Source organism: Magnolia sinica, chromosome 8, assembly GCF_029962835.1.
Source record: "Magnolia sinica isolate HGM2019 chromosome 8, MsV1, whole genome shotgun sequence".
Classification (NCBI taxonomy): Eukaryota; Viridiplantae; Streptophyta; class Magnoliopsida; order Magnoliales; family Magnoliaceae; genus Magnolia; species Magnolia sinica.
In genome coordinates this window covers 23,847,412-23,919,500 of record NC_080580.1, presented here as the reverse complement: position 1 = coordinate 23,919,500, position 72,089 = coordinate 23,847,412, and the positions used below count along the sequence as shown (strand labels likewise).

Sequence of the window (72,089 nt, the reverse complement as noted above, 5' to 3'; positions counted from 1 at the left end):
GCCCTATGTGTAGTAGATTTTTAGATGCTCGGCATTCCATGGGTGTGGCAAGAGTCATCCTTTCAAGTCCTCGAGTCGGTACGACCCTCGTCGGCTCGTGCTTATTACTACGTAGGGTCCTTCCTAGTTCGATCCCAAGGTTCATGAGTCGAGTTCGTTGGTGTCATGGAAGGTTCTGCAAAGGACTAGATATTCAACTTGGAACCTACTCATCTTTACTCTAGAATTGTAGAAATAGGTGACTTGTTGTTGCCAAATTGTGACCTTGAGCCGGGCTTGCTCCCTTCTTTCTTCAATCAGTTCGAGATCCAGTGTCATCTGTTCGACGTTCTGTTGTTCGTCATAGGAGTGGGTCCGAGCAGTCGGGAGCCTGATCTCGACTAGGATAACGACTTCAACATCGAAGGCTAGGGAGAATGGGGTTTCTCCTATGGCCGCTCTGGCAATAGTCCGGTATGCCTAGAGGACATGGGGGAGCTCTTTTGCCTAGGATATTTTGGCCTTCTCGAGCTTCGTTTGGAGATGGTTTTTGATGATCTTCTTGATTGTTTCGACTTGTCCGCTAGCTTGCGAGTGTCGAGGTGATGAGTAGACATTCCAAATTCTGAGGTTTTCGCACATGCCTCGAAATTGGTTGTTGTCGAACTGTTTCCCATTGTCTGAGACGATCGTGTGGGGGGATTCCACACCAGCATACGATGTTCTTCCAAACGAAGTCCGTAATCTTTTGCTCGATAATCTTGGCCAGAGGCTTGGCCTCCAACCATTTGATGAAATAATCGACTGCGATGATTGCGAATTTAGTTTGCCCTTTGCCAGTTAGTAAGGGGTTGATGATGTCGATTCCCCATTGGGCGAATGGCCATGGTCCGGCCATAGGAGTTAATTGCTTGGGAGGTTGTCGAGGTATCGTCGTGAATCTTTGACACTTGTCACATTTTCGAGTGTATCATTGGGCATTCGTTTCGATGGTCGGCCAAAAGTACCCTTGTCGGATGACTTTGTGTGCGAGGGCTCGACCACCAGAGTGGTTTCCTCAAATGCCTTCATGAATTTCTCTTAGGACATACTCGGCTTCCTCAGGTCGAAGATATCTGAGGTAAGGGAGAGAATCCTTTTTTTGTACAAATTGTCTCCGACCATGGTGTAGTAAGCCGCTCTGGCTCGAAGCCTGTGCGTCTCTGGACGGTTTTCGTGTATCTTCGCCTCCTTCAGGTAGTATGTTATTGGGTCCATCTAGGTCAGCTCTAAATCTATTAGGAGAACCGTGCCCGGGTTGGGTTCGCTGATGCTCGGTTCGGTTAAGAACTCGATCAGGATTGGTTTTAAGATATCATCCTCGGCCGTTGTGGCCAGCTTTGCCAGCATGTCTGCTTTAGAGTTTTTTACTTTGGGGATTAGGCTTATGTTGCACTTTTAAAATTTGCTGATTAGCTCTCTGAATCTTTTCAAATAAGCTTTCATTCGCTCTTTTTTTGGCCTGGTATTCATTGGCTATCTGGTTGACGCTGAGTTGTGAGTCACTGTGAACTTCCAAGTGTTGGGCCCCCATGGCAGCTGTCAGTCTAAGTCCCTCCAATAGCACTTTGTATTCTGTTGCATTGTTTAATGCTTGGAATCTAAATCTTAAGGCATGTTACATGCATTTCTAGTCAGAAGCCTCCAAGACTATGCTGGCCCCGTTGCCTTTGGAATTGGATGAACCATCAACGTCCACGTCGGCTGATCCTGGTCGGTTGTTTGATGCTCGGGATGGATGTTAAGGTTGGATCCCAGCTTGACGGGACCGATGTCATTTTTGGGTATGAGCTCGGCGATAAAGTCGTCCACCACTTAGCCTTTGATCGTTGTCTGGGCTGATACTTGATGTTGAACTCGCTAAGCTCGATTGTCCATTTTGTAAGTCTCCCTGATACTTCAGGTTTCTGGAGTACCTGGCGGAGAGGTTGGTTGGTCGGGACGACAATGGTATGGGCTTGGAAGTACGCTCGTAAGCGTCGTGACGAGATGACAAGGGATAGGGCCAACTTTTCTATGTCTAGATATCTGGTCTCGGCGGGGACCAGGGCCTTACTGATATAGTATACTGGTAGTTGCTTCTCTTCTTGCTCTCAGAAGAGGGCCGAGCTAACTGTCACTGCTGAGACTGCCATGTACAGTAGTAGTGGTTCTCTTTGCTCGGGCTTTGAGATCAATGGTGGCGACCCTAAGAACTACTTAAGTTGCTGAAAGGCGAGTTCATACTCTTCCGTCCATTCTATCTTTTGCTTCCCTTTTAATTGCTTAAAAAAGGGGAGACATTTGTTAGTAGCTCGAGATACAAAACGGTTTAAGGCAGTTATTCTTCCTAAAAGGCATTGAACTTCATTTGTTATCCTGAGTGAGCTCATGTCGAGCAGAGCTTGAATTTTGTTGGGATTCGCCTTGATTCCTCTTTGACTGACCAAGAATCTGAGGAATTTCCCCGAGTTGAGGCCAAAGGCGCACTTGCTTAGATTAAATTTCATTTGATACTCTCGTAGGATTATAAACATTTCTTCGAGGTCGGAGATGTGATCTGAAGCCTTAATGCTCTTGATGAGCATGTCGTCAACGTAAACTTCCATGGAGCGTCCGATCTGGCAGGAAAACATTTTCTTGACGAGCCTTTGATATTTAGCTCTAGCGTTCTTCAGTCCGCAAGGCATGACCTTGTAGCAGTGGAGTCCTTTGTCCGTGACGAAGGTCGTCTTCTGCTTGTCGTATGGGCACATAGCAATTTGATTGTAGCCTGAGTATACATCCATAAAGCTAAGGAGCTCATATCCAGCCGTGTTGTCGACATGCCGGTCGATCCTGGGGAGACAAAAGATGTCTTTGGGGCAGGCTTTGTTCAGGTCAGTGTAATCAACATAGAGCCACCAACTCTCATTGGACTTTTTAATTAAGATGACATTGGCTATCCAGTCCGGAAAGTAGATCTCCTCGATGAAGTCGACCTTGAGGAGTTTTTCAACTTCGTCTTCAATTATGGCGTATTGTTTAGGATCGAATGCTCTTCGCTTCTGTCGGACTGGTTGGTAGTCGGGATCGACGTTCAAGTCATGGACTATACTTTCGGGCTGATGTCGGGCATGTCCTGATGAGACTACTAGAATACATCGGCAAATCATCAGAGGAGGCCCATAACTTCATCTCATAATGGTGGTGTCAAGGACGACCTAATCTGCACTGTTCAGGTTGGGTCGAAGTCATCGAGTGGGACAAGTATGAGGTCTTCCATTAGGCGCCCTCTCTCAGTTGAGTCTTCTCGAGGATCGAGGGAGGTGATGGTCATTGCTTAGTGTTGGGTCCTCAATGCCATAGAATAGCATTACTGAGCTTCCTGTTGGTCTCCCTAGACTAGTCCAGCACCATGCTCGGTAGGGAACTTCATCACGAGATGATATGCCGACATGACAGCCCAAAGAGCATTGAGTGAGGATCCTTTGACAATGACGTAGACGAAGGACAATGTACCACTAGGAAATCGATCATGGTCATCGTCTGTTATTACCCGTCTCCAACGATGACCGGGAGTTGAAATAATCCTTATGATGTAACCTTATTTCCTACAAATCCGAGCAAGGGAGTTTTGATGGCTCGGAGTCGGGGTCGTCCGACTCCCATTTTGTTGAACGCTTCGGCGAAGAGGATATCAGTCGAGCGTCCAGTGTCCACCAAGATCCGGAACAGTTTGCGGTTAGCTATAGTCATAATAACCACAAGTGCATCGTCATGGGGGTGGTGAACTCCTCAGGCGTCCTCTTCGGTGAAGGTTAGATCGCAAGGTGTTACCTTCTGCTCTTTCGGGGGTCTGCTGGTGATGTGGATCTGATGTTCCAAGTTGGAGTGACTGATACTTCGGGCATGAGCTCTTCGAGCTCAATTCGAGTCTCCTCCCCCAGCAGGTCTGTCGAAAATTGTGCGGATTTCCCCAGTAGGTTCATTGTTGATGGGTTGCTCGTTCTTCGGATCAGCTCGTTCTTCCCTTTTGTTGACATATTCACGCAGGTGCCCATTGCGGATGAGGGCTTCAATTTCCTCTTTAAGGTCGAAACAGTCAGCAGTTGAGTAGTCGTGGTCTAGGTGGAAGTGATAGTATTTTCGCTTGTCTCATCTGTCGGTATCAGATTTCATCTTGTTTGGTCATTTGAGGATCAATTTGTCTCATACTTCCATGAGGACCCGCTCAGACGTCGTGTTGAGAGGAGTGTACGAGCTGAACCTGCTGTCAGGTCGTCTGTTCGAGCGTTGGCTCCTTAGCAGCTCATCTTCTTTTCATCTCTTGCTATCGTAGGCCGATGTGGGTTCCTCCTTAGGTCATCTTTCTTTAGCCGAGCTTCCCTTATTTCGAGCAGTTTTCCGTATGCTGAAGAGTTCTTTGGCGTTAGAGTACTTTTGAGCTCTATTGAGGAGGTCGGTAATCGTCGTTGGAAGGTTTTTATCAAGTGAGAATAGGAACCTTCCTTCTCTTAGGCCTCCCATCATGGCAGTTAGAGCAATTTCTTCCGAATGCGCCTATACTCGTATCGTTTCCAGATTGAAACGCTTGATATAATCCTTCAACAGCTCGCTTTCTTTCTAAACAATATTGAGGAGGTGGAAAGCCGGTTTGAGGCTTTTTTTTCCCTCCAATGAAGTTAGTGATGAAGTCTTTGCTGAGCTGCGTGAAAGAACTAATCGATTGTGGCTTCAATTGTCAGAACCACTTCTGAGCTGCTCCTGCCAGGGTTAACGAAAACGCATGGCACATGATTGCGATTAATGCGTCGTGCAACTCCATCCAAGCCCTGGAGGATTCCAGGTGCTCGGTTGGATTGGTAATTCTTGAGTACAGAGTGATCTGAGGCATACGGACCTCAGCAAGAGTTGCGCATGCATGATGTCAGCGGTGAATGGAGGCTCAATTTCTTCCAGTATTGCCTCTACTGAGGTTGGGGCATTCGAGCGGTAGGCCCGCCATATGTCGCCCTCGCAAGTCGTCGAGCTCGGCTTCCCATGGGTCACCACTTTCAGTCATAGCCTCGCCCGTTGTTTTGGGTGCTATGTCGCGCTTCTTTCTATCCAACTCATGGTGTAAGTCAGAAGTGGCCAGCACGGCGGTGCCAGAGACATGAGAAGGTGCCAGCCTTGACATTCCGAGTTGCCGGCTCCTGCGGGAGGCAGCACGAACGTCAGATGGTTCAGGGAGCTCTTGAATTGTTGGTTCAGCCACTTGCCCAGCCCCTTGTGCAGGACGGGGCTGTAGTTGTTCCAACATCTCTGCTTCATGGAGTTTATATTGTTGTTCAACATTTCAACTTGTTGTTTGAGGGATATAAGTCGTCCTCCCCGATTCTGGGATCGTTGCATCAGCCTCACGGGCACAAAATCAGCCTGCAGCTGGGAAGAAGAATCTCAGTGGCTGGCAGACTATTCCGGTGGTAAGAGGTCAAGTGCAGCAAAAGAGGCCGGAGCTTTCTTCTTCCCTTTCACCATTGTTGAACCAAAGTGAGATGAGAACGACATTCAATGTTGTTCCCACAGATAGCGCCAAACTTTTGATGCAAAAATCTGATTAGCCCTCCCTGGACTCATGAACCTGCACAAAGAACAAGTAAAGAAGACCCCGGCTCGTGCAGAGGACCCTCCGCTGCCTAAGTTAGGTATGGATCTGGGTTCAGTCGGATAAGGGGTTTTGGGCTAGAGATTCTGTACCTTTCACCACTGGGGGTGCTCCTAGTTATGGATGAGGAGAGGCGATGGCGTAGGAGAGATTTTCCTATTTGATCGGATATCTCGTACTAGGATTACAATCCTATTGGGAGCCATAATGACCGCCCTAGATTCTCAGCTGAGATCTCGGGCAAATCCGTATCGCAATAGGGTTCCTACATCTTCGGCTAGGATCTCGGGCGGGCAAGGTCGGATTTTGATAGGAAGCGGTCCATGCTGATTTGAAGTGTATTGATCCGGGTCTTGCCGAGCTAGGGCATGCCGAGCTATCTCCTTAGTTGGGTCTACGGATTCCTTTCATTGAGGTTTGTGGTCCCTCCAACTTGTCGGCGAGGCGTAAAGCTCGACCTCATCTCCTCCTTGGCTTTGGAGTTGGAGGTCAGTTCTAGGATTTTTTGCATGGCTCGGTCGAGCGCATAAGGTTCCGACCTGACCTATTCCCATTAGTCGGTCCGTTTTTCCCATAACACTATGCATTCTACCAAGGTCGTGGTCACAACGGATCATTGCTTCTCTCTGAAGCATGTAGTTCAAAATTTGATTGATAGCCGAAAGATCAACATCTCTACACCCGAGACTACTCCTGCTCCAGTAAACATTATCCAAAATTCTCTACCATAGCATCAAGCAAACCTAACTCATCAGGCAGCACCGCCATTAATAACATCAAGGAGTGTCTCGAACACTTCTTATCTCCCATACATCCATACACACCATCATGTACGGCTCGACAAATGTGCCACCAATCCTGTAAGAGGCACCTATAACCCCTCCCACCATGAATTGTGGAAGAACAAACCTCCAAACTTGTGATATCTTAAAGTGTGGGAGTGCCTAACAAAGGTAGGGCTACCTTTACCCGAGAAAATAAAATTAGGGGATAAAACCCTTAATTGTGTTGTTATGGGGAAAAATGGACCGATCAATGGGAATAGGTCAAGTCGGAACCTTATGCGCTCGACTGAGATGTATAAAAAATCCCAGAACTGACCTCCAACTTTGAAGCCAAGCAAGAGATGAGGTCAAGCTCGACACACAAACTTCAATGAAAGGAATTTGTAGACTCAACTAAGGAGACGGGTCAACATGCCCCAACTCGGCATGCCCCAGCTCGACAGGCCCTCGATCAGCATGTCCCAGATCAATACACTTCAAGTCAGCACGGACCACTCTTATCAGAATCCGACCTTACCCACTCGAGATCCTAACCGAAGATCTAGGAACCTTATCGTATACGGATTCGCCCGAGATCTTAGTCAAGAATCTAAGGTAGTCATTACGACTCCCAATAGGATTGTAATCCTACCACGAGATATCTTAGAAAATAGGGAAATCTCTCCTACGGCACCACCTCTCCTCATCCATAAATAGGAGCACCCCCAGTCGTGAAAGGTACGCACAATCTCTGGCGCAAAACCCCTTATCCAACTGGACCCAAATCCATACCTGACTTAGGCATCAGAGGATCCCTTGCACAAGCCAAGGTCTTCTTTGCTTGTTATTTGTGCCAGAGCGGCTTGCTACACCATGGTCGGAGACATTTTGTATAAAAAAGAATTCTCTCTCCCCTACCTCAGATGTTTCCGACCTGAGGAAGTCGAGTACATCCTAAGAGAAACTCATGAAGGCATTTACGGAAACCACTCTGGCGTTCAAGCCCTCGCCCACAAAGTCATCCGACAAGGGTACTTCTGGCCAACCATCCAAACAGACGCCCAACGATACACTTGGAAATGTGACAAGTGTCAACGATTCACGACAATACCTCAACAGCCTCTTGAGCAATTAACTCATATGCCTGGACCATGGCCGTTCACCCAATAGGGAATCGACATCATCGGCCCCTTACCAACTGGCAAAGGGCAAACTAAATTTGCATTCGTCGCAGTCGACAATTTCACCAAATGGGCCTCTGGCCAAGATTACTGAGTAGAAGATTATGAACTTCATCTAGAAGAACATCATATGCCGGTATGGAATCCCCCACACGATCATCATGGACAACGAGAAATAGTTTGACAACAACCAATTTCGAGGCATGTGTGAAAACCTCAAAATCCAGAATGTCTACTCATCACCTTGGCACCCGTAGGCTAACAGATAGGTCGAAGCAGTAAACAAGATCATTAAACATCATCTCCGAACAAAGCTCGAGAAGGCCAAAGGATCCTGGGCAAAAGAGGTCCCCCACGTCCTTGGGCATACCAGACTACTGCTCGAACGTCCACAAGAGAAACCCCTTTCTCCCTATCCTTCGACGTTAAAGCCATTATCCCAGTCGAGATCGGGTTACCAACTGCTCGGACCCACTCCTATGACGAACAATAGAACGCCAAACAAATGACACTAGATCTTGACCTGATCAAAGAAAGAAGGGAGCAAGCCCGGCTTAAGGTCGCGGTTCGGCAACAGCAGGTCGCCCGTTTCTATAATTTTATAGTAAAGACGAGGAGGTTCCAAGCTGGAGATCTAGTCCTCTGTAGAACCTTCGAAAACAACAAGGAACCCAGCTCAGGAACCTTGGGATCGAACTGGGAAGGACCCTAAGTAGTAACAAGCACGAGCCGACCAGGGTCGTACCGACTCGAGGACTTAGAAGGAGGACTCTTGCCACACCCGTGGAATGCCAAGCATCTAAAAATCTACTATGCGTAGGGACCGGCCTGGCCTGAGCGCAAAGTCTACTTTCTCGTTGTTTTAATTTACAATGTTGGGACCATTGCAATAAAAATCCCAAGGTCGGCACAATTTTGCTCCGTACTTCCATGTCTACAAACGTTCCACCTACTAAAAGTCTATTAAGGGCTTCTCGCAATACAAGGGAAGAACAACCTTCACTAATGGACTGACCCTTCAAGAAGAGTTCGGGCTATGAGCTATCACCACTACTTGAACCACGTGACTTGCGGTAAGGACAATACTTCTAAAAAATACAACAATATCCAACCTACGAAAGCACTCGACTAAGAATTATATATTCGCAAAATAAAATGGCTAAGGGTACAAGCTCGGCACAACCCAAGGAATGTCGACCTACCCATCACATGACCGACTAAACTACCCAAGACAACCATTGCAAAAAAAAAAAATATCTTTTCATTAAAAACAAATGAAGAGTACATTGCAAAAACATAAATTACAACAAAAGGGTAAGAGGAAGAGATCACGATACTGAAGAAGGCGGCTTGGGAGGCGAGTCTTCGAGAGGAGCCTTGGAATCGGAGTCGACCTCCTCAAAGGCTAAGAGGTCAAGCTCGGGATGCACCCCTTTAACGTCCTCAAGGCACTTCTCGTACCCGAGGCCATACAGAGCATCCCTATCCTCCATGTACTCCTTGGAGGACATGAACTCTTCCACAGCTGTCGCTTGAGCCAAAGAGATAGCCGCCTGGGCCTCCATCTTCACATCATGGGAGCACTTCAACTCCCTCAGGTTTGACTTCCACCAAGCATCTCTCTCCAAGGCGTCGGCAAGCATCTTCTTCAACACCTCTAGCTCGGTCGTCGACCCATCTTCCTGAGCTTTCAGGGCAGCATTCTGAGAACGAAGTTGGTTGACCTCCTCACGAAGTTTCCCAGCTTCAGCACAGAACCGCCCGGCTTAAGTATGGAGCCGCTTGGCCTCGGCCCCCTTCTGCAACAGTGCCGCCTCCGCTTCAAGGACAACATCTCGCGATGCACGTTAAGAAGGGAGGGGGCGTACTGCAAAAATGGTAGTATTAGACCAAGCTAAAAAAAGTAATAAGGCTATGAGGATCCTACCATCTCAAGTAAGATAAACTTACCCCGAAGAAAAGCCTCGCCAACTGGCCCACAAGTCCATCCTGTGGCGAGTCCATTGTACTGGTGAATTCGGCATTGGTGACATGTCGATCCACCCAAAGCAGAAGGCCCTCTATTGCGGCACGAGCCGACATGAGAGGCACCTGACCTTCCCTTTGCTCTTGGAGGTCAGTTTTTTCTTCTTCTTCTAGGCAACCTCGGTAGTAGGAGGTGCCTTGCGCTTAGAAGGTCTCGACTCTAGCATGTCTGCACGACAAAAAGGAGTTAACAAAATACTGCAAAATAGATAAAATTCCTGAGCAACCTACTGAAAGAGCCATACCTGTTAAGACTAGATCAAGACCTAATTTAAGCAGAAGCTCGGGCATGATAATCTCCCTCCAAGATCTCAGATCGGCCTCCACCGATTTAGGCCCAGCAATCCGAGCAAGAGCTTCTACACCCACCACAGTGGGATACTTAGGAACAACGACCAAAGAACGCATGTCAGACCAGAAGTAACAATTAAGGAAAAAAAATCTCCAAGTTCGGATATACCGACCTAGCACAAAGAAAGAGGTCGGAACCCACGAACGTAGCCCGAAAATTCCTAGCGCCTCCCACTCTCCTGACTCTCAGAACCACTTGTTCTTCCAGTTTTTATTCGAAGTTGGGACGTCCGTGATCAAGGCCTTACCAATTCCCCGCCAGGAAGAAAAATAATACCAACCCTCATGAAGAGGGTTGGCTTTCACCTGATATAGGTGGAGAAACTCATCCATGGTTAGCTCGGGCTGGTCAAGCTCAGACGAGAAGATGAATGACCCCACCAACGCCCTCCAAGCAACTGGGATCAATTGCTCGGGAGCTAACCCCAAGTGCACAAGCACCCGCCTCACTATCCTCTAGAGGGGAAGCTTAAAGCCACACTGAAGGGAGACTTGGAAGATGACCACCTCTCCCTCAGGAGGCTCATTAAGAAGCTCGCCTGGTGAGGGAGCTCGGAGTATCGCAGAATCTGGAATGTGATACCCTGACCTGATCCACATGAGGTCGACTTCTGCTAGCACGGACCCAACTGACCCCCTCTCCTCTACCTTAACGAGGACTCGCTAGTCTCCTCTATCGCCGGGAAAGTCCCCTCCGCCCACTCCGCCTGGGACCACTCAACCACCCGTGACGCATGGGGAGCCCGAAAATCCCTGTTGCTCATCATCATCAAGGGTGATGGTGGATTCGACATTGGGCAAAGGTCATCTGCCCCACCATCACGACCAGGGGTCCCCTCTCACTGACTTGAAGTTTCCGGCATGGTTGTGGGCTCAAAAGACGCTAAAATCTCAGAAGAAAAGAATAAAAAGATGAAGAGAGGGAATGAGGAGCAATGCTCACCCAAAGAGATAGCTCGCCTAAGAAAACGCCAGAGAAATGACTGGGAATAAGCTGAAAGTCGCCTGACATCGGGGGGAGAAGAATACAGCAAGAGCAAAGGGGCAAATAACCCCACCCAACATTAGGGCGCCCCCTTTTATAGCCAAGTCATCCATATAGCATTCAATGTTGCCTTCAATGCGGCAGTTAGGATGGCTCCTCGACGATCGCGCCCGAACACGTGGAGCTTTATCATTCGTCGCACGACTCCACGACCAAAGCGCATGCCACGCGTCATCGCCCCATTGGTCGGATGCTGAAAAAACGTTCTAACATGATTGCAGGTGACCTCGAGCCATGACCATACCATCTCGATGACTACACACCATGATTGCAGACACACTTCGAGTCCTACGCACGTCGCCTAAACTCAACATCCCAGAAAGCAACAACCTGACCTAACTGGGTCCAACCTACTTCCCAAGCTTACTTTGCAGACTTGGAAGTAGGGGGGCTTACTGTTATGGGGAAAAATGGACCGGCCGAGCCGTGCAAAAAATTTCAAAAATGACCTTCAGCTCTAAAGCCAAGCAAGAGACGAGGTCAAGCTCGACGCCCCGCCAACAAGCTAGAGGGACCACAAAACTCAATGAAAGGAATATCCAGACTCGAATAAGGAGACAGGTCGGCATGCCCCGGGTCAGCAAGACCATGTCAACAGGCCTAAGTCAGCACGTCCCGGATCGATACACTTCAGGTCAGCACAGACCGCTTCCTATTAAAATCCGACCTTGCCCGCCCGAGATCCTGGCCGAAGATCTAGGAACCCTATCGCGATACGAATTTGCCTGAGATCTCAGCCGAGAACTAGGGCGGTCATTATGACTCTAAATAGCATTGTAATCCTATTACGAGATATCCTACCAAATAGGGAAATCTCTCTTACGCCACCGCCTCTCCTCATCCATAAATAGGAGCACTCCCAGCAGTGAAAGGTATGCACAATCTCTGGCCCAAAACCCCTTATCCAAATGGACCCAGATCCATACCTGACTTAGGCATCGGAGGGTCCCCTGCACGACCCAGCGTCTTCTTTGCTTGTTCTTTGTGCAGGTTTGCGGGCTCGGGGAGGGCTAACCAGATTTCTGCATCAACACGTAATACTCATTCTCATTATAATTTTCAGGAAAAGGGTTTGGGGGAGGCCGAAGTTATAGAGAGGTTAGAAGTTACTTTTTCATTAACGTAGTCATGATGTGGCTATACAATTTTATTAGCAGGATAAACTTCCTAGGCTCTCTTGTTATCATCGGCCTGTTCTGGTATGATTATTGTGTATTGCCCCTAGGTTGTTGTTGTTGTTACTACTGTTGTGGTTATATTGGATGTGTTTGCGAAAGTGGTGGATTCAGTTAATATGTTTGTGGGTTTTACTAAGGCTGGTACTATTGGAATCTTTAGCAGATGCGATGATATTGTTGACTTTTGTTGGGCGCTGGGCATAACCATTTCTATTCCCATTCTTATACATTGCGGGTCATCCTTCAACCTTGCTCCGTTTCTTTGGGGTGGTTTGATGAGGCCAAGGGGAGATCGTTCCCACTCTTATTCTGACTTCAACTCGTTCCCCAATATGGATAAGTTGAGTGAAATTCAAATAAGGATACAAAATCAGGTATCCAAAGATACTTGAGTTTACCGAGTGAATGATCATGGAGATCTATTCCTTGTCGTCGATGAGAGTTCTCATTTTGGTAGCCATGGCTCACTAATGTTCGACATAAGTAGACAGCGTCTCATCATTTCTTTGCCTTAGGGCCGACAGTTCTACTCTCCTGGGTGTCATATTGATATTATATGCGAATCAGTCCACAAAGTCCTGAGACAGTCGTTCCTAGGTCTTGATTCGGTGATAATCAAGTGATTTATACTAGTCAAAAGTGTCACCCTTTAAATATTTTTAGAACAGGCAGATGAGGGCTCTGTCGTTCCCTGCCACGATATTGAGCTCCCTGTGAAACGCTCTAAGATGAGCTACAGGGTAGCCGCTGCCATCATGTCTTTTGGACTTAGGCACCTCAAAGTTTTGAGGTACCCGTGCATCTGGGAAGGGACATAAGTCCCTGAATTTTGTTGAGGGACAAGTCAGTTCTACATGGCTTCGAGTTACTATTGCAACTCGTCCATTTTTTATCGGCTCGTTTAAAGGACCGACGTCCTTCACGGCAAGACTTGCTCCACTTCTTTGACATAGTGGTCGATGTCTTCGACCCTATGTCTCCCGTGAGGAGGAACTTGTTGAAATGTAATTGGATTCTCGGATGTGGGAGTTTACTGGAATTAAAAATTGCTCCTAATCAAGGGAGGCTAAGAGACTGGTAAGTGGCCCCCCATTGTGGGTATTCGCCACTATATGTCAATTGAATTGGGCTTAGAATTGACTCCCACTGAGGGCCCTTGGCTTCGATTAGGGAAAGTTGTTGCTGTTTGAAATTGACTAGGAATCCTAGCTATGGGATTGGATTGAGATTGACTCCCGTTTGCGGGAGGGCACTAAAAGAAATGCCCCGAGGTTGAGGGTTGTGCATCTTGGTGTTGAAGGTCATGGATGGACTCCACCAGCTATGATTGAACTGAATTGGATGCTAGAAAGAAGGCGAGAGCGAGTGGTTGTTGTTGTTGTGATGGGCCAACTTGATTATTGGCCAAAGCGGATTGAGCTTGTATGAACTGGAGGAACATCTCCTCATTGCTTTCACTCCTTGTGCTAGCTCTTATATGCAGGCAACTGACACTATTTTTGCAACTTGTGGTTGTCGAGGATGGGCCTCTGGCATGTCAAGAGTAGGGAAAGGATGAACTTCTTCTTGATTGGCCATGGTGGCTCGAGATGTGGTTTTGACTAGACTACAAAAGAACGAGAAGGTTCGAGGGAGTCGAGCTTGAATAAGCGCAATGGTGTCAGATATTTTAGGATATTTTCCCCTTTTTCGAGTATTTTTAAAAGATAAAGATGAATGCAAATGCAAGTGTGCGAGAATTGTAATCCTTTAAGGCTTCTAGGATCCTGTTTTTCAAGTCGGGTTACGACTAGTGGGACTAGTACTTTTCCAGTAGAGTTGTCATTTTGTGGATGTTGGATCGCGGGTGGATCGCGTTCACATGTGCCTTTTTTAGGAAGCGCGTGTGATTTTATTGGGGTGATATGTCTAACTAGAGTCACCACTAGCCAGTTACTCCGCTTCCACAGTCAGCTAGACTCACAGGTGGATCGCGCTCACATGTGCCTTTTTTAGGAAGTGCGTGTGATTTTATTGGGATGATATGTCTAACTAGAGTCACCACTAGCCAGTTACTCCGCTTCCACAGTCAGCTAGACCCTATAAAAATGTTATGAAGAAGAATTTGAAGGTTCTCTATCCTAAGATAACTCATTGATCTGGTACTGAAGATTCGGGGTTAGGGACCTCGATTACAAAGAAGGGAGTTGTTAGGCACCTTTTCTGCTCGTACGAGTGTATGATCTCTACTCCACAGGAGTACGAGTTATTGAGGATTGGAATTAGTTCTTAAACACGAAGGATGCAAAGTGTGTGTAATAGCGTGTAATGTTGTGTCAATGCACTATCATTGTCAAGTGGTAACCTGGTTAGATAAATCTACCCTGACTCACCTACTTGTCGAAGCAGTAAAATAATCGATCAATCTGAGCTTTTAATAGGTAGGATCCAATAAATCGGCGAGCCATAAAGCACACACTCAAGTTTGCTGGGTGTGGAAATGATATGCATGAAATGTAATGCTGATGGATGTGATGAGCAAGTGGGTTAAGAAGGCAATGGATATTTCCTAATGCTAATATAGTTTAGATGAACTTGATCGAAGCTGGGTGAAAGGATGAACAATTTTATCGCAAGGATGAATTGCTTGGATTAGGATTCTGGATGCTTAAGTGACTTAAGGTTGGACTACGCTAGGCTAACTTGGGCTGGAAGGTCTCCTTCTATTCTCACTTCTCCTTAGTGGAGGGATATCTTGGGAAGATGGGAAGGCTTGGAAATTGAAAAATGTGACGGTTTGGAATTTTTTAGGATGCTTAAAAATGAGGGAGAGGAGCCTATTTATAGCCTCTTGACCTGATTTTTCTGTAATTTCTAGGAAGGCTAGAGTTAAAAAAAAGGTTAATGACTAGTATTTGAGATTGCCATGTGGCATAATCTCGTTGATAAGATTTCTTGGTAAGATTGTAATTTTGGCATAAGAGGACGACATCAGAGTCATTTCTCCTCTTCACATGCTTATGATTGGATTCATAGTCACTACACATGATTTGCACCCTCTCCTACCAAGGTAGGAGACTACACATGATTTGCACCCTCTCCTACCAAGGTAGGAGAGTTGCCACATAATAGGTGCCACCCACCACTTGGGTTGCTCCCTGCCTTCATAGGGGGTCCTGGGATGGTGAGAAGTCTCCTATTTTATTTTTTATTTTTTTTTTGTTTTGGTCTACGATGGTCCTAAAGGTTGATGGATTAAGGTTTGGGCTCATTCTAGGTTTGGATTTAAACTGGAATGAGGTTTGGCTTTAGACAGATTTTGGGTTTAAACCGGCTTGGTTTGAGGCTAGGTTGACTGGGTGAGTTGACTAGGTGATCTGATCTAGCTGGGTTTGACTGGGTGAGTTGATTGGGTAATCCAATTTAACTGGGTTTGACTAGGCAAGTTGACTGGGTGAATTAACTAGGTGATTCGATCAGCTCATCAGGCTCTGGTGAGGTGTCTACACATGATTAGATACATAATGCAAAATTTTTACTAAAACCTTCTGAAAGTCTTAAAATCTGTAGAGTAGATACCACACGTTGTGCGGTTAGAAGAGGGTGTCATAACCCCTTCCTCTTCTATATTACCGAGACCCTCAAAATCTATGGTCACAAATCAACTGCAACATTATGGTTCCTTGACCTGTAAGCGATTCTATAGTTTTCTACAGTTTCTAACTAGCAATAATTTAAAAGTTTCATATGACTAGTAGCAACTCCAAAAATCAAACGCATTTTTTACGTCTGAGTCAATTCCACACCCTATCTACACAATTGAAAGTAGAAATGGAGCCACCGCTTGTGGCGGGAGCATTCAGAGTCATCTATACCCTTCATAAGGTCATTCCTATTGGGATGAGCTGAAAACACAAAAATAGTAACTTGATCCAGAACTTCTATGGCCCCACAAGTGGTGGACGTTTAATCCTCAATGTTTCGTATTGTGCATCCCACTTAGTTTTGGATCTATCTTATTTTTTGCCCACAAGCATCACAGTGGGACCCACCTAGCTTAGTTTCGATAAAAGGCTCTCTCAGGCTTTCTCAAGCAATTGGCTGCGTCCATTCTGCAAGGGAGTGGATTACGTGTTACCTTGATAAAATGGTGTTTTCTTGATCATGGGCCACCTTGTGTATGTGTTGTATGTTGGGACTCGTGGAAGCAGACAGAGTGTGGAATCAAACAAAAACAATCACAATCGCACAAAGCTAATCCAATAGAGAACACTCCAAATTTACGTGGAAAAACCCTTGTGGGAAAAACCCCCGCACAAATCGATAATACATTATGAATAACAAATAACAAAGTTAAAAGAGATGAAACCTTACCAATTCAAAGCCCTAAGAGAAAAACCCAAGCTTTTTCTCTTTAAAACCCCCAAGCTTTTTCTCTTTAAAACCCCCAATTCAAAGCCTTTTTTCTAAACCCATATATTTAAGGTAAAATATAAATAAAAACAAATCATGTAAAATCTTGCCCTTCTTTAATAATAATACCAGTTGTTTGCCTTCTCATGCCCCCTACAAAAATCTTTGCCTTCTTTAAAGAACAAAGACACCAACAGATAGACATGCGTACATGCCACAAAAAGGCTTTCGAAAGTAAAATCCGAAATCATTGAACATCCCATAAAAACTCTATGTTAGATCAATCAAGACCAAGCTCAAATATGTATCACAGAATAAAAAATCACCAGCAAACCAGTGAGAAGCTTTATTGTGGCTTTTGAAATAAATTGTAAATTGTCTTCATTTTCTATAATTAATTTTGTTTGTTCAACCATTTTGATTACATAATTTAAGGTTTTTTCCTAATGATTCATTATTATAAATTTCTTTTATTACAACTTTTGGAATTCTCCAGTATTGAATATATTTTATAATATTATTATATACGATTTCTTTAGAATTTTTAATGAGGATGATAATAATAGTTCCTAAAGGGGATGTGAGGGAACAAACTTAATATGTTTAGACATCTTTAAATAAATTTCGATCAATAATCAAGATTGAATAGTAGCCTGTCAACAAATTATGCCAACAAGTTAGGCCAAAGTATGTATCTTCAAAAGTTCGGTTGTCAAAAGCATGTTTTCTCAATATACATTCATTCCATTCATGATAGCCAAAAGGGACTGTGAAGGCCATTTTAATAATGGCCAAAAGAGACTGCGAAGGCATTTTATAACAATCTTTTACTTTTATTTGTATTTGGAAAAAAGCTCTTTTGAGATCGAATTTAAGAATGTATTTGCATTCTAATCATCTCTTATAACTATATGGTATCAACTAATGCTGCCTATAACAGCCATATTTATTTAAAATTATTGTGTATTTTGAATAGTTTTGTTGTCAAAAGTATATATTTTCAATATGCATACATTCCATCATAATATCCAAAAGAGAGTGTGAAGGCCATTTTATAACGATCTTTTACTTTTACTTGCTTTTTTCTAAAAGCCTGATTTGAGATACAATTTAAGAATATATTTGCATTCTCATTCTCTCTTGTAACTAAATGATATCAACTAATACTGCTTATAACAGCCATATTTATTTAAAATTATTATGTATTTAGAATAGTTCTGTTGTCAAAAGTACGTATTTTGAAAATATATACATTCCATTCATAATAGCCAAAACAGACTGCAAAGACCATTTTATAACAATCTTCTACTTTTATATGTTTTTACCAAAAACCTGATTTGATATCGAATTTAAGAATATATTTGCATGTTGACCATCTCTTATAACTATAGGGTATCGACTAATACTGCCTATAACAGCCATATTTATTTAAAAATAATAATAATAACTAATGAAAATCTAGTAAGATAGATGTTATGGATGTCTGTATTTGATAGTATCACAGGCCATTCTTTGGTTGCAATGTCAACTTACAACCAAGTAGGCCCTAATCAAACACAAATCAAGCATAATTTGGTGGACAGAAGTTCGCTACATATAAAATCGTTCATCCAAATTTGATTAAGAAATTCAATGAATCGAAGCAGAGTGTTGTCTACCTTGGGAAATATCAGGGAAAAGGTAAACAGTCAGTTTTTCATTTTTATATATATCTTTTCGCTGTAGTTATATGTAATAGGCCCTCAACAAAAGCGTCACACAAGCGCATACACAAATCATAGTAGGGAAACCTCATTAAGGCTATAAAACACATTGCTGCTTATTAATTACTAATTTCAAATCTAGCCCCACATGAAAAAAAAAAAAAAGACGAACAAAGGCACCCAACATACATGCAGAAGCTAGTAAATCATCTCAAAGAGGTAAAAAGCTCTCTTGTTTAGATCAATCAAAACTGAAACAATAATGAACAAGGTAGAATCTCTGGCAACCATCAAATATAAATGAACCCATTAAAATTAGAAGGATTTGCTTGGATAAAGCTTTTGCCTGAAAGTCAAAAGAAACAATAATGGACTCGAACGCTAAACATACACTATGAATCGATGTAATCATACAATCAATATTGTCATATAAAAAAGTAATGCCCTGAAACTAAAGAGCTAAAATTATAAAGAAAGACAAGGACGATATGATAGAGAAAAGAAAGACGACCCTCAGGAGCATACACTGCTCTTCTCAATTATAAACAAAACTAAGAATTTAGACCAATGACCCACCAACTGGCTTTGATAGATCATGACCGTCTAATTCTTTGAAAACATCAAGGATAGAGATTCGCTAGCCCGTGGAAGCTAAAATCACCGAGAAAAAAAAATCTCAACAGTCGATTTTTCCTTGAAAGCAAGAAAGAATGTATTACCATGAAAGGGACAGAACTAATTGTGTTGAGTAACTAATAGAAAAACAACTCCAACATACGGATAACCAGAACTAATTCTGTTGAGTAACTCATAAAAAACAACTCCAACACAAGGATACCTCGTCTCATGTCCCACACACTCCTAGCCCGTCTACCATGACATGTCACTAAATCATGTCAATTCCTAGCTATTTGGAAGTAGGCATCTTCAATTTGCTCGGAAATCTTGCCCTTCTATAATAAATCCACTTGCAACATGAAAATCAAAAGATACAAGCATGGACTCGGGCACCAAATCTACACGAATCGATTTCATCATACAATCAATATTGTTATATGAAAAAGTTATGCCCCGAAATTGAAGAACTAAAATTATAGAGAAAGACGAGGACGAGATAACAGAGAAAAGAAAGACGATGCTTAAGAGCATACACTTATCTTCTCAATTCTGAACAAAGCAAAAATCTGCAACAACCAAAGACAAAATAAACATTTTATTTTTTTTTGTTAGCTTGTTAGTACACCCCACTATCAGTTCACACTTCACTGTAAGCCACCCCCACTAGGGATCGATACCAAGACCTCAGTGTTGCAACGAGGTATCTTTCACTCAGTCTACCACTTGAGCTATGGATTAGGGTGTAGACAAAATAAACATCTTGTTATGCTAGTACCAACAGTTGCAGCAAATGAATGAGATTAATTTACAACTGGCTTTGACAGATCGTATGGCCATCTAATTCTCTAAAAAGGACAGATTAGTTAGCCTCTGGAAGCTAAAAGAACCAGAAAAAAAAATAAAATCTACACAGTTGATTTCACCAAGAAGCAAGAAAGAAAGTAGACCTGATAATCACAGTTTGTTTTTTTTTTTTTTTTTTTGAAACCATGAATGAACCAGAACTAATTTGTATTGAGTAACTCACAATAAGCAACTCCAACACAGGGACCCCTTATCTCATGTCCCACACACTCCTGGCCTGTCTACCATTCCGTGTCACTAAAAAATGTCAATTCCTAGCTATTTGGAAGTTGGCATCTTCCACTTGTTAGGAAATCCTGTTCTTCTATAATAATAACACCAGTTGTTTGGCTTCTCCTGCCTGTTGCAAAATCTTTGCCTTCCCTAAAGAACAAAGGCACCAAGAGAGAGATCAAGCATACGCACCACAAAAAGGCTTCCGAAAGCAAATTTTGAAATTGTTTAACATGAAATTACATGTGGTGAGCCCACGAGCTATGCACGGAAGCTTGACGGTGCCAATAGATGATGGCCATGTCTTAGAGGAGGGCTAATTAGGACCAAATAAAAATTATGCATTTTAAACATAATTGCCTAGTAAAACTAATATGAAATTTAAACTAAGGCAATTGACTTTATCTAAGACTTCCAAGCCATTAGAGGGCTCAATCACATAAACTAAAAAGGATGTGGCAATTACGTAACTAATCTATAAACATGATAATGTACATGCATGTGGGATGTGCTACGTATCAACTTCTAGCATTCATCTAATCATGCATACATATAATTAAACATTCACGCATAAGCATAATTAATCAAGTGCTTAAAGACAATCGCAAACACATGTATAGTAATTCGATTTTTCTATTCCACTCCCGGCGGACGCACTCAACCCATAAGTGTATCGGATCTCACTATCAGAGGTTTTAAATCAAGTTCTCCTCTAACCTTTACAATCCTACACAATGACCGGCTCCCGCAAGAGATTGTGGTTTTCTATAGGATCGCCACGAACCTCGTTCGCACAAAAGAATCTATTGACGTACACTCCTGTTGGAGGCTCCCACAAGAGACTTGAGTTGGTTTTCTATTGACTAACCAACAAGCTCGATCCTAGTCCAAGGACCTTTTGTTTAATCCTATTCATTTTGCCAGAGGTTTCTCTTGTATCAATTTACCCTTGTGTGCTTCCTGTTAAAGCATATACTCGGGGGGTGGGTGCAGGGCGGATGATTTCAAAACGGACTCCTCATTCATTAGATAGAGAAGATCGCTAAGATTTCGTGATCCGCTGCCGAACCTATTCCAATTCCAATGGCCCAGACTCGAATCATGGGGATCATCGGAATATCAAATTGATGGGAATATACGAAATCTGATGTGATTCTTTAGTACTCATTTTGATAATAAAAACACTTCCATGTATCCCTGTGAATCGAACAATACTATGCTATTTCCTCTACTTGTATTGGTCCTATTTACTTTGTTTGTTGAGTCCATAGGAATTCCTTTCGATCAAGTAGGAATGGATTTGGATATATTATTGAAATGGTTAACCCCATCGATAAACCTTTTACATCAAAATTCGAACTATTCTGTGGATTGGTATGAATTTGTGACAAATGCAATTTATTCAGTCAGTACAGCCTATTTCGGAATATTCATAGCGTCTCTTTTATATGGGTCTATTTATGCTTTCGAATAGGCATGAGTGATTAAATGGAATAAAGCAGCTCGATAAGAACCTATCCCTGGAGCTAACATAATATAACCCAATTGAGACATTGTAGAATAGGCTAAACTTCTCTTAATGTCTTTTTGAGTAAGAGCTAAAGTAACTCCTAATAGTACCGTTATTATACCTAGCAAAGAAATAAGATTCATTATGTAAGGTATGATTGTGAAAAGGGGAAGAAGGATTGTGAAAAGGGGAAGAAGCTGAGCGACAAGAAAAATTCCCGCTGCTACCATGTGTAAGAGCCGAAATAGGAGTGGGCCCCTCCATGGCATCAAGTAACCATACATGAAGGGGAAATTGTGCGGATTTAGCAACTGCACCAACGAATAATAGGGAGGCACACAGAGTAGCAAATAAGGCTTTCATGAAGACTAACACGTACAGACCCGTGTCCGGTGAATCTGGTCTTACACAAGAACTCTTACCCTTAATCCTACACAAGGAAAGAGAGTATGGACTCACTCAATGACACTTGTCAAATTAAGCCTCATTGATGCGTCGTTCCTGGGTCACTTCTTTAAAGCTCTCGCATGCTTGAATCTGTTCCTCAATTGCTCCCCCGATCATGATGGCGATGCATTGCCAATGCTTCATCTCCAAGATCAAATATATTGCATGTGATGCTTTGATGTGATGACCAAGGTGATGGGATGTTAGGTAGAATCTCATACAACTAATGAGAAGTTATAATGCCTAGGGGATTCACCAAGATAGGTATTCTAGAGAGTTTAGACAAAGATTCAACTATTGGTTCAAGTCTAATTTTTAAAATACGGTGGAAAACAAATTCATCTTCATCATCGAGGATGGAATCCTCTTTCAAGTGATAAATCACAAGGAATATAACTTAGATCTCATAGACTAAGAGGCTTAGGATGAGGGATATGATCATGTAATCACCTAAGCCTCTATTGCACTAAAACCCATCAAAATACCCAAGACCCAAATGCCTTTTATAATAAATCAATCTACAACGACTATAAAATGACTAGTTAACAGCTCTTTTCATGGGATAGAAAGGCCATTCAATATGATATAAGGAGCTTCGATGGGATCGAACCTTGTGTTGATCTCATCGAGAAAATCCAGATAGATCTCCATATGGTTGTTGGGCTCTTTCTTTGATCTAATCGAGTGGTCTTTGATGGGATCGAGGAGGCCCTTCGATGTCATTGAAGGTTGCTCGATTCTATCAAGAAACTCATATAAAAAAATAAATTCATATCTTGTTGTACAGATGTGATGAAATCAAGAAACTCATATAAAAATCAATATTGTCATATGAAAAAGTTAATACCACGAAACTAAACTAAAATTATAAAGAAAGACAAGGACAAAATGACAGAAAAAAAAAAGATGATACTCAAGAGCACACACTGATCTTCTCAATTTTGATCAAAGCAAAAAATATGCAACAACCAAAGATAAAATAAACATCCTACTATACACAGTACCAATAGTTGCAACAAATGGATGAGAGTAATTTAAGAATCTAGACCAATAACCCGCCAACCAAGGTGTCCCGTATCGGTATCGGTTGGTGTAACGATGCCCTCCGAAACCGATACGGATACGGGGGTGTAACGGCGATACGGGGGCGTAATGGCCCGTAACAGCGCAAAAAAAATTTTCCCCAAAAAAATATGAAAAAATATGGATTAAATTCGGAATATTCTAAGCATTCCAAATATGCATTCATTTATAAATTGGAACATGTTTATGGTGGTGTAACGGTCCACTCTTTGGTGAGAAGTTGTATCGGACTGTCTGATGAATTTATGAACCAAATAACCTGAATTTGACAACAAAATTCATATATTTAATTTTCTAACTATCTACTATCAATGATAGATATATTAGAATGAATGTAATATGAAAATATCTTACATTTAGGTGTTTGCAATTATTTTTGAGGGCCAAAATTCATGCATAAATAGAAAAAAAATATTAAAAAAATATATAAAATGGCACCCCAAATATGTAAAATGCACATTAACATATTCTACTATGATTAACACATCATATGGCATCATTAAAACAGCAAAAGAATCATTAAAAAATAATTTTTCGAATTTTCAAAAAAAGGGCCCAAATAAATGCATAAATAGAAAAAAATATATATAAAATGGCACCCTAAATGTGTAAAATGCACATTAACATGTTCTACTATGATTAACACATCATATGGCATCATTAAAACAGCAAAAGAATCATTAAAAAATGATTTTTTGAATTTTCAAAAACAAAAGGGCCGAAATAAATGCGTAAATAGAAAAAAATATAAAATGGCACCCAAAATCTGTAAAATGCACATTAACATGTTCTACTATGATTAACACATCATATGACATCATTAAAACAGCAAAAGAATCACTAAAAAATGATTTTTCAAATTTTTAAAAAAAGGGCCAAAATAAATGCGTGAATAGAAAAAAAATATATATATATATATAAAATGGCACCCCAAATTTGTAAAATGCACATTAACATATTCTACTATGATTAACACATCAAATGACATGATTAAAACAGCAAAACAACCATTAAAAATTGATTTTTTAAATTTTAAAAAAAGGGGCCAAAATTCATACGTAAATAGAAAAAAAATATATAAAAAATTATTAAATGGCACCCCAAATCTGTAAAATGCACATTAACATGTTCTACTATGATTAACACATCATATGACATGATTAAAATAGCAAAACATTTTTTTTTTTTAAAGTATAAATACCTATTTTTGACAAATTTCTGAAAAATGGCCCACCGAGCTTTGATTCAAGAAAATCCGTAATATAATGAGTTTTTATCTCAAATACTTAGCCAAGGTTGGTCGAAATTAGTAGTAGAAGAAGTGGGAAATAGTTTGGAAGCAAGAGGTTTAAAAAAAACAGTAAAGACAGAGCTTAAAATGGAAAAATAAAAAAAAAGTTAACCGTTATTCGGCTGATACGGGCCCGTATCGGCCGATACGGGAACAAAATCGGGTAACGGCCGATACGACCCCAAAACGCGTAACGGTTCCCACCGTTACCATTACGTACGGCCGATACGTAACCGTTTTGGCACACCATGCCGCCAACTAGCTTTAATATATCATGATCGTCTAATTCTCTAAAAACATCAAGCATGGAGATTAACTAGCTTTTGAAAGCTAAAAGCACTAGAGAAAAAAAAAATCTCGAATGTTGATTTCCCATTGAAGCAAGAAAGTAGACGTGATAATGGCAGTATTTTTTTTTAAACCATGAAAGAAGCGGAACTAATTGTGTTGAGTAACTCAAAAAAAAGCATCTCCAGCATAGGGACTCCTTATCTCATGTCCCACACATTCCTGGCTCGTCTACCATTACGTTTTACTAAATCACGTCTATTTCTAGTTATTTGGAAGTTGACATCTTTCATTAGTTTGGAAATCTTGCCCTTCTACAATAAAACACCGGTTGTTTCCCTTCTCCCGCCCACTCTACCTTTCCTTAAGAACAAAGGCACCAAGAGAAAAAGACAGCCTATGCGCCACAAAAAAGTTTCCGAAAGTAAAATCCAAAATTGTTCAACATTCCATAAAAACTCCATTTTTAGATCAATCAAGACCAAGCTCAAACATATATCACAGTAGTCAAAAATGACGAGTGAACCGGTCAATGGGCACAAGGATTGGCAAGCATCCGATGGCCCACCAAAAAAAATAGACCACATACACCTTGTTCTCTAGAAGCATGAAAGAAATCACAGCAGCATATTCCTTTGGAACCTTGAAAGAACAAAACAAACCATTGATAAGAGATTCAGTTTTCAAAGCCAGTGAAAAAAGCTCACACCTTGCATGTGTCGAAGTCACATGCATTTGCGCAATCTAATTCATCCATTGGTGGGCCTAAACATAATGGGCACAGAACCCATTTAGCCCAGGTACAGGCATTATAAGACAACACATTGACAGCCCTGATCATAACTCACATGTTGAATCGTCAACCATTACTTCCATCCAGTTCAGCCTAATGAGTTGACAATGATTTGACACCAACCTTAAAAAGCCAAACACATCCATACGTTTCACAAAAACCTGACAACATGAACCACCGACAAAGAATAAAAACTCAGTAATGAAACCCCCTTTTAGCAAGCAATAGCAATGTTGTCAAGTATTGTCCATGCATCATATCACTAATGTATCACTAATATTTTCAACCGTGTAAATTTCAGGTGTCGCTTGTATTGTCAATATATCAACGATAACAACACAAATGCATCAATATTGCAAATATATATATCCATTTCAATTTTTTTTAAGGGCACATGGTTATATACAATGTTCAAATTATCGACAATAATATCAATCATGTCGCAATATTATTGTTATCTTAACATGGGCAACAATCTTACATTTCCATTTCAGCTGTCGACAATTTCTCAGCGAAATATTGTGTTGTCAATATTCTGAATATCGTATTGTTGATGTATGTTTGCATTGAAGGTTGGATGGTTGGATGGATAAGATGGTTGGACTAGCTTCTTACAACAGCACATGGTTTTAGGGCCCTATTGAATGGAAACTTAGTATGTGTGCACTCTTTTTTTAATTTTCTAATTCCTAAATATGTAAATGTGTATTTTAGCATCTCCTAAAGTTTCATTGAAAAATTACACCATTTCCCCCATATTTCCCTAATGTCTCACTACATTTTCAGTTATCAGAGATATCGATATTGTTTCTATATCCAACTAGCGAAACTTGTAGCGATACCAATACTTCAAACACAGCACATACCAATGTACACCACCAACATAATCAAAGTATAAAAACTCTTATATAAAAAGTTGTATGTTATATTCAGGATATTCCTTAAGTGATGGTATATATAAAACCCTACCAGTACAATTTTTTAGTGAACTATACAGTATTCATACCAATATAGTATTATCATTATGGTGTTATATACAAACCTATAAGAGTGTGCAACTATATTCATACCCATACAGTAGTTTATACACAAGTGTATACACAACATATTTTGAGACCATTTTTTGTCTAGTTCACATTCACGAACAACCACTATTTAGGGGGCATGTACTTCCTCACAATTTACACAGCCTACTGTCTACAGCTGTATACAAGCCCACACAGCCGTGCCCATATAGTTGTGCGTACAGTCCCAGCAGTATCCACAGTATTTTGAGACCATTTTGGGTTTTTCCTATTTTATGGAGATCTTACCTATAATATTGTAGGAGATATCTCTAGTCAGCTACCATCAGGGCCGTATATACAGGCCCATAGAGTTGTGTATACAAGCCCCAACAGTATCCACAGTAATTTGAGACCATTTGGGTTATGATCTTACCTATAATATTGTAGGAGGTGTCTCTAACCAGCTACCATTAGGGGCCCATCACCCATGCACATGCCTCTTCGATCAGTCGGGCCCATCACCCATGCACATGCCTCTTCGATCAGTCCATTATGTATTGGATCTCTCTCTCTCTCTCTCTCTCTCTCTGCGCAAAAGAAAAAAGGCCACGCATAGAACCAAAACTGGGGACCTTACAAAGTGCATAGGAAAAAGGAACCATGCCCTGATCCTGCACTGTGAAGAAACTCAATTTCATTATCCAAAAGAAGTGTCTCCAAAACTCTAACTTAATTAAAATTAAAATTAATACACAAACAGGCATTTCCAAGTGCAAACACCAATTGTCTCAATTAAAACTCATAAACGATCAATATCTTCTCAATTCCAAATCCCTAGAAACTCAACAAGTCTGCACCACAGCCAGAAAGGACACAAATAAACATCCAGAATAAATAATTTTGGAGCCCTGAGATTCAAAACAGAGAAAAACCAACAAATCAAGCGTAGAAGACAAACAAGCAACATAACACAAGCATAACTGAAGCACATTTATAAGAACATTAAGACAACACATTGAATGCATGCTACAGATGAGCAACATAACACAAGCATAACGAAAGTACATTCATCAGAAAACTGTCTTCTACTTCTACAACACGGAGATAGAGAACCCTCCATATTAGCATTGATAGATCATTGCCATCTCATTCTCTGAAGTGATCAAGAACCAAATTGACAAGGATCATGGAAGTCTAATTATCTGGAACCGTGAAAGAACCAAAAAAGATGGATCATGACCATCTAGTTCCCTAAAAAGCATGAAGCAATTCACAGCACCATTCCTTTGAAACCCTCCATATACATATACACATGCATGTGTATGTGTGCACGTATGAAAGGTGATTGCAATTTTACTGAAAAAAAAAGGTGCCAAGATGGTGCAAAAGCTACAGCACAAAGAAAGGAATATACAAGAGGCTCATTCCACTACATAAAACTTTGCCAGCTAGAGACCCGCTCCACCAAGTCAACTACATCGGTCTATAAATTGGAAACATGAAAGAACAAAAACCAGTCAACCTTATAAGCCAATCAAGCAGAGCAACTCTAACAATGAAAGATTATTTCAAGTTATTTCCTATTTTATAGGACTTTACCCATATTGTGGGAGATATCATCAACCGCTACCAGCTAGGGCAGTGCATTCGTCCATTTGCCCATCCACATGTGCTAGTTCTAGCAGTCAAAAGGCATTGGGAATTTGTCCATTAATTTGGGTAGCCTAGTTTCCATAAATCAAGCTTAATGGATTGAATATAAAAAGGGATATTATCACACAACTCATATGTATAGGGAAACTTTCAATTGGTGAGTTGATACATCTCTTTATTCTTTGGTGATTTCTTTGGGTCTACAGATTGGTAGGTAGGCTTTCAATTTTCTGCAAACTAGTCGTCTTCCTGTCCTAGTTTTACATTAGGACCCACTGAGTGGGAAACAAGCTAAATGAATACAGTAAAGCAGAAGCCAAAACGCACGACGGAAGCAAATTTCCAGGGAACCCCCTTAAGACAATGATGCCTACCATCACCAGCTTCACAAATCTTGCATGGCTAAAGAAAAGGAAACTAACAGGGACACTCAACATGCCAATACAACTTAGCTACCAAAAGAAAAAATTCAAAAAATAAAAATAAAGATAAAAATAAATTTTACAGATCTTAAAGAAACCCCTCTTTTGCCACAATCAGAACATGTTCAAAAGGCTAATTCCAAAATTGAAATTCATATCAATAATCTGCCACAGCATACAGAAAACCAAATCAAACGAGAGAGGGAAAAAAGTACGATTACCTGTAAAAGAAAATTATCAGGATCTTCAGAAATCAAAGGCCTTGTCTATCACAAATGAGCCAGACCAATACAACACAACGCAGGTAAGGTAAAGAAGGTCCAAAAAACTGAACAAAAATAGAGACCAAGTAAAAAACAATCGAAACATCCAAGTGGAAACAAGAATCTTCTAATTTCCAAACTCTTTAAAAAATTCAGAAGAACAACTCGATTCCAAACTCCTAAACATTCAGCAAGTCTCCATCACAAGCCAGAGGACGTAAAAAAACATCTAGAATACATACTAATCATAAGAATAGCAGTGTGAGACTTCTTCTTTTTTGGAAGAGCTATGAATGAAATTTTATTAAAAATCAGACCAGCATAAGCCAGCCAAAAAACAAAATACAGGATATTAATTTAACAGAATAGAGTGAGAAACATTCAAGTCAATGTTCAGAAGAACCACGGCCCACTCAAAAGGCATCTCATCCCATGAATTGTGGGCATTGTCGAAACACCATGCATTACATTCTCCCCAAATATTCCACAGACTAGCAAGCAGGCATAACCTTCAAATTGTGGGCATTGTTCTTCCCAAATATTCCACAGACTAGCAAGCAGGAATAACCTCCAAGTTGTGGGCATTGTCAAAACACCAAGCATTATGTTCACGAACATTCCACAGACTACCAAGCAGGCATAGCCTCCAAATTGTGGGCGTTGTCAAAACACCAAGCATCATGTTCTCCCCAAATATTCCACAGACTAGCAAGCAGGCATAACCTCCACATGGACAGCTTGAACTTTGGTAAGATGCACTCCCGGCCACGCCCATAATAGTTGCAGCACTAAGGGCAGCACCATTGCACTGTTGAAACACCAAGCTTCATGTTCTCCCCAAATATTCCACAGACTAGCAAGCAGGCATAAACTCCACATTGACAGCTTGACCTTTGGTAAGATGCACTCCCTGCCACGCCCATAATAGTTGCAGCACTAAGGGCAGCACCATTGCACTTAAAAGATCTCAAAATCTGGAACCAAATCTGGCTAGTAAATGGGCAATGCAAGAGATGGACTACGGATTCGGTGCCCTGCATGCAAAGGAAATGGATGTTGGGAAGACACATACCCCTCTTTTGCAGGTTATTTAGGATTTGGAAGACATACCTCTCACTGGATATTGGAAGTGGAGAATCTAGACCAAGAACCCAGAAGACTTATCATTGTTAAAGACCATGACCATCTGTTTCTCTGAAGACGTTAAGGAAAATTTTGACAAGCATCTTGGCCATCTATTTCTCTGGGGGCATTGTCAAAACACTAAGTGTTATGTTCTCGAACATTCCACAGACTACCAAGTAGGCATAGCTTCCGACTTGTGGGCGTTGTCGAAACACCAAGCATCATGTTCTCCTCAAAAATTCCAGAGACTTGCAAGCAGGCATAACCTCCACATGGACAGCTTGACCTTTGGTAAGATGCACTTCGAGTCACACCCATAATAGTTGCAGCACTGACTAAGGGCCGCACCATTGCACTTAAAAGATCTCAAAATCTGGAATCAAATCTGGCTGGTATTTGGGAAATGCAAGACATGGTCTACGGATTCAGTGCCCTGCATGCAAAGGAGACGGATGTTGGGAAGACACATACCCCTCTTTTGCAGATTATCCAAGGTTAGGATTCGGCAGACACATACCTCTCACTGGATATTGGAAGTGGAGAATCTAGACCAAGTACCCAGAAGACTTATCCTTGATAAGGAAAAATTTGACAAGCATCTTGGCCATCCATTTCTCTGGAACCATAAAACAACCAAAGAATATAAACTGTGACCATCTTGTTCTAATCTTTACCTCTTGAACGATGAAAGAACAAACTAATTGCAAAAGGCATATCTAGCATAATTGAGTTTCTAAGCCGGCAGCTCATAATTCATCAATATATAGATATCATCATGTCCCACACACTGGATCCTCAACTATTCCACGGCTTCTTTATGTTGTTTAGAAGTTCACAACTTACAGTTCGCATCTTACTGTAATGACAACCTGAAGGACCAAACATGGGACGTAATTTCACAAAAAATTGACAAAAGAAACGGACAAACAGAACCACAGAGGAGAAATTCCGCAATCAAAACCCCAATTATCGATAAACCATGCTGCCAAATCCAATATTAATTGATGGATAAAGACGATTCCACAGCCCTGAGATGCAAATCAGAACAACTTATAAATTCCTACATACTGAATGCATACAGAAACGAGCAACAGAAAATAAGCACGGCCAAAGAACATTTATAGGAGTAGAAAAAACCCCTTCTACAATCATAGGAAAGGTTGCAGTCTCTTAATGCAGGCCCCACAAATCTTGCTCTCCCTGAAGAATGAAGAAACCAACAGAGGTACTCAACATAGATTCACCAAACATGTGAGCTACCAAAAGAGAAATCCAGATTTAGCAAAACTCATCAAAGAAACCCCCTTATTAGATAAAACAAGGCAGTGGTTGAATCTGTTGCAATCAACAGCTCCGAGCGGATCTTGTTAAAACGGACTAATATTTCTTCCTCCAAGGCGGCAGTTGAATATCTGATGCAATCAACAACTACCATATGTTCTGGGAGTTGTGTCTTCTCTCTCTTTTCATCGATAAAGCTTTTTTTCTCTTTTTATTTTCCTTTCTTTACAGGTAAGATGGATAAAGCTTTACGGTCTGCAATAATCAATCACAAGCCTAAACCTGAAAAGCCAAGCATACACGTAGATTTCACGAAATCTGACGATATAAACAAACCATAGAAATGAAGAATGGAAGAAACTCTGCAATGAGACGCCCCCTTTCGCAAGCAATAAACCATGTTGCCAGTAGTGTGCTCATCAATAGATAGTCCAACTATAGAGCGCCCTGAGATCCAAATCAGACCAGCCCCACTGAGAAAACTCAACATATCAAATGTATACAACATAACACGAGCATAAACGAAATAAATTCCTAAGAAACCCTGTTCTACAATATTGAGACCAATTGCCGCCTACTTCCAACTTCCGAGTGCAAACAGGAAACGTCTAAGTCCAAATTCCTAAAAACTCAACAAATCTGCAACACAGCCAAGATGGACCCAAACAAACACATCCAGATTACAAAATGATCACAGTAGTTGCAGTAGAAGATGATCATTTGATTCTAAAGACATTGACGACCAAATTGAGGATTTTGGCCGCCCAATAAAAAAGAACTAAAATATTTCTCCTCTGTTTTCTCCTCTTTTGAATTATTATTTTTTTTTGTGGAGAGAGAGAGGCTGTGGATATGACCGTCTAGTTCTGTAAAGGCACTCTCAAGGCACAAAAGTGACCAGAGTGGGGGGTATTAACTCTAAAACCAAGAAAGAACCAAAACTACTCAATAAATGAGCTGTTCACAAAGAGCAACTCCAGCAAAGGCACACCCCTTCATGCTAATGGCGGTTCAGTTTCAAAGGTGCGGCTCATAATTAACGAGTGTCATCCCCCACATTCTAGATCCTCAACCGCTCCATGTTCTCTTCCATAACACGTACCAGCCCTACACTGTTTGGGTGTTGGCATCGTCCATTTGCTGGGACGAAGCTTTTGAAGTCAGCAATAATCCATCGCCAACCTGAAAAGCCAAACACAAATAGATTTCACAAACATCTGAAATAACCACCAACTGAATTGAAGAACTGTAACGAGACCCCCTTGTAGCAAGCAGCAAGCCAATGCTTCCAATATTAATCGAAGCACTGAAACGAGACCCCCTTGTAGCAAGCAGCAAGCCAATGCTGCCAATATTGTACTCATTAGTCGATGGAACACACTCGCATCCCTGAGATCCAAATAAGAACCATTATGACAACATATTAAATGCATACAATAGATTAGCAACATAACACAAGCATAAAGAAAGAACGTTCATTTCAAAAACCCCTTCTCCAATAATGAGACAAGGTGCCGCCGACTTTCCCTGTGCAAATCTTCCCAATTCCATATTCCTAGACATGTCTGCATCACAGACGGAGAGGACCTAAATACATAATGATCGCAATAATTGTGCAGTAAAGGAACAGAGAGTTGAAGTTGTGAATCTAGACAAAGAACCCTCGATATTAGCGTTTCATTCTCCGAAGCGATCAAGAACCAAAATGACAAGGATCTTGCAGGTCCATCTATCTGGAACCATGAAGGAAGCAACAAAGATAAATAGATTTCACAAACATCTAAAATAACAACCAACACGATCAAAGAATCAAAACACCACAACGATACCCCCTTATAGAAAGCACCAAGCCAAGATGCCAATCTTGTACTCATTATTCGATGGAACACACTCGCATCCCTAAGATCCAAAATAAGAACCACTATGAAAACATATTAAATGAATACACCAGATGAGCAACATAACACAAGCATAAAGAAATTCATTGTAAAACCCCCTTCTACAATAATGAGAAATTGTTACCTACTTTCCAAGTGCAAATCTTCCCGATTCCATATTCCTAGACTAGTCCGGATCACAGACAGATAGGAGCTAAAGACGTAATGAACGCAATAATTGCAGTAAAGGAACAGAGTCGAAGTTGTGAATTTAGACAAAGAACCATCCATATTAGTGTTGACAGATCATCACCGTCTCAATCTCTGAGGCCATCAAGAACCAAAACGACAAGCATCTTGCAGGTATATCTCGGGAACCATGAAAGAACCAAAAAAGATAGATCATGACCATATAGTCCCCTAAAAAGCATGAAACAATTCATGAATAAATATCATGTCCCACATGCTCGATCTTCAACCATTCCATGTTCTATGACAACCCTATGCTGATTTGGGAGTTGGCATCTTCTGTTTACTGGGATAAAGCTTTAAAGTCGGCAAATAATTGCACACCAATCTGAAAAGACAAACACACACAGATTTCACAAACAACTGACAACATAAAACACAATAAGAATTAAAGAATTGAAACTCCACAATGAAATCCCCTTTTAGCAAGCAGAAAAACATATTGTCAATCTTGTCCTCATTAATGGATCAAGCAATTGACCAGGATCTTGGCATCTATTTCTCTGGGACCATTTAAAAAAAAAAAATTATCATGACCATCTATTTTTGAAACCATGACAGAAACACAACAAACATGATTGCAATAGTGTGTGTGTGTGAGAGAGAGAGAAACATGATCGCAACAGGGTGTGTGTGAGAGAGAGAGAGAGATCACAATGGTGTACATGTGTATATGCGCACACACACACACACACACACACACACACACACACACATGCGCGCGCATGTATATACATACACCAGTGTTTTAAATAGTGGTAGCGTGATGCGTAGCACTCAAACCTCTATAGCGTGTAGCGTAAATACGTAGTGTGTAGCGTAAGCTACACGATACTTCTATTTTTTTTAATTTAAAAATAGGATAAATATAATAAATAGTGAAAAGAAAAAAGGAAAAAAACATAAAAATGCCTAAAAGATTATTCATTTTATCAATTATAAGCATGTTCAAAAAAGTTATTAGTTATCATTTATCAAAAGCCAAATCAAATAATTATCACATCAACAACTTTCAAAGCAAACCACTTTAATTAATAATGTCTAATTGAAACCACAAGTAACAATTATGAAAAGAAATAAAAATCTCATAGGTTAAAAGTATCAAGTACATACACCAGTGTTTTAAATAGTGGTAGCGTGATGCGTAGCACTCAAACCTCTATAGCGTGTAGCGTAAATACGTAGTGTGTAGCGTAAGCTACACGATACTTCTATTTTTTTTAATTTAAAAATAGGATAAATATAATAAATAGGGAAAAGAAAAAAGGAAAAAAACATAAAAATGCCTAAAAGATTATTCATTTTATCAATTATAAGCATGTTCAAAAAAGTTATTAGTTATCATTTATCAAAAGCCAAATCAAATAATTATCACATCAACAACTTTCAAAGCAAACCACTTTAATTAATAATGTCTAATTGAAACCACAAGTAACAATTATGAAAAGAAATAAAAATCTCATAGGTTAAAAGTATCAAGTACAATACAAGTGTCACATTCCTCAACATTAGAAACAAAGAAAACATGAAAAATAAAATAGTAAAAAAATACATTAGAGCTTACGCTACGGACACTACGTGCTACGTAGGTATAGCGTACACTACAACCCCTGTAGCGTATGCTACAAGGGATTTATGTTATTTGGGACGCTACGTAGCGTATGCTACGGGCACTATTTGAAATACGGATATACACATAAGAAAAAGCCAAGATGGTGCGCAAAAGCTGCAACCCAAAGAGAGGAATATTACACACACGTATGCGTATACGTATACTTATATATACACATTATATGTGCATGAAAGGTAATGGTAATTTTATTGCAAGAAAAAAAAAGAAGCCAAGATGGGGCAAAAGCTACAACCCAAAGAAAGGAATATATTGGAAACATGAAAGAACGTAAACTAGTCACTTTATCAGCTAATCACAAAGGGCAACTCTAACAATGTAAACCCTCCCAATGGAATCTAATGATGTATCAAACCACCAAAGTCCTATATATACTGATTCTACGTTTTCTTCATGTTACTCCCTAGAGCATGTCTATCTCTATGTACAAATAAAACAATCATGTTGATGGTATATATGCAGGATATTCCTTATATGGCAGCATATACACAATGGTAAGGGTATATGCAGGATATTCCTCGTATGGCAGAATATACACAATGGTAAGGATATATACATGTTCAGCTATATACACAACAATATGACTATGTATTGAGCCCCAATACACAGCCCCAAGAGAGTACACAGCATATTTTGAGAATAATTTGAGTTATTTCCTATTTTATAGAGTTTTATCAATATTGTGGGAGATATCCTCACTGCTACTATTTAGGGCAAGTGCATTTGCACTTTTGCTAATCCACACATGCCAGTTCTAGCAATTCAAAGGCAATGGGAGAAGTCCATAAATTTTGGGTAGCCTAGTTTTGCATAAATCAAGGGAATGGTTTGAATATAAAAAGGGATATTTGTACACAACTTACATGAATAGGGAAACTTTCTATTGGTGAGTCGATACATCAGTTTATTCTTTGGTAATTTCTTTGGGGCTACAAATCGGTAGGTAGCCTTTCAATTTTCTGCAAACTAGTCAACCTCCCATGATATTTTTTACATTAGGACCCCCTTAAGACAGATTGATGCCTACCATCACCACCTCTGCAAATCTTGCCTGCCTAAAGAAAAGGAAACTGACAGAGAGGCTTAACATGTCAAAACAACTTAGCTACCTAAAGCAAAAGTAATATAAATCCATCAATGAAATTCAGATCGGATCTGCCACAGCATATTCAGAGAACTAAATCAAACGACAGGGGGGGAAGAAAAGAACGATTGCCGATAAGCAACTATCAGAAGCTTCACAAAACAAAGGCCTTGTCTATCACAAAAGAGCCAGACCATTATAAGGCAAAGCAGGTAAGGTAATGAATTCCAAAATTTTTAACAAAAATAGAAACCAAGTAGAAAGTAAAAACAAGCGAAACCGCCGAAACATCCAAGCAAGAACACTAATCTTCTCATTTCTAAACTCTGAAAAAAATCAGAAAACCACCTCAATTCCAAACTCCTAAACATTCAGCAAGTCTGCATCACAGCCAGAGGGTGCAAATGAGCATCTACAATACATACTGATCATAAGAATGGCAGTACCGAATATTGGAAGTTGAGAATCTAGACCAAGAACCCAGCAAGATAATCATTCAATAAGAACATGACCATCCCTTTCTCTGAAGCCATCAAGGAAAAAAATTGGCAAGCAGCTAGGCCATCTATTTCTATGGAACCATACAACAACCAAATTCCCTCCTAAATCAAGAAAGAACAAAGTGATTGCAAAAAGCAAATCAAGCATTATAGAGTTTCAACAGAGTCAGCTCATTATTTATCAAATATAGAAATAATCATATCCCATATGCTCGATCCTCAACCATTCCATCTTTCTTCCCTAAAGAGAAATGAAACAGCTTCCTCATGTTGTTTGGAAGTTCACAACTTACAGTTTCGCATCTTACAGTCGTCGACAATCCATTGCCATTGCCAACAACAACCTGAAAGGCCAAACACGGCACGTAGTTTCATGAAAATTTGACAAAACACACCAGCGGAACCAAAGAGAAGAAATTCTGCAATGAAACCCCCCTTAGCGATAAACCATGTTGCCGAATCCAGTTCTAACTGATGGATAAAGACGATTCCACAGCCCTGAGATCCAAATCAGAGCAACTTAGAAATTCCTACATACTGAATACATACAGAAACGAGCAACAGAAAATAAGCACTGCCAAAGAACATTTATAGGAGTAGAAAAAACCCCTTCTACTATCATAGGAAAGGTTGCAGTCTCCTATTGCAGGCCCCACAAATCTTGCTTTCCCTGAAGAATGAAGAAACCAACAGAGGTACTCAACGTAGATTCACCAAACAAGTGAGCTACCAAAAGATAAATCCAGATTTAGCAAAACTCATCAAAGAAACCCCCTTTCTTAGATAAAACAAGGCAGTGGCTGAATCTGTTGCAATCTACAGCTCTGAGCGGACCTTGTTAAAAAAGGACTAACATTTCTACCTCCAAGGCGGCAGTTGAATATCTGCTGCAGTCAACAACTACCATATATTGTGGGAGTTGGGTCTCTTCTCTCTCTTTTCATTGATAAAGCTTTTTTCTCTCTCTTTTTTTCTTTTGCTTTTTTTTACAGGTAAGATGGATAAAGCTTTAGGGTCTGCAATAATCAATCGCAAGCCTAAACCTGAAAAGCCAAGCATACACGCAGATTTCATGAAATCTGATGATATAAACGAACCATACAAATGAAGAATAGAAGAAACTCTGCAATGACACACCCCCTTTCGCAAGCAATAAACCATGTTGCCAGTCGTGTGCTCATCAATAGATAGTCCAATTATATAGAGCCCCGAGATCCAAATCAGACCAGCCCCACTGAGAAAACTCAGCATATCAAATGTGCACAACATAACACGAGCATAACCGAAGTAAATTTCTAAGAAACCCTGTTCTACAATATTGAGACCAATTGCCACCTACTTCCAACTTCCGAGTGCAAACAGGAATCTTCTCAAGTCCAAATTCCTAAAAACTCAACAAGTCTGCAACACAGCCAAGAGGCCAAACAAACACATCCAGATTACATAATGATCACAGTAGTTGCAGTAAAAGATGATCATTTGATTCTTCAAAGACATTGAGGACCAAATTGACTGAGGATTTTGGCTGTCCAACACTTTCCAACAATAAAAAAGAACTAAAATAAATTCTCCTCTTTTGTTTTCTCCTTTTTTGATTTTTTTTTTTATTTTATTTTTTTTTTTTTTGTTGGAGAGATAGAGGCTATGGATTTGACTGTCTAGTTCTCTAAAGGCACAAAACTGACCAGAGGGGTATTTACTTTAAAACCATGACAGAACCAAAACTACTCAATAAATGAGTTGTTCACAAAGAGCAACTCCAGCAAAGGCACACCCCTTCATGCTAATGGCGGGTCAGTTTCAAAGGTGCGGCTCATAATTAACGAGTGTCATCCCCCACATTCTAGATCCTCAACCGCACCATGTTCTCTTCCATAACGGGTACCAGCCCTTGGCATCGTCCATTTGCTGGGACGAAGTTTTTGAAGTCGGCAATAATCCATCGCCAACCTGAAAAGCCAAACACAAATAGATTTCACAAACATCTGAAATAACCACCAACTGAATCAAAGAATCGAAGCACTGTAATGAGACCCCCTTCTAGCAAGCAGCAAGCCAATGCTGCCAATCTTGTACTCATTAGTCGATGGAACACACTCGCATCCCTGAGATCCAAATAAGAAACATTATGACAACATATTAAATGCATACACCAGATGTGCAACATAACATAAGCATAAAGAAAGAACTTTCATTGCAAAAACCCCGTCTCCAATAATGAGACAAATTGCCGCCAACTTTCCCAATGCGAATCTTCCCAATTCCATATTCCTAGACACGTCTACATCACAGACGGAGAGGACCTAAATACATAATGATCGCAATAATTGCAGTAAAGGAACAGAGAGTTGAAGTTGTGAATCTAGACAAAGAACCCTCGATATTACCGTTTGATAGATCATCGCCATCTCATTCTCTGAAGCGATCAAGAACCAAAATGACAAGGATCTTGCAGGTCTAACTATCTGGAACCATGAAAGAAGCAACAGAGAAAAATAGATTTCACAAACTTCTGAAATAACCACCAACAAAATCAAAGAATCAAAACACTGCAACGAGACGCCCTTATAACAAGGGCCAAGCCATGCTGCCAATCTTGTACTCATTACTCAATGGAACACTTGCATCCCTGAGATCCAAATAAGAACCACTATCACAATATATTGGATGCATACACCAGATGAGCTACATAACACATGCATAAAGAAAGAGCATTCTTTGGAAAACACCCTTCTCCAATAATGAGACAAATTGCCGCCTACTTTCCAAGTGCAAATCTTCCCAATTCCATATTCCTAGACAAGTTTGCATCACAGACAGAGGTGATCTGAATAGATAATGATCGCAATAAAGGAACAGAGAGTTGAAGTTGTAAATCTGGACAAAGAACCCTCAATATTAGCATTCGATAGAACATCGCCATCTCATCCTCCGAAGCGATCAAGAAGCAAAATGACAAGGACCTTGCAGGTCTATTCATCTGGAACCATGAAAGAAGCAAAAAAGATAAATAGATTTCACAAACATCTAAAATAACCACCAACAGAATCAAAACACTGCAACGAGACCCCCTTATAGTAAGCACCAAGCCATGCCGCCAATCTTGTACTCGTTACTTGATGGAACACACTCGCATCCCTGAGATCCAAATAAGAACCACTATGACAACATATTAAATGAATACACCGGATGAGCAACATAACACAAGCATAAAGAAATTCATTGCAAAACCCCCTTCTAAAATTATGAGAAATTGTTACCTACTTTCCAAGAAAAAATCTTCCCAATTCCATATTGCTAGACAAGTCTGCATCACAGACAGATAGGAGCTAAAGACATAATGATCGCAATAATTGCAGTAAAAGAACAGAGTCGAAGTTGTGAATTTAGACAAAGAACCATCCATATTAGCGTTGACAGATCATCACCGTCTCATTCTCTGAGGCGATCAAGAACCAAAACGACAAGCATCTTGCAGGTATATCTATCTGGAACCATGAAAGAACCTAAAAAGTCCTATATATACGCTCCAATGGAATCCAATGATGGATTCCACCAAAGTCCTATATATACTGATTCTACGTTTTCTTCATGTTACTCCCTAGAGCATATCTATCTCTGTGCACAAATAAAACAATCATGTTGATGGTATATATGCAGGATATTCCTTATATGGCAGGATATACACAATGGTAAGGGTATATGCAGGATATTCCTCATATGGCAGAATATACACAATGGTAAGGATATATATATGTTCAGCTATATACACAACAATATGACTATGTATTGAGCCCCAATACACAGCCCCTAGAGAGTACACAGCATATTTTGATAATAATTTGAGTTATTTCCTATTTTATAGAGTTTTATCAATATTGTGGGAGATATCCTCACCACTACTATTTAGGGCAAGTGCATTTGCACTTTTGCTAATCCACACAAGCTATAGTTCTAGCAGTTCAAAGGCAATGGGAGTTGTCCATAAATTTTGCGTAGCCTAGTTTTGCATAAATCAAGGGAATGGTTTGAAATTTGAATATAAAAAGGGATATTTGTACACAACTTACATGAATAGGGAAACTTTCTATTGGTGGGTCGATACATCAGTTTATTCTTTGGTAATTTCTTTGGGGCTACAAATTGGTAGGTAGCCTTTCAATTTTCTGCAAACTAGTCAACTTCCCATGATATTTTTTACATCAGGACCCCCTTAAGACAGATTGATGCCTACCATCACCACCTCCGCAAATCTTGCCTGCCTAAAGAAAAGGAAACTGACAGAGAGGCTTAACATGTCAAAACAACTTAGCTACCTAATGCGGAAAAAAAAAAAAAAATGGAAGAAGAAGAAGAAGAAGAAAGAAAGAAAGAAAGAAAAGAAAAGAGAGAGAGAGAGAGAGAGAGAGAGAGAGAGAGAGTAGTTATATATCTCAAATAAACCCCTCTTTTGCCAGCAACAGAATATGTTAGAGGCTAATATAAATCCATCAATGAAATTCAGATCAGATCTGCCACAGCATATTCAGAGAACTAAATCAAATGAGGGGGGGGAAGAAAAGAACGATTGCCTATAAGCAACTATCAGAAGCTTCACAAAACAAAGGCCTTGTCTATCACAAAAGAGTCAGACCATTAAGAGAGAAAGCAGGTAAGGTAAAGAATTTCCAAAAATTTTAACAAACATAGAAACCAAGTAGAAAGTAAAAACAAGCGAAACCGCCGAAACATCCACGTAGGAAAACTAATCTTCTCATTTCTAAACTCTGAAAAAAAAAATCAGAAAACCACCTCAATTCCAAACTCCTAAACATTCAGCAAGTCTGCATCACAGCCAGAGGGTGCAAATAAACATCTAGAATACATACTGATCATAAGAATGGCATTGACGAATATTGGAAGGTGAGAATCTAGACCAAGAACCCAGCAAGATAATCATTCGATAAGATCATGACCATCCCTTTCTCTGAAGCAATTAAGGAAAAAAATTGGCAAGCAGCTTGGCCATCTATTTCTATGGAACCATACAACGACCAAATTCCCTCCTAAATCATGAAAGAACAAAGTGATTGCAAAAAGCAAATCAAGCATTATTGAGTTTCAACGGCGCCAGCACATAATTTATCAAATATAGAAATAATCATGTCCCACATGCTCGATCCTCAACCATTCCATCTTTCTTCCCTAAAGAGAAATGAAACAGCTTCCTCATGTTGTTTGGAAGTTCACAACTTACAGTTTCGCATCTTACAGTCGTCGACAATCCATTGCCATTGCAAACAACAACCTGAAAGGCCAAACACGGCACGTAGTTTCATGAAAATTTGACAAAACACACCAGCGGAACCAAAGAGAAGAAATTCTGCAATGAAACCCCCCTTAGCGATAAACCATGTTGCCGAATCCAGTTCTAACTGATGGATAAAGACGATTCCACAGCCCTGAGATCCAAATCAGAGCAACTTAGAAATTCCTACATACTGAATACATACAGAAACGAGCAACAGAAAATAAGCACTGCCAAAGAACATTTATAGGAGTAGAAAAAACCCCTTCTACTATCATAGGAAAGGTTGCAGTCTCCTATTGCAGGCCCCACAAATCTTGCTTTCCCTGAAGAATGAAGAAACCAACAGAGGTACTCAACGTAGATTCACCAAACAAGTGAGCTACCAAAAGATAAATCCAGATTTAGCAAAACTCATCAAAGAAACCCCCTTTCTTAGATAAAACAAGGCAGTGGCTGAATCTGTTGCAATCAACAGCTCTGAGCGGACCTTGTTAAAAAAGGACTAACATTTCTACCTCCAAGGCAGCAGTTGAATATCTGCTGCAGTCAACAACTACCATATATTGTGGGAGTTGGGTCTCTTCTCTCTCTTTTCATTGATAAAGCTTTTTTCTCTCTCTTTTTTTCTTTTGCTTTTTTTTACAGGTAAGATGGATAAAGCTTTAGGGTCTGCAATAATCAATCGCAAGCCTAAACCTGAAAAGCCAAGCATACACGCAGATTTCATGAAATCTGATGACATAAACGAACCATACAAATGAAGAATAGAAGAAACTCTGCAATGACACACCCCTTTCGCAAGCAATAAACCATGTTGCCAGTCGTGTGCTCATCAATAGATAGTCCAATTATATAGAGCCCCGAGATCCAAATCAGACCAGCCCCACTGAGAAAACTCAGCATATCAAATGTGCACAACATAACACAAGCATAACCGAAGTAAATTTCTAAGAAACCCTGTTCTACAATATTGAGACCAATTGCCACCTACTTCCAACTTCCGAGTGCAAACAGGAATCTTCTCAAGTCCAAATTCCTAAAAACTCAACAAGTCTGCAACACAGCCAAGAGGCCAAACAAACACATCCAGATTACATAATGATCACAGTAGTTGCAGTAAAAGATGATCATTTGATTCTTCAAAGACATTGAGGACCAAATTGACTGAGGATTTTGGCTGTCCAACACTTTCCAACAATAAAAAAGAACTAAAATAAATTCTCCTCTTTTGTTTTCTCCTTTTTTGATTTTTTTTTTTTTTTTGTTGGAGAGATAGAGGCTATGGATTTGACTGTCTAGTTCTCTAAAGGCACAAAACTGACCAGAGGGGTATTTACTTTAAAACCATGACAGAACCAAAACTACTCAATAAATGAGTTCTTCACAACGTGCAACTCCAGCAGAGGCACACCCCTTCATGCTAATGGCGGTTCAGTTTCAAAGGTGCGGCACATAATTAACGAGTATTATCCCCCACATTCTAGATCCTCAACCGCTCCATGTTCTCTTCCCTAACACGTACCAGCACTACATTGTTTGGGACTTGGCATCGTCTATTTGCTGGGACGAAGCTTTTGAAGTCAGCAATAATCCATCGCCAACCTGAAAAGCCAAACACAAATAGATTTCACAAACATCGGAAACAACCACCAACTGAATCAAAGAATCGAAGCACTGTAACGAGACCCCCTTCTAGCAAGCAGCAAGCCAATGCTGCCAATCTTGTACTCATTAGTCGATGGAACACACTCGCATCCCTGAGATCCAAATAAGAACCATTATGACAACATATTAAATGCATACACTAGATGAGCAACATAACACAAGCATAAAGAAAGAACGTTCATTGCAAAAACCCTGTCTCCAATAATGAGACAAATTGCCGCCAACTTTCCCAGTGTGAATCTTCCCAATTCCATATTCCTAGACACGTTTGCATCATAGATGGAGAGGACCTAAATACATAATGATCGCAATAATTGCAGTAAAGGAACAGAGAGTTGAAGTTGTGAATCTAGACAAAGAACCCTCGATATTAGGGTCTGATAGATCATCACCATCTCATTCTCCGAAGCGATCAAGAACCAAAATGACAAGGATCTTGCAAGTCCAACTATCTGGAACCATGAAAGAAGCAACAGAGATAAATAGATTTCACAAACTTCTCAAATAACCACCAACAAAATCAAAGAATCAAAACACTGCAATGAGACGCCCTTATAGCAAGGGCCAAGCCATGCTGCCAATCTTGTACTCATTACTCAATGGAACACTTGCATCCCTGAGATCCAAATAAGAACCACTATCACAATATATTGGATGCATACACCAGATGAGCTACATAACACATGCATAAAGAAAGAGCATTCTTTGGAAAACCCCCTTCTCCAATAATGAGACAAATTGCCGCCTACTTTCCAAGTGCAAATCTTCGCAATTCCATATTCCTAGACAAGTCTGCATCACAGACAGAGGTGATCTAGATAGATAATGATCGCAATAATTGCAGTAAAGGAACAAATGAACAGAGAGTTGAAGTTGTGAATCTGGACAAAGAACCCTCGATATTAGCATTCAATAGAACATCGCCATCTCATTCTCCGAAGCGATCAAGAACCAAAATGACAAGGACCTTGCAGCTCTATCCATCTGGAACCATGAAAGAAGCAAAAAAGATAGAATCAAAAAACTACAATGAGACCCCCTTATAGCAAGCACCAAGCCATGCTGCCAATCTTGTACTCATTACTCGATGGAACACACTCGCATCCCTGAGATCCAAATAAGAACCATTATGACAACATATTAAATGCATACACAGATGAGCAACATAACACAAGCATAAAGAAATTCATTGCAAAACCCTCTTCTAAAATAATGAGAAATTGTTGCCTACTTTCCAGGTACAAATCTTCCTGATTCCATATTCCTAGAAAAGTCTGCATCATAGACAGAGAGGACCTAAATACATAAGGATCGCAGTAATGGTAGTAAAGGAACAGTAAGTTGAAGTTTGAATCTAGACAAAGAACCCTCAAAATTAGCGTTTGATAGATCATTGCCATCTCATTCTACGAAGCTATCAAGAACCAAAATGACAAGGATCTTGCAGGTCTATCTATCTGGAAGAATGAGCGAAGCTAAAAATAAATTTAAAAAAAAAAAAAAAAGATAAATAGATTTCACAAACATCTGAAATAACCACCATCAGAATCAAAGAATCAAAACACTGCAATGAGACCCCCTTTTAACAAGCACCAAGCCATGCTGCCAATCTTGTACTCATTACTCAATGGAACACTTGCAATCCTGAGATCCAAATAGGAACCACTATGACAATATATTGGATGCATACACCAGATGAGCAACATAACAAATGCATAAAGAAAGTTCTTTGGAAAACCCCCTTCTCCAATAATGAAACAAATTGCCGCCTACTTTCCAAGTGCAAATCTTCCCAATTCCATATTCCTAAACACATTTGCATCATAGACAGAGGTGACCTAAATAGATAATGATCACAATAATTGCAGTAAAGGAACAGAGAGTTGAAGTTGTGAATCTAGACAAAGAACCCTCGATGTTAGCATTCGATAGATCATCGCCATCTCATTCTCCGAAGCAATGAAGAACCAAAGTGACAAGGACCTTACAGGTCTATCCATCTGGAAACATGAAGGAAGCAAAAAAGATAAATAGATTTCACAAACATCTGAAATAACCACCAACAGAATCAAGGAATCAAAAAACTGTGAAAAGACCCCCCCAGATGAGCAACATAACACAAGCATAAAGAAATTCATTGCAAAACCCCCTTTTAAAATAATGAGACATTGTTGCCTACTTTCCAAGTGCAAATCTTCCCAATTCCATATTCCTAGACAAGTCTGCATCATAGACAGAGAGGACCTAAATACATAATGATCACAATAATGGCAATAAAGGAAATAGTAAGTTAAAGTTGTGAATCTAGACAAAGAACCCTCGATATTAGCATTTGATAGATCATCGCCATCTCATTCTCCGAAGCTATCAAGAACCAAAATGACAAGGATCTTGCAGGTCTATCTATCCGGAACAATGAAAGAAGCAAAAATAAATAAATAGATTTCACAAACATTTGAAATAACCACCAACAGAATCAAAGAATCAAAACACTGCAACGAGACCCCCTTTTAGTAAGCACCAAGCCATGTTGCCAATCTTGTACTCGTTACTCGATGGAACACACTCGCATCCCTGAGATCCAAATATGAACCACTATGACAACATATTAAATGCATACACCAGATGAGAAACATAAAGCAAGCATAAAGAAATTCATTGCAAAACCCCCTTCTACAATAATGAGACATTGTTGCCTACTTTCCAAGTGTAAATTTTCCCAATTCCATATTCCTAGACAAGTCTGCGTATAGACATAATGATCGCAATAATTGCAGTAAAGGAAAGAGTCGAAGTTGTGAATTTAGACAAAGAACCATCCATATTAGCGTTGACAGATCATCACCGTCTCATTCTCTAAGGCAATCAAGAACTAAAATGACAAGCATCTTGCAGGTATATCTATCTAGAACCATGAAAGAACCAAAAAAGATAGATCATGACCATATAGTTCCCTAAAAAGCATGAAACAATTCATGAATAAATATCATGTTTAAAGTCGGCAAATAATTGCACAACAATCTGAAAAGACAAACACACAGATTTCACAAACAACTGACAACATAAACCACAATCAGAATTAAAGAATTGAAGTTTGCGATGAAACCCCATTTTAGCAAGCAGAAAACATGTTGTCAATCTTCTCCCCATTAATGGATTGAACAATTGACCAGGATCTTGGCATCTATTTCTCTGGGACCATTTTAAAAAATATCATGACCATCTATTTTTGAAACCATGACAGAAACACAACAAACATGATCGCGACTCTGTGTGTGTGTGTGTGTGAGATCACAATGGTGTACATGTGTATATCACACACACATATACATACACACATATATGTATGTATTAGTGTTCGAAATATCGGTATCACGTTATGTATCACATCCTTAGGATATAGATATGTATCAGTTATCACACAAAATATCATTTGTATTGGGTAATTTATTGCACTTTTTGGGGAACATGGGGAAACATTGGGGAAATGGTTGAATTTTACAATGGAACTGAAGGAATTGTTTAAAAAGACCTTAATACACACTTTTAAATCGTAACATTTCAAAAAAGAAGTGCACATAATAGGTTTCTATTGTATAGGGTCCTAAGTTATGCGTTGTCAAACTGAACTAGTGCAATTATATTCAAATTGAATGCATAACATTTAGAGTGTATGTGATGATCATTTCATCAAACATCAACCACTCCTACATAATTTGAAATTAGTCTCAATTGACAACTGGTTGAAGGGAAATTTAAAATATATATATATATATATATATATATATATATATATATATTATTTTATTAATTTTTATTAAAAGTTGACAAGGACTTAACTAATCAGTAGATCAGCCCTCATAGATGTTGGTTAAAGGAAAATTTCGGGGAAAAGAAATGGAGAACATGAAGAACCAATGGAAATTGTTATCAAAACTCAAACTCCATGATTTGTCATGCAAAACATGAAGAACTAATGGATTTGCAACCACTTGACAGTGATTTAACATAATTTCAACAGAAAAAGGGGATCAAAAATTGAAAATGCTCACAGAATCGAACACGTAGTATATATATCGGCAACACTTGTGTGTTTCGAATCGCACAAGTGGGATACAAGTTATATTGTGGGATATATCAGCCGATATCATTGATATTTAAAACATTGGTATGTAACGCACACACATACATATATACACACACACAGAGAGAACACACATGTATGTATGTACACACACACACACACACACACACACACGCATGTATGTATGTACACACACACACACACACACACACACACACACAAGAAAAGGCCAAGATGGTGCAAAAGCTACAACCCAAAGAAAGGAATATTACACACATGTATACGCATATGTATATATACACAAATTATATATGTGTATGAAAGGTAATGGTAATTTTATTGGGTAAAAAAAAAACAAAAAACCAAAAAAAAAAAAAACCAAGATGAATCAAACCACCAAGTCCTATATATATTGATTCTACATTATCTTCATGTTACTCCCTAGAGCATGTCTCTCTCTGTGTACAAATAAAACAATCATGCTTAAGGCATATATGCAGGATATTCCTTATTATGGCAGAATATACACAATGGTAAGGGTATATGCAGGATATTCCTCATATGGAAGAATATACACAATGGTAAGGATATAGAGTTTTATCCATCAAAGGCAATGGGAGTTATCCATAAATTTTGGGTAGCCTAGTTTTGCATAAATCAAGGGAATGGTTTGAATATAAAAAAGGATATTTGTACACAACTTATATGCATAGGGAAACTTTCTATTGGTGAGCCGATACATCACTTTATTCTTTGGGGCTACAAATCGGTAGGTAGGCTATGAATTTTCTGCAAACTAGTTATCTTCCCATGATAGTTTTACATTAGGACCACTTAAGACAGATTGATGCATACCATAACCACCTCCACAAATCTTGCCTGCCTAAAGAAAAACAACTTAAGCTACCTAGAGCAATATATATATATATATATATATATATATAGGATGGGGGGGTGGGGGGTGAAGAAAAGAACAATTAACTCTTAAAATTTTCAGAAGCCCGCGTCAATTCCAAACTCTTCAGCAAGTCTGCATCACATACCGATCATAAGAATGGCAGTATATGACCAGATATTGGAAGTTGAGAATCTAAACCAAGAACCCAGCGAAATTATCATTGACAAGATCATGTCCATCCATTTCACTGAAGACACTAAGGAAAAAGTTGACAAGCATATCGGCCATCTATTTCTCTGGAACCATAACACAACCAAAAAATATGGTTTGTGATCATCTATTTCTCTGAAGGCATGAAAGCAATCACATCAGCCTTTTTTCCTCTTAAACCATTAAAGAACAAAGTTATTCCAAAAAGCATATCTAGCATTATTGAGTTTCAAAGCTGACAGCTCATAATTCATCAATATATAGATATCATCATATCCCACATGTTGGATCCTCGATCATTCCATGTTCTTCCCTAAAGAGGAAAGGGCTTCCTTATGTTGTTTGGAAGTTCACAACTTACAATTGGCATCTTATACTTGTCGATAATCCATTGCCAACGGCAACCTGAAAAGCCAAACATGGCACATAGTTTCACAAATTTGACATAAAAACACACCAACAGAACCAAAGACAAAATTTTCAGCAATGAAACCCCCTTTGACGATAAACCATGTTGCAAATTGCTGTATTAGTCGATGGATAAAGATAATTCCACGGCCCTGAGATCCAAATCAGAGCCATTTAGAAATTCCAACATACTGAATGCATACAGAAACGAGCAACACAAAATAAGCAATGCCAAAGCACATTTATAAGATTAGAAAGAACCCCTTTTACAATAATAGGGAAGGTCGCTGTGTCCTAACGCGGGCCCCAATGAAGCTTGCTCTCCCTGAAGAATGAATAAACCAACAGAGGCACTCAACATAGATTCACCAAAAAAGTGAGGTACGAAAAGAAAAATCCAGATGAAGCAAAACTCCTCAAGAAGACCCCCTTTCTTAGACAAAACAAGGCCGTGGTTGAATATCGGTTGCAATCAACAACTCCGAGCAGATCTTGTTAACGAAGGACTAATATTTCCTCCTCCAATGGAAGCCACATCAGATCTGCCGCAACATCATTGAAAGAAAAACTACAGAACATAAATGAAGCCACGAATGAGAAAGAAAGACCTTCAGGAAGAACGGATACCCAAGATATAAGGAAATAAAAACATATAGATAGAGAGAGCAAGACAAGCATAGAAAATAAAAGCAACATCGATCATCTCGACTCCAAAATCTCAAAGAATCGTCTCAATTCCGCAATCTAAAAGGATCCATCATCTCAATTCCAAACCCTCGAGTACCAAAAAAACATGTAGATAGAGAGAGCAAGACGGCGTAGAAGATAAAAACAACGTCGATAAACTCAACTCCAAAACATCATAGAATCGTCTCAATTCTGTAATCTAAAGGATCGATCGTCTCAATTCCAAACCCTCAAGAACCAAAAAAATCCCAAATATATATAACTGACCACAAGATTGGATGGCAATCTCAGCAAAACAGGAGACTGAAAATTCAATTCTCATGCACGGATCACTACCGCAGAAGCCGAAAGAATCATCAACAGAGAGATCGCGAAAAAAAAATAACCTACAATTCCTGAGAAACTCAGGAAAGGACCTCGAAATCTCGAAATCGGGCGATCAAAAACCTAGTAAGGAGCTGATACCTGCTTTGGAGAACGTCTAGGGAGGAGATTCTTCGGCTTTATTTATAGACAAGCGGTGAACAGATGACGGTGGTGATAGGCAGTTGAAAAAAGATGGCGGCGGTATTAGACGCGCTTTTCTTAAGGCGGTCAGTTGTGGTATAAGGATGTTGGAGGCGCCACGTCATCCGTACGCGTGATTCCAACTGGAACGGATTGGCTACTCCCCCGACACCAGCCCCGTGGCTGTGGTCGGTGCTATGTGGGCCCCACCATGATGTATGTATTTCATCCTTTCCATTCATACATTTTTACAGATCATTTTATGGCTTATTTTAAAAATGAGAGGTGTACAAATCTCAGGTGGACCACACCGCATGAAAATAGTAGTGATTGGATATCCATCACTAAAATCCTCATCAGGCCCACTGTACTATTTATTTGACATATAATAGGTTGATTAGGTCATACAGGCCCATATGAAGGTAAAAACAAAAATCAGCTTGATCCATAACTTTTATGGCCCCAAAATAATTTTTAATGGTTGACACTCATTCAACACGGTTTCCTATAATATGGTCCATTTCATATTAGGCTATACCTCATTTTTTGTCTCATTAAGTAAAATGACCGGTTAAAACAGATGGACAGCATGTATGAAACACATATATCATGGCGGGGCCTATGGAGTACCGACCATCAGCCATTGGCCGGTGTGGGGGGAGTAGCCAATTCGTTTCCGATTCCAATGCAGTAGACAGATGGCGTATGTGTAGGGAAACAGATTGGCTACTCCCCCGCCACCTGCCAATGGCTGATGGTCGGTGCTTCGTGGGCCTCACAATAATGTATTTGTTTTATCCATGCTGTCCATCTATATTTTTAGATCATTTTAGGTATGAGGTCAAAAATGAGGTATATCCCAATCTCAAGTGGACCACATTACAGAAACAGTGTTGAATGAACGTTGACCATTAAAACTTTTAGGGGGCCATAAAAGTTTTGGATCAAGATGATCTTTGTTTTTTCCCTTCATTTAGGTTTGTATGACCTAATCAACAGATTAGATGTTAAGATTAGATGTTAAATAAATAGTACAATGAACCTTAGGAAGATTTTGACGGTGGATATCCAATCACTATTGTTTTCCCTTGGTGTGGTCCACTTGAGACTTACATCACTCTCATTTTTGGGATCAATTTATAAAATGATCCATAAAAATGTATGAACGTCATGGATGAAACACATACATCATGGTGAGGCCCACATAGAACCAACCATCAACCACCGGGCTAGTGACAGGGGGAGTAGCCAATCCGTTCCCGTGGAACGAAGAATGAATCTCGACGCGGATTTCACATTAAAGCTTTTGCAAGAGTTCCTCGCAGGGATTCTAGGTGGGGTCACCATCATGTTTGTGAGAAATCTATCCCGTTCATCCGTATTGAGAGCTCATTTTAGTACATTTGACCTAAAATGAGGTAGATCCAAAAATAAAATGGGACACACGTGGTAATAATGGAGATTTAGTGATAATAGTTGAAACATTCTTGTGGCAATAAAAGCTTTCTGTCAAGCTAATTTTTTTATATTTTCACTTAATCATAGTGGTAATGACCTTATAGACGGTTTGGATGGCATATAAACATCAAGGTGGAGCCCAAAAAAGTTTCAATGGTTTCATCTTATGTGGCCCACTTGAGTTTTAGATCCACTTCATTTTTTGTGGCATGTCCTAAAATGAGCTCTCAAAATGGATGAACAGAGTAAATTTCCCACAAATATAGCGGTGGACCCCACTCAAAATCTTTGTACAGGAACTTAGAAAATCCACGTACATTCAAAGAAGGGCTGCTCTGGGGAGGGAAGCGGATTGGTTACTCCCTGCAACTAGCAAATGGCTGGTGGTCGGTGCTCTATGGGCCCCACCATGATCTATGTGTTTCATCCATGCAGTCCATTTATTTTTCTAGATCATTTTATGATATGAGACAAAAAATGAGGTATATCCCAATCTCAATTGGACCACATTACAAGAAAAGTGTTGAATAAACGTTGACCGTTAAAAACTTTTTGGGGGCCATAAAAGTTTTGGATCAAGCTGATCTTTGTTTTTTCCCTTCATCTGGGTCTCTATGACCTAATAAACAAATTGGATGTCAAATAAACATTACAATGGGCCTTAGGAGGATTTTAATGGTGGATATCCAATCACTATTGTGTTCCTGTGGTGTGGTCACCTGAGATTTATATTCCTCTTATTTTTAGAATCAAGCCCTAATGATCTATAAAAATGGATGAACGGATTGGATGAAACACATTCATCATGGTGGGGCCCACAAAGCACCAACCACCAGCTAAGGGGCTAGTGTCAAGGGGAGCAGCCAATCCATTCTCTCACGGGAGGGGAACACGTCATCCAACGGCTGGCATATGAACCTGCTATGGTGTCATTCATCGGGTGACTGTAGACATAACACGACAATGGAATTTAACTGTACTAGGCTGATGGTATTGCGAAACCTTGTTATGGGCATTTGGCTCGTGGGATTAGATGGGATTAGGTGGAATGGGATTCAAACAATGACATGATTATGATAGGTTAGGTTTTGCTGTAAAATTGCAAGAGAATTGGATGTGTTGGACGACTGTTTGGATTGCATGGAAGAACACAATCCATGGCACGACATTTGCATGTGTTTGTGTTTGGATGGAGGTCTTAACTTTGATTATGTAAGGATTATAATTCAGGCATGTTTGGATATCTATCCTGTCTGGTCCCCACAATGATAGATTTCTCAAATCGTGGGAGATGTTTGGCAAGTCGGCTCCAAACGTGAATTAACTGGTTTTGCGAAAGGCTCCATACGTGATGATGTGTGGATTTGTATGGCACTATAGGCCCGCCCTTCCCTTATGAGTAAATGCTCCACGTTATCTCTTCGACCCGTGGTCCACTTGACCTTCACATATGTTTTACTTGAACTCATTGTATTTTCTCAGTTGCTGGGTTTCTTACCTGGAATGCTCTGGACGAGTCGTGCTGGACAACGTCAATGTAAAACTCACCAAATCATATGGGCAATAATAGAGTCTAACACATCAACACACCATCACATCGGGTGTTGTTGTCAACACCCCGAAACCCTAATAAGGGCCTTTTTGGATAGTGGTATTAAGTTGTGTTAAATGGGATTGCATTACGAATTCCACTTTGAAATTTGGAATGACATGTTTGAAAGGAGTGTGAGATGAGATTAAAATTAACTATGTAGGCTTTGGAAAATGAGCTTTGTGTTGGAAAGTATGAAATGCGATTACTAATCAGACGGATGATAGATTTTTGCTTCCTCTAGGTTCAATCCAAATGCAATTTGAAAGTAAATTCTGGGATTTTTTTTTAATGCATACATTCCAAACATAGTATTAGAAAACATGGAATAAACCCAATCCAAGGACCATACCTTACACATGCATTCATTGTAACTTTTACAATTCCATCCACCTTAATCCCACCTAATGCAGTGGCCAAACAGGCCCTAAAAGTTTTGGATCCAGCTACTTCTCTACCTGCAATATTGTATTATACAAATCACTTACTCATGACTATTACCTTAAAAAGACTTGGAAAATTAAAAAATATTACATAAGAAAGAAAATATAATGGCTATTAAATGGTCCCTTGAGAGACCTGGTTACAATTGAAGTGTATTTATAGCTTACTTCAGAGAAATGACATACAAATGACTCACTTGTACCATAGAGGCACTCTCAGAGTAGTGAGAGTTATTAAATAATCTACCAAGTGCAAATTTCATTCCAATCATTATAAAAGTAATGAGTGGTTAAGTCATTTCGAATCAACCATCGCATACATTGTAAGGTTCAACAGTTCCTCACCCTATTACAAAAGGTTTATGAATCAATAATAGAGTTGGTTGTTCATAAAATTGATAAATTTGATTAAGTATTACTAAGAAAAGCACATACCTTTTCGGATTTGGTATTGTAGACATTGTGCTATGGCCTACAAGCAATTCTGTAAGAGGTCTCACCATCTATATGCGAGACATGGTTGGATGAGTGAATTAACGAGCACAATTTACCTCTCCTATGTATACATTTTGCGGCTATGATGCCCTACAAGGAGACTTATGATCTTACAAACGGTTGAGTGAGCTTAGCTTGGCCCTAGTTACATAACATAAAAATAATTGGCATGAAAGACATATGCAAAGACAGAGATAAAGTATATGATGGAAATTTACTAATACACTTACATTTTCATATTTATATTTGAATCCCTATCAGTTATCTGAATCCTATACATTACATTCCTAAAAATGTAATGAATGAGAAAACAAATGGCTAACCCAACTAAGATATAGAAGAAAAATCAAGTATTAGACATGTACCTCCAACTCACGGCGTAATTGGCGTGAGTTGGGCAATCTACTGGAGATTTAACATTCATACAATTATCAAACTGTATATGATACCTGGCATTCTTCCAAGTGGTAGCTAAATCACAAACAAATAAATGTGCCTATATAATATAGATCTAAGAAATAATTAGCATACAAAACTATTTATATGACTTGTTCGGTTTGTCAACACATCAACACATTAGTCGTTGGTCGAATTACAGTTTAATCATTCGAACTAGAGCTTAATAGCAATATACAAGGCCATAAAAATAACAATTATCCCAACAACCAGTGCCATCACTGTATCCCGTATTGTCAAGGGGCTCTCATCCGTCAATGTACCCGTAAAAACCATGCTTGGGACAGTACATTGGACTACCGAGGTTGATGGGGTTGCATTGACCACCTTATTAGAAGATGGTGTTTTACACGTATGAGTGTTTTCTATGTGAGTCTATTTGCCCACAAGCTCCGCAGTCCGAATGCTCTGTTTATAATTCCATCAATTACTCGCATCTTTCAATGATTTAAAAGAGCGATGATCACACCCGATGTATCCTTCAACTTGCAGCCTTGCCTCATCCCAAGAGAAATATATACCCGAACGACGGCCGACCACTACAACGTAATATTTCTTTTCCTTACCCATCCGCGTTACATGTACGTTTTAAAAATTTCATAAACGAGCTCCTATTCTTTCAATCAATGGAAGTCATAATTTGGGACCGAACAATACTTATATGTACCTGCAGTTAATGAGGTTGCATCGAATCAGAACATATCTTCTTGATAATAATTTAGCGCCAACGTAAAGTAAACTCTCTAAAGGAAACTGGACTTACTTCCAAATCTATAGTAATATGCTTGAATATAGGAAATACATTACATTGTTAAGCCATAGATGGACTAAATAGTAACACCACATTCCTTGTGCTACATAATACCTCAACTGAATTAAACAAATACGTTAGTCCTGTCTCGTAGCAATTAGTATATTGTTGATAGTAATCCATGAAAGGAAGATATAAAACAATGACTGCATAAAAGATTTGAGTAGTACCTGAAGTTGATATAATGGAAGCGAAGAAAATCAAGAATAGGTAAAGTCAATAAACACACACCAGAGGTTATAAAGATATTACATGTCCATAACATCTAAACAAAACATAAATGTGCTCAAAGCAAAGTTTGAAGTTCCAACCGTCTTCTAAAAAGGTACCTGCCAAGTCCATAAAACACTAGCTTAAATGTCTATAAAGTTTCGCACATATATTAAACATGACCTTTCATGGAAAATCATCACCTACATTGTTTTGAGAACTATGGAGAATTTTCTTTAGTCATTCGACACTGTGTTCCTCTCGAATACTAACATAGAAGAATGCAAGTTGCAAGTCCTCGGAGAGGATCTGACCAATGTTGGTGAATTCAGAGTTGGTCAACCCCTGCACCTCTTCAAGGATATTCAAAACTTTAGCGGTATGATTGAATTCTTTGCCAAGTCCAAAATCATGCATGACCTCAGTAATATTTTTAAGAGACATGCCAAGTACATCACAAGGATGACCAAGACGCATTTACTTCTTTGTAGTACTCTTGCTACGATTGTTCTTAGAATTAGATGTATGTTTTGGTGTACTACGATCTGATGGGTTTTCCCTAGACTAACTGTCAGAAGAAAATCGAGATTTTCTTGTTAAGTCCCCTAAATTGTCGGCCGATAGATCCACACTATCTTCCATATCCTCATCTGCATCTGACCATGTTTCATTCAAATCAGGTTGGACACGGGATGAGCAGGCAACCATATTCCTACTGCCTTGTATGTAATGTCCAGTAGCCTGATCATCTCCGACGATAACGGCTAGATTTTACATTCTATCAATTCTTTTGCCCCAAAGTCTTTCAGCTTGTGGATGAGACTACAAAAATCAGTGTGGGTAACTGATTAACAAAATAATCACTTTAATACGGTAATGATATACTAATTAAAATACATTTTACGTAAATATATTCAGAGTAGAGCGTTGTGAGATATTCTTATTCTTATATATTCTTCCCAAACTTTATCCCGAGCTATTACAATCATTCGTTCATTGTCTCATCCAAAACTGTTAGTGACGAGCATATCCTTCACATCAATGTAACATTTCCTGTGATACTTCATATGGTTTTGCACATTCGACCAATTCACGCACACATAAGTTTCTTTCGACACCTCATCAGCTGCAACTTGGTACGATTCCCTCTTGAAGCCATTATTTTCTTTGCGTCTGAGCACAATCTGCTATATCAACGTGTTAAACATTACTTGATCCATTACTATAGTCCATTTTATTTTTCGTGCTTGTATTGAGGGCTCAGCAAGGGATTTGGTAGACTTTGCACGAGGCGAAAATCGTGTTGGGAGAATCTGAGTTTTGTCGGGTGATTGTGTAGGTGTCACTCTTGGACACATCCACATTTCCGACATCTGACCTATGAGTTGGACATATAGTTACGAATGTAGGTTATATAATTTTCAGAAGAATACGGACAACCGTGATAGCACACATTATTTACTTGTACTCGAAAATATTGTCAACATTCTAACATTGAAAATTTCATGATAAAAAAGTATATTAATTTGTTATAAAGTACATTCAAGTAAGAGTAAAGTAAAATAAGACTATCTGTCCTATTATTGTTGAGGGAGTCTGTCCAAATTTGTTCAGCGATCTCATCGTGTACTCTCATTCACGCGTCTTTCTTGCGCTGAGTAACTTGAACCAACCAGTGCCTCTCATCATTTGTTGAAACCTCATATAGTGTTGGATTACTCTCTATATCCCCCAAAGGTATATCAGCATCATGTAGATCTTGGTCTAAATCGCGTTCTACTCATATGAAGTTATGGAGTGTAGCACAAGCAACTACAATTTTTCCTTGTGTCCCCAAAAGATATTGTACCACCATCTTCAAGATTGGGAATTGACCTTTTATTACTCCAAAACAATGCTCAATTGCATTACACGATTGTGCATGTCCATAGTTAAATAACTCTTTCATGTTCACTGGAGGTCTCCCAGTTCGATAATCCTGCAGGTGGTATCAGATGCCATGGTATGGAGCCATAAAACCCGATGAATGTTCATATCTGACATTCACAATATAATATTTTTCTACATTTTTTTGTAGTGATATATTCAAGAGACTAGTTCACTAATAGAATCTACAAAAAAAGTATTGTCCACGGAATAAATGTAAATATTACCATTTGGGATAGTTAGAAGATCATCAATTCATGTGAGAGCGTTATGGTGCACCCTTGCGTCAGAAGCAGAAAATTCCCAACCGGTTAAGATATATAAAATTTTCATATCAAATCCACATGTAGCAAGCACGTTCTAAGATAAGAAACATTTTCTATTGCGAAAGCTTGCATGATTGATAATTTGTACGTGGGCAGAAATATGGGTCTCGTCAATTGTCCTGACGCAATCTTAGATGCAGATTGTCCAAAGTGATTTGTAAATTAATGCGATATAATTAAACTTATTAGCCATGTGTACATAAACCCGTTGAAAAAAACTTATACCTGAAAGTATGTCGACCAAAATGGGTTTGATTGAATCTCATTAGGGATTTTTAGCTCCTCCTGTTTAACATATGAAATGTAAAAAGAAACAATTGCATCTAGAAGTTGGTGGAAGTGACGGCTGACAGTTTTACTTGAACATATGAATTAGTGTCCTATTACCCGATTATGCACGTTATGTCCTACCATGTGTAGGAAAAGTAACAACTGCTCTTCCAAGCTAACATGATAGCTATCGGGTAAAAAAATCTTCTCACATACTTCATTACACAGCTAAAAAAAATATTACTCGACTCATCCTTGGTTGAGTAATACAATCCCTATTAGAGCTACGAATAATAAATTAATAAACCTTGCCCGCTCATCATCTCCCAGATGTACTAGTTGTCTAAATATGTAAAACCGATAGTATTCCCCAACTGTAGCTATGTAAGTTACCGTTACAAGAACAATGATATAGCGGCCCAACTCTTCCTTACTCAAGTAATCCATCTCTTAACAACAACCTACACTTTGGGAAGAAATGTAATTAATTATCAGCTTTCACACTGTAAGACCCGCATCCTAGCCCGTACCGTTCTGTATGCCTTTGCGGTCCTCCCGGTCGAATTTCGGTGACTCGCGATCTGTAAACGGTGTCTGTGCATGATCTTGAGCCGGATCTTGTCGGTTTGAGTCGGCTCGACCTGAGACTTATATCATTGCAACCGCGCCATCGCCGCGGTTCTAATGCCGCGTATTACGCTTCGAGCCGATACCCAGGCCAGGAGATGTGGGCCCGCGTTCAGTTCGAGAAAAAACGCCGCGCGTTGCAATCCCTAGAAAATCCATTACATCAATCACTTTACTTGTCAAAGTACACCCATTAATCTATCCCATCCCTAAGTACAAAAACAACCCTCAAAAGTCAACTCTATCCCTTACCCAAGTACACCCTTACATCCCTCTCTCCCATCACCCCTCTCTCCCTCTCATTTTCTCTCCATTTTCAAACAACACCCCATGGAGCACCCAATGTCAATGGCTCCATGAGAGAAGCTAGTGTGGCCCACCTTTCTAACTCTCATCTCCACCCTCCGAAATTAATGTCGATCGTTGAATCGCACCCTTTGAATCTCTAGGATGCGTTGATGGAAGAAGAAAGTCCAAGAAGAAGGCCGATTGGTGGATGTTTCTCTCTCTTTCTCTCTCTCTCTCTCTCTCTTTTCATTGTTGATGGCCCACCCGACGATGTACGTATTGTATCCATGCTGTCCATTTAGTGGACCACACTACAACCCATTGGTGGAGCCCACCTTGCTGTCCAAACCTGGATGGATGGAAAAAAACCAAAACAAAAATGTCATACTCATCAGGTGGGCCACGTACATGTGGGACCCACCATGATGTCCGTGTTCATCTATGCCGTCTAGCGTTCAGAGACGCTGGACGTGATAGGGATGGCTAACATGGAGTGCGTGCACTAAGTGGGGTATGTACTAACAAGCTAACAAAAAGAAAATAATAAAATAATATTTAATACATATGAGTGAGATTTTGGGGTGGGCTGTTGATGCAGGCCCCACCTTGATACATTAATTTAATCCAAGCTGTGCATTTTATTTTCCAGATTATTTTAAGCGTTGAGCCGAAAAATGAGGTTAATCTGACTCTCAAACAGGCCCTAGCATGACAAACAGTGTGTCTACCACTGAAATTCACCCTGTTATTTTGATGCACCAAAAATATAGTGAATATTGGACTTGTTTGGTCCATCTCGGGCCATGGAATACAATGGGTGGTGTGGATCTGCCTGATGTGGGCCCTACATGCAAAACCCACATAAAAACCACTTTTTTTTTAAAAAAATAATGGCAGCAGTAGCTGCTACTGCTGCTTACCGTCAGAGGATGCCAGCGGGCGTCCTGTTGTGTAGGCAGACGGGCCAGGGACCACGGTCCCAACCGTGGGCCCCACCATGATATATGTCATCATCAACACCGTGCATTTGAGTAGGCCCCTTAGGACAGTGGGTCACCCCCCAAAATCGGCGGCATGGGGAACTCAGGTGGCCCACGTCTCAAGAAAAAGTGGATTAAACTTTTGCCATTGAAACCCTTCTAGGGTTAGAGAAGTTTTGGATTATTTTGAAATTTGTTTTTCCCCTTCATTCGGTCCCTGTGACCTTATTAATAGACTGGATGAAAAATAAACGTTACGGTGGGCCCCACGTGGGACCCACCTCTATGGAAACGGATTGGCTGGAGGTACGGACACCAGCTATTGAGCTGATGTATTCACGCCAGCTTTAGCTGACGGTCCGATCACAAACGTGATCTAGATCGTCCGTCCCTTTAATGGTGGGCCACATGTGTGGACCCCACCATGATGCATGCGTTATATCTCACCATCCATCATCTGGACGGTGGTACACCACCCTGATGTATGCTTTGGATCCACCAGTATGTGTTTTATCCATCGTCCATCTGTGGACGGTGGAACCCACCAACTATATAGCTGATGTGGACGTCAGCTAGTGCTGTGGGTTTCATCCACACTGTCCATCTATGTGGACCCCGTGAGGCATGTGTTCTTCCAGCAGTCCCTCTGCAATGGTCCAGATCAGCAACACCATGATGTGTACGTCCATCCACCCATCCTTTTGGCAAGCTCATTTTAAGGCGTGAGCCAAAAAAAATAAAAATAAATAAATAATGGAGCAGATTCAATTCTATGGTGGGCCACGTATGTGGGCCCCACCTTGATGTACCTTATTCATCCAAACCGTCCATCCTTTTAGCTGAGACGGGCAGGAGCTTGGAGTAGCCACCTTGATGTATGTATCACGTCTCCACACCGTCCATTCTGGACTGTGTTGTGAGGGACGCAGCGTGATGTATGTGGGTACATCCCAACCGTCCATCTATTTTCTGTGCAGTGATGAGCGGGACCCACCTGGATGTACGCATTCTATATCTGTACTGCTGTGGAACGCACCTTGATGTATGTATTTTATCTTGTGCACTGTCCATTTGGATGGTGCATGTGAGGCCCATCTTGAGGTATATGTTGTATATCTACGCCAGGCCATGGGGCCGTATTATGTATGTGTTTTGTCCTTGCTGACCGTCGGCGATGGAGCCCACCTTGGTGACGTGTGCACCCCATGTGTGGGACCCTCTTTGACGCATGTGTTGCATCCGAACCATTCATTTAATTATCAAGCCATCTTAGGCTTAAGACTAAGAATGAGGCTGATTTATCAGGTGGACCACACCACAGAAAATAGTGGAGAGATGAACGCTTACCATTAAAGTCCTTTTTTGGACCATAGTAATCTTGGGTTAAATTGATATTTATTTTTCCTCCCAACCAAGTATTTGTAATCTTACTAACAGACTAGATGGGAAATAAATTTGATGGTGGGCCTTGGAATTGTAAACGGTGAAAATCATTATCTCCACTGCTATTTGTGAAATGGTCCAGATCCTTCAATATGGTCTTTTTTTTGGGAATGTATGAGGCCTACCTTGGCATATACATAAGGCCCATTTGAGGAGGTTCACCTTTGAGGTGTTTATGGCCCATCTATGAGGCCCACCTTTGATGTGTTTGTGGCTCATCTGTCAGGCTCACTTTGATATACTTGTGGCCCATTAGTGCGGCCCATTGATGCGGCCCACTTGTTGTATATGAGGCCCATCGGTGCAGCCCAATGATGTAACCCATCGTGATGTGTATGTTATACAGGCCATTCTTTGGCTGGACCACTGGTAGGCCCAGCTGTGATTTGTGGGCCCACTTGCTACATGTGCAAGGCCCACCTCTGATGAATATTCGAGGCCCACCTGTTGGCTATTTAAGACCCACTTGTTGGATTTTTGAGGCCCACCTGTAATGTATTTTCGGCCCATATGGCATGGCCATTGTAATGCTTTGCAACCCATTTAACGAGGCCCATTATGATGTACATTGGGCCCATGGGGTTGTAGTCATGCGATGTATTTGAGGCCCATGTGCAGGGCCCACTTGTTGTGTATGTAGCCCTTATATGAGGCCCATTGTGATGTATTCGTGGCTTAAGGGCAAGACCCATTGTGATGTATATTAGGCCCATAGGTTATAGCCCAATGTGTATTTGAGGCCCATGGGTGAGGCCCATTGAGATGTATCTGAGGCCCATTGTGACATGTTTGTGGCCTACGGGCAAGGCCTACTGAGATGTATTTCCGGCCCACATGCCGTGGTCCATTGTAATATATATAAGGCTCATGTAACGCGACCCGTTGTGGTGTATATTTGGCCCTTGAGCGAGGTCCATGATGATGCATATTAGGCCCTTGTGTGAGGCCGTGGGCCCACTATATGTTTCTATGTAAGCCACTCCTTAGGAGCAATGTTGGTTAGATGTCCACATTGATGGGCAATGATGGCCTTGTTAGGCCCATTCTCATCATTCCCTTAGTGGGTTAACCCAAATAAGTGGGCCCCATTCACCGTAGACGGATGGCTCTGTACTATCAGATTTGATATTACCACGGCCGAGTGCCAATTTTTATATTATAGTTGATCGGCTGATCATTTATGGACCCCGCTTTGTTTATCTGTTGATTATCGGTGCCATTGCCGTGACTGAATTGTCGATTCCGATTATTGATCGATTCCGATTGTTGTGACCGATTGCCGATTTTGATTGTCGAGGCCGATTGTCGAGGCCCAATGAGATGTACATGCGGCCCATATTTGAGGCCCATTGTGATGTACATTCGGCATGTGCTTAAGGCCCAATGTGATGTATATTAGGCCTATGTGATGAGGCCCATTGTAGTGCATTTGAGGGCTAGGCGATGGAGCCCATTGTGTTGTATCTTAGACCCATGTGAGAGGCCCATCGTGATGTGTATTGAGCTCTTAAGTAAGGCCCATGGTGTTGTATATTAGGCCCCTGTGCGAAGCCATGAGCCCATTATATGTTAGGCTCTATGTGGGCCATTCCTTGGGGGTAATGTTGGTTAAATGTCCACATTGTCGAGGTCGATTGTTGATGCCGGTTGTTGATACTGATTATGAGTATGTGACAGCATAACATCATGATACATGCCCATACGCATCATCTACATGTTTGTTAAGAGATGTGGTTGATCATTGCTTATGTCATTGAGCATGTTGTTATGAGACTCCCTGATAGGCGGAGGTTATCTCACATGAGTACGTGGTATGCACAGGATTGATGCATGACTGGATTGTATGACTCATACATCTCGCATTATGATTACTGTATGCCCTAGCGACATCAGGGCCGTAGCTTCCACTGGCATATCGTGGATGGCCAAATGAGACACTAAAAATATTTAGTTCTAGCATACGGGCGTCATAGATGTCCCTGGGTGAAAATCCCTAAACCTCCGTGTCTAAGAGACGCCCCAACGTCAAGACCGAGTGGATACATGAGCGCCCGAGTGCGAATACCAGGAGGCCGCGTCTCCCACTGTGTCGTGGTCGGTTAGGAGGGGGTGTGGCCTTACCCACCCGAGGGTAGGGGCAATACTAGGCTGAGTTTGACTAGCTCGTGAATGGGTCCGCTATCGACGTGCCGGATAGATATTTGCAGACTATTGGCCAGGTGGATAGTGGGGTTTCCTATGCTCACTTGGACTGTATAGCTGGGAGAGCGGCAGTGCCATTTGGAGTGTATTAAACCCCGGTGAAGATCCCAGAGATGAACTGTACTGATATGTAGATTTAGTGAGTAGGAGTTGCATACTCATTCATGCATTCATTCATTCACTATCCACTTAGGTTGGTGGTGCGTAACTATTTGTTACGTGTGCCTTCGCAATGGCCAGGATTTCTGTTGGGGCGTGCGACCAACCTAAGATCAGGAGTTTACCACATTGAGTCTGACTATCCAAATTTAGATATAGGACTGGTTTGCATAGAAGTCCCTTGTGATGGAACCCATAGCCTGCGATACTACGTACTATCATCTCGACTTCACACTCCAGCATAATCATTCCATTCGCACCGCATATTGCATTACATCTGCGGCATATGGCATTTTGTGTTACCTGTGTTTGTGCATTTATATAGTTTAGAGACGACATCTGATATTTGACTCTTTATGACTTCCCATTTGCATAGTTGATTCGTATTGCGTATTCTAATATTGTATGACTTGTGGACTTGTCAGTATTTTTGCTTATTCTGTTTTCTTATGATTTGTGATCTTGTCAGTATTTCTGTTTACTCTGATAATTCATGATCTTGTCAGTATTCCTGCTTATTTCGACATTGTACGATTTATGGATTACCAGTATTTTCGGTATTGTATGACTATGGCATTGTATTGAATACTTGGCACTTACCTTGTGCACATACTTACACCACCCTCTAAGCTTTCTATAAGCTTATGCACGACAGATGCGTGTAGATGATGATAGGTTGCAGCAGTGTTGAGCTTGGAGCGGGCAGTGGTCTTTTGGAGCTTGACTTTTGATTTACGTATTTCTCTTTCAGTATTGTATTCAAATGTTTATATTAGTGGATATGTGATGATGATGTTGTCTTTGTAATTTGGGTGATCTTGTGGTTATGCTTATGAGTTAAATGTACAAAAAAAAATCCTCTTTGTAGTATCCCAGAATCGGAATCTAGCATATGGACATTAGGAATCGAGAATGGAGTACTACGGAGGCTGTCGGCACCGGATTCGGCGATCGGGATTCCTGTGAATCCGATTTCCGGGTTTGGGGCGTGACACATATGTTCTTAAAATGATAAGACTAGACTTAAGGAAGTATTATGATATGAGTTACAAAATATAATGTATAGATTGAGAGAAGCATTAAAGGAAGTTGTATGTTCGCTCACACGCACGTAATCAACCACACAACCCTATTTTCATATGACAACTATACGGTTTAAAATTCAAAAGGTGTGAACGTTTTTTTCATGTAAATCTATACACCTATTTTTCCTTCATTTTGTCCTCTTAAAGTTATCACACCTTATTAAAAAAGGAAAGTAAAAGCAAATAATCTCGTAATAACAACTACCAAATGAAGTAGATGGACCCCATATATGTGGCACTTGAATTTTCCACAAATACTGAGCAAATTGCGTTATAAGCAAAAATGTTATACTTTCATTTGACTTATTTGCTTAATGGTATGGTTAGTAACTCTATATACCGACTACATATATATCTCATTAACTGTATGGGATGTTTATGTGATAATTGGGTGGGAGAGAACATTGGATTGCTTGTGTTGGCATGTGAGTGTGGGCCCATGCGACACTGTTAACGATCTATCATATACTATCACGCCCCAAATTTGGAAATCGTGCTCACAAAATTTTCGATCACTGAATCCGGCGCCACAGCCTCCGTAGTACCCCATTCTCGGCTCCCGGTACCTATATACCATGTTCCGATCCTGAGATCCTACAAGGAGGATTTTAAACATGAATTTCTTTCATAACAAGCATAACCATAAGCATAACCCACGAACAATAACTAGAACTCCTTCACAAAATCCACTATGATAAAAAAAACTTTAAGGTATAATGTGCATAAAGGAAGTACAATGATGATGATAACAAATCTCCAGAAGCTCGACTACACGCTCCTGCTCTTGCTAAGCTACGGTTGCGTCTTGGCGTTACCTGCACGCATCAATCGTGCATAAGCTTATAGAAAGCTTAGAGGGTGGTGAAAGTGTGTGCGCAATATAAGCGTTCTCAGAATGCAATATCAGAGTAATGCAGAATAAACTGGTAAGTCCATGAATACAATCAGCCGTACCAAGGCTATGCGATGCCAAACATGAATGCTATCGGCTGCACCAAGGCCATACGATGTAAGGCATGAATGCTATCGGCCGTACCAAGGCCATACGATGTAAGGCCTACATAGCCAATGTCACGTGTAAGATGCAGCTCAAGCATACCAATCCACATATCAATCTAGCTCATCTCTGGAGTATCATATATCAATACAGTTTTCTCTGGATAATCATCGAAGTCTAATACACTATACACCACATTGCCGCCCTACACTGGACGTACAACCGTGCAAGAGGAAGAGACCTCACTATCCGCCTGACCAATAGTCAGCCATTATTTATCCGACACATCGATAGCGGACCCATTTATGAGCTGGTCATACTCAGCCTAACAATTGCCCCCTCCCCTCGGGCGGGTAAGGCTACACCCCCTTCCAACCGACCATGACATAGTGGAAGACACGACCTCCTGGTATTCGGCCCTCATGTGCTCATGCATCCACTTGGTTTAGGCATTGGAGCATCTTCCGGTACCATCAGGTTTAGAGACTTTCACCCAGGGACATCCTTCGTGGCCTATGTAAAGAGAAGATTTTCGGTGTCTAAACCTGCCATCCACGATATGCCCGTGGAGGCTATGGCCTTGATGTCGCCAGGGCGTACAGTAATCGCAACACATAATGCAAGATGCATGAGTCACACAATCCAGTCATGCATCAATCCAGTGCATACAGTGTGCTCATGCGGGACAACTCCACCTATCAGGGAGTCTCATAAACAACATACCCAATGACACATGTAATGGTCAATCATATCACATAACAAATATGCAGATGATGCGTATAGGCATGTATCAAGATGTTATGCTATCACATACTCATAATCGGCTCTCGACTGTGGATATATCAAATCCGATAGCACGGATCCCTCCATCTACGACGATGATAAACTCCCCTCATATTAAGGTTGAGCCTAGGTGGCCTACTTATAAACCTAAGGATCCGAAACAGGTTTCCTTCACCATACTATCATATGGCCCGCTAGATACCCTAGGGGGCCCAAATAAGTCCTAGATGGACTCTGAGATTAAAAAGAAATAACCCTACAAGCAACTGTAATGCCCTGAATTTCGAGGGTCGAGCAAAGCTCAACTCCCGAGATTTAATGCATCACTTATGCAACATAGATAATAATGTTTAAATGTTGTCCATATTAGTGCATTTAAAATGAGTGGGATTATACTAAAACATCATATCATACTCCAGAGATATTGCAATTTAGCAAGCGGAAGACTGAAATATATGTATTGAGATAAGTAAACGGTTATCTGCCTCCAGAGTATGATAATGTAATAGGGTTGAATACATACATGTTTTGTTTCAAAATATAATGTTTTGTTTCAAAATATACAAAATGTCAAAATGTAAAGTGTTCGACTAAATCATATATCCCTGTGATCCCGTCGAAGCAGCACAAGGTCTACATAGACCCGCCTGAGAGCTGGACGTAGGAGAATTACTCCTCATCCACATAGTCTTGCTCCATAGTATAGACTCCATCGTCACCGGCATCTAAACCAGAGTCTGGTTGATATTTTAAAACACCATCCCAGGTGGGAATGAGTAGCTAATTCAGTGGAACTATAAAAGCAAAAGTTAACATGTTATTAATTCAATTAAGTAGTAATAATAAAGCGATACAACAAACACTCCTAACTACTCTTGTTAATGCAGGGATGATATGCGGTAATGATGCATGCCCTCGCTTGCACTTCCTCAGCGATTTCATTTAATGATTGCGCATGACAAACTCCCTAAACATGCGCTTCCTCGCCAAAGCACATGTAATGTGGTGCATGGTTGTATTAGCCAAGTAATTGATTAGGCCTACTCATACAACAAATTCGGGAAGCTAAGGTACCTCCCTTTATATCATTAACCCAAACGGGGATCCATCTAGGGTCATCAGTCCTAGTTAATCACATATGATATGCAAGTTGTAGGGCATCACCCCTAATGAAAAGCAATCGATAGGCAAATTCAAAGTTTATACTCGAGGTCACACCACCAACGCCCTACCACTGGAGCGCTATTTTCGAAGGGGGTTCGGATCAGACGGTTCACCCCAACTCATGTTAGGACTGCAGCCAAACTGCGCCGGTGTAGGCCGACAGCTCAAACATGGTATCCCATACCACCAAGCCCGGCTCACGAGTTTGGGTTGCTCATTGGTCATTACGGGAGGCTCGTCACCCCAGCGTAGGCCGATAGCTCAACCACGGTGTCCCATACCACCATGCCCGGCTTATGAGTATTAATGGATCGTGGTACCATGGTTGAAACGGGTCTTTACATTGGTAAGGGGTACCTTAGATTCAAGCAGTGGTGTCCATATATGGTAAACACACAATAGGCCAATCGGGTTATTTGACAAGTTCGATTGGTACGAGCACATGCTGAATTAATCGACATGGAGCGCAAAAGCACTCCACGTGGCCTAACCACTGTCGACAATCATCGTACAACTCGGATTCATCGAACGTATCTAATGTGGCAAGACTAGTTCGGCCACTCAATCGGGAACCGTTACTGATTGCCTGGACTATGTAGTAGTCCCAATCATACTCAAATGCAATAGGTAGTCACATATGATAATCATAACAACATTTAACAAATAATTCAAACATAATTCTCATTTGAGCATTTTATCAAACACATTGAACATGTTGTTATACATATGCATTTCTTCCATAAATCAGGTAGTAGCAGTTTAGATTACATGAAGGAAACTATAAATATGGATAAGGTAGTTGAGAATCCTATCTCAACACCCTTATTAAATACAATTCATCAAGCAATTTCTTATTTAGACATTTTATCAAACACTTAGATTACACATTGCTACATATATGAACTAAATTAGTTATAGCATATATTATGGCAAATCCTTTCACAAAGGAGTTATCATACATACAATAAACATGGATTATAGATTAATAGTCATGACAAGCACAAATCATAATTACAATTTCATTCAAACATTTCAACAAACATATGGAATGCATTATATATTCACATAGTTCACACACATGTATAATTTATCGAATACATTGTAACTAAGATCATATGGCAGCAATCAAGTCAGACATAAATAATTGCTGACATTGAAAGCCTTGAAAACCATAACCTAAATATTTATAGTCCGCACCTTTTGTCGAAAAACTCATTTCGAACTCGGTTCAAACACTACGTTCCCGAATATGGAACAATGGGTACCTAAACATTGAAATAGGTTAGCTATTTCATCAATTTCTCTATTTGGATCCCTAAATCAAGATTAGGGTTAAGATTTCTTACCTAAATCATAGTTGGAACGGTTCGTGTAGCGATGGTGGGGGAGGTAAATCAACACATGGAGTTATGGGAGTGAATCCCAGCAACGATCTCCAGGAATCCCTCTTTTCTCCTCACTTTTTTCTCTCTTCTCTCTCCTAGGGTTTGAGAAATTTGTATGAGAGAGGGGTGGGGTGGTTTAAGGGCATTATATATGCCCACAACTGATGCAAATGGCCCCAAGGCCATGGTATACCTGATTTACATCCAAAGGGCGACTGTTTCTGACGAATGGGGCCCATCGGGAGGTCCATTACCTGTTTATGTCACAGAGTAAGTTCCTTGACAATGGATCTAAGCCAGGTTATGATTTCAGTACGATCGGGTTAGCGGATCGATCGTGGAGGACCTGTATCAGTTCAACGGTCATACATACTCGATCAAGGCCACAAGTATACGGACTCGTGCAGCGAAATTTTCCTAATCCATGGATGAAGTTTGGTCAGAATTTGACGGTCTAAAATTTTTAATTTCGCCCGTAAGGGAATGGCCCAATTCACTTAAGTTTCTTTTCATTTTCCAAAGGAATTCGTGTTTCTTACACACTTTACTCGGGGCTCAAGTTGTGCGGTTCTAGATACTACTTGGGCTCAATTCCCATGTTGGTTGTTAAGCCCAATAAGGTGGTCATAACCTTATAGTTTCGTAATCATCGGACTTTCAACGCGCAGTATAGGTCCGATACCAAGTTTTAATGTGCTCCCGAGAGCAACTGGCTTTTGGGATTTCTCTTAGGTTTTTAAGTAATGTTAAGTTAATGGTATTAATGATTTTGGGTCTTGCCATTTGTGAAAATTGTGGTTCGAGTTAAATCCACCAATTATTTTGTTTAGTACTTAACTAAATTCTGCCCTAATTACGCTTTTAGTTAGTATATTATTTTAATTATTTTTTTAAGTAGTTCATCATCAAGTCTACTTTGTCTCCACCAAATTTCATTAGATTTCGTATTCTAGAAAAATTTTAAAAATTCTAGAAGTAGCAGATGTCCGAACTAATAATTTTTGAATAGTTGTCACATCAACTTAGATTTAACTATATTAAAATTTTTATTTTAATTTTTACTTATTTTTATATGAAACTAGACTTATTAACCTTCAAGTTAGCTTTTAAATCACCTAAATCAGAGTTATATTGAGGGAGATATGACTTTTTGAAGTCAGTTGGAAAGTGTAGAAAATTGCAGCGAGGGTCCACCGAATTTCGGTGCACTGGCGGCGCGCTGCCGGCCCGCTGTGGTGTCTGGTGGTGTTTTTGCCACGCGACTTTTGAAATGGGTATATTTTACTAATCGAAATGAGTTATTTGATATGCAATATATGATTTTGAGGTGGGAGAAGCTGATCTATCCAAATAACATATTCATTTTGTTAGATTCCATAAGGTTATTGGTCAAAAACACATTTTATTTATATATTTACTATTTATAGTAAATTTTAGTTTAAGTATTATTCTTCATCATTTAAACTTTCGGATTAGTGTCGAATGTGAAATACTTAGAAAAATTTGAAGAATAAGGTGGTGAAAGGTGAGATTTTAAAGGAAATGGGTTGAAAGGGGATTTGAGACTTTAGGATTGAGTTTGGGGAAGTCGATAAGGTGTTATGACAGACCCATTGCCCAAGGATGTCTAACTCCAAGTTTGTAACAATTCGGGACGTTACAGCAACCAATGAGAGCCCAACACATTTGGGTTACCCCAATACGAATAGATGGATCATGCAAACATCAATGGGGCCCAATGATTTGGGTCAACCCACTTAGAGAATGATGAGAATGGGCCTAACAAAGGCCTAAGAGAAGGTCATAATGTGAACATTTAACCAACATTGCTCCCAAGGAGTGGCCCACGTTGAGTCAAACATATAGTGGGCTCATGGCCTCACGCAAGGGCCTCACATACATCATAATGGGACTCACACAAAGGGTCTAATGCACATCATGATGGGCCTCATTCATGGGCCATATAAGCATCACATTGGGCCTCACTCATGGGCCACATATACATCATAATGGGCTTTATCACATGGGCCATATATACATTACATCGGGCCTCATACACATCAGATTGGGCCTCACATATGGGCCTCATACACATCTGATTGGGCCTCACATATGGGCCTCATGCAAATCAGATTGGCCCTCATCAATGGGCCATAAATACATCACATTGGGCCTCATTCAAGGCCTCATATACATCACTATGAGGTGGGCCCTGCACATTCCAAATGGGCCCCATCAGATGGACGGTTTGGATCAAACATGTACATTACAGGGGGCCCACGTCCCATGTGGTCGGACAGCGTGGAGAAATACATACATCATGGTTGGGCTGCATGCGACACACCGTCCAGATGGACGGTGTGGATTAAATCCATACATCACGGTGGAGTCCCTTAGCACTGTCCCGACATCTTTGGATGTTGAGGATACAGATTACATGCATCAAGGTGGGTCCTACCCCCACGCGTGCCACACGTGTGGGGTGGGCCTCACACGTCCAGGAATGGACGGACGGCAGGGATAAGATACATATATATCATGGTGGGCTACACCTACCACCGTCCAAGTACGGACGGTGTGGATATAAAATACTTACATTAAGGTGGGTCTCACCCCCACACGTGCCATAGGTGTGGAGTGGGCCCCATGGCCAAATAGAGATGGTGTTGGATATAACAAATACATAAAGGTGGGTTCCACCATCCTGGCCAATGGACGGCTGGATGAAACAATACATCTCGGTGGATTCCCACACCACCCGTCTAGATGGACGGTGTG

The 72,089-nt window shown here is 40.4% G+C and overlaps 1 protein-coding gene and 5 long non-coding RNA genes across 8 annotated transcripts; 2 read left to right on the top strand and 4 right to left on the bottom strand.

Annotated features, from left to right (window-relative positions):
- Positions 1–28,930: 28,930 nt before the first annotated feature.
- Positions 28,931–50,349, bottom strand: LOC131253098 (uncharacterized). 2 transcript variants are annotated; one of them, XR_009174911.1, is made up of 5 exons: positions 48,972–50,349; positions 30,360–30,458; positions 29,938–30,275; positions 29,828–29,903; positions 28,931–29,751 (listed from the first exon to the last, which is right to left on the bottom strand). It is a non-coding gene; the product is annotated as an uncharacterized LOC131253098 (long non-coding RNA). The 2 variants fall into 2 exon arrangements; XR_009174910.1 differs by having other exon boundaries at positions 29,828–30,275.
- LOC131253097 (uncharacterized) lies at positions 30,844–40,826 on the bottom strand. The gene is made up of 3 exons (XM_058253929.1): positions 40,534–40,826; positions 38,851–39,601; positions 30,844–32,512 (listed from the first exon to the last, which is right to left on the bottom strand). Exons 2-3 carry the CDS (start codon positions 39,067–39,069, stop codon positions 32,231–32,233), a joined length of 501 nt encoding a protein of 166 aa, XP_058109912.1. The 5' UTR covers positions 39,070–39,601; positions 40,534–40,826; the 3' UTR covers positions 30,844–32,230.
- Positions 40,659–41,015, top strand: LOC131253101 (uncharacterized). The gene is made up of 2 exons (XR_009174915.1): positions 40,659–40,760; positions 40,846–41,015. It is a non-coding gene; the product is annotated as an uncharacterized LOC131253101 (long non-coding RNA).
- LOC131253100 (uncharacterized) lies at positions 41,121–42,497 on the bottom strand. Its single transcript, XR_009174914.1, has 2 exons — positions 41,700–42,497; positions 41,121–41,508 (listed from the first exon to the last, which is right to left on the bottom strand). It is a non-coding gene; the product is annotated as an uncharacterized LOC131253100 (long non-coding RNA).
- LOC131253099 (uncharacterized) lies at positions 42,745–45,721 on the bottom strand. Of its 2 annotated transcripts, none has more exons than XR_009174913.1 (2): positions 45,598–45,721; positions 42,745–44,524 (listed from the first exon to the last, which is right to left on the bottom strand). It is a non-coding gene; the product is annotated as an uncharacterized LOC131253099 (long non-coding RNA). The 2 variants fall into 2 exon arrangements; XR_009174912.1 differs by lacking the exon at positions 45,598–45,721 and adding an exon at positions 44,650–45,368.
- On the top strand, positions 44,237–46,322 carry LOC131253103 (uncharacterized). The gene is made up of 3 exons (XR_009174918.1): positions 44,237–44,284; positions 45,308–45,703; positions 46,206–46,322. It is a non-coding gene; the product is annotated as an uncharacterized LOC131253103 (long non-coding RNA).
- Positions 50,350–72,089: the final 21,740 nt, after the last annotated feature.

Coding starts and splice junctions, on each gene's coding strand:
- LOC131253097 (XM_058253929.1), bottom strand. CDS start 39,069: ATGAGTACAAGATTGGCAGCATGGCTTGGCCCTTGTTATAAGGGCGTC. Junction 32,513..38,850: donor TGGCGATGATCTATCAAACG/GTAATATCGAGG, acceptor TTTGGATCTCAG/GGATGCGAGTGTGTTCCATC.